Here is a 72,089-nt window from a genome sequence, read left to right on the forward strand (position 1 = left end):
CCACAACTCTTTAGCGGAGTCAATGTCATTGACTTGATCAAGAAGCTTGCGGTTGATGCCACTTCTAATCTTGTCACGTGCGGAGGCATTGAGTTGACGGTTGTAGAATTCGGTGGAGGTCAACCGAATGGGATCTTGTGGCTCCCGGTATCCATGAACAATGATCTCCCATAACTCCACACCGCAGCTGCGAATATGAGATTCCATAGAAGATTTCCAAAAAGGAAAGTGAGTTCCATCAAAATGGGGAACATTCCCACTATGGTTTATATGAGGCATGGGTGAAGTGTTTTTGGGATAGTCATGATTAACTTCATGGAAACTCCCTAGAGAGGCCGAAGCCGCACTAGGAGGAGGTCCACTAGTCAAGTTCTTAAGCATGGCGTACATTTCGTCATTTGGTTTCGTAGCTCATCCTCCTTTTTCTTCTTCTCGGCATCATATGCCAAGAGTCTAGATTTCATGTCTTTAACCGAAAGGTTAGAGTCGTCATCTAGACCCTCGAAGAGTTTATCCATCTCACTCTTAAGGCGGTGAAGCCCTTAATAAGAGTTCAGGGTCTGATACCAATTGAAAGTATAGAGATGGTAAACCTAGAGGGGGGTGAATAGGTTTCTACAGATTTTAATTCTTTCTTTGCAATATTAGGCTTTGCGGAATATAAAGATGAGCCTAATGCAAACTAGGTGAAGCAACCTATATGAGGATACAACTAACTCGAGCACGAAGGCTCTCAGAGGTAGTTAAATCACAAGTAAGGAGTTCGGTTAGAGATAACCGATAGCACGCGGAGACGAGGATGTATTCCCGTGTTCCCTTGCTTTGCAACAAGGTACGTCACGTTTGGAGGGGTGGAGGTCCCATGAAGGATTCCCCACGCCACGAAGGCTCACCCTATTCTCCGGAGCCTATCCCACGAAGGAATAGCTCACTCACTTGTGGTAGACTTTGAGGTAGCCTCCAAACCTTCACAATCTTGCCCGGAGCAAATCCACAGCCCGGATGCTTCCGGACTCCTCTTGCCCACCTAGGGTTTCCAAGGAAACCTAGGAAGCAAGCTTCTCGATGAATACAAGGGGGAATGAGATTTGGCTTGGTAGAACGGTAGATCGGGTCCTCCTCTAACGATTCCCCGGAGGGATTTGAGTTTGGGTGGAGGAGGAGGGAGATCTGAGGCTTTTGGTGTTTCTAGCAATGGAGTAAGAGAGAGAGAGCTCAAGAACAGCTTGTAGTGTAGTGCCTAACTGTTCATAGGTAGGAGAATGCCTATTTATAGTGTTCTTCGAAATATGGCTGTTGGTCACTTGCCACCTCAGCTTTTCTCTCGACAAACCCGGTCAACCGGACCACAGACCGGATTGCCCGGTGCAGAGGCCGATCAGACCGGACCAGGGACCGGATTCACTTCACGTCGTCCAGGAGCTCCTCCGGTTGGCGGCCGGTTGACGCCCGTTTGGCGACCGGTCGACCGGGCCGCACGCCGGACTCTCCGGTTGATAGGCCGGCTGACCGGTCGGCAACCGGATCCGTTGGGTCCTCGTTTGGAGCCCGGTTGGCGACCGGTCGACCGGGCCGCGCGCCGGACTCGCCCCGGTTGGCGACCGGCTGACCGGGCAGCACGCCGGACTGGCCGGTTGGTGGACCGGTTGGACCGGGCTGCAGACCGGATTTCTGCTGTAGACCCCTTTTCGATTGTTGTTGAAGTGGGGGGTCTCCTTTAGCCTTCTTGTTCTTTTGATACACTATTTATGCCTCTTTGCATAATACCTGAGATTATCCTTATAAACATATTAGGCCAAGTACTCTAGCACGGTGTCATTGTTACCAAAATAATGGATAAGGGTAAAATTCCCTTACATTGGCAAACCAGGGTATTGCAACCTTTACCTGTACCAGAGAAAGCCTGGGATATTGTCGGTCTTGATTTCATTGAAAGCTTACCAAAATCTTCCAGATATGATACCATATTATTCATTATTGACAAATTCACAAAGTATGGTTATTTCATACCATTATCACATCCATACAATATATGCCTTATCTGTAGCACAACCTTATGTGGACAATGTGTACAAACTACATGAGCTACCAAAGATAATCATTTCGGATAGAGATAAACTATTTACAAGTTCTTTCTGGCAACAACTCTTCAAGACTACACATACTACACTCAATATGAGCGCCAGTTACCACCCTCACACTGATCGACAAACATAGTGTTTGAATCAGTGCGTAGGAACTTATCCTAGGTGTATGTCACAAGCTTGTCTAGGGCAATGGGTTAAGTGGCTCTCTTTGGCAGAATTTTGGTATAATACCACACATCACTCTACCCTCCGGAAATCTCCTTTCGAGGTTTCCTATGGATACAAAATCAAGAATTTTGACCTACAAAATATAGCCAAACAAACACCTGGCACCGTACAAGATCTAGAAACTTGGCTGAAAGAGAAAGAAGATATGCTGAAACTCATCCAGCAGAACTTGTTGCGAGCACAACAACGTATGAAGAGTCAGGCAGGCAAAAAAAGTAGAAAGGCATTTCTCAGTGGGTAACCAAGTTTATTTGAAGCTGCAACCTTATATACAAACATCCATTGCCAAATGATCTAATCAGAAATTAATTTACAAGTACTATGGTCCCTATACAATTCTACAAAAAGTGAGGGTAGTTACTTACAAGCTAGATCTCCCTCAAGGCAGTCAAATTCACCCAGTAGTCCATGTCTCTTTACTTAAACAAGCCTTACCAGCAAATATTGTAGCTCATCTGGATGTGCCTTCTCAGTGTGCAATGCTGGAGGTTCCGCCAGTATCACTACGGGTAATTGATACTAAACTCATCCATGCTGGCACCAAACGACCACATTGGTGCAGATTCAATGGGATAGATTGCCTTCTTCATAGTTGACTTGGGAGAACAGGGATCGTCTCATGATCGAGTTTCTAAATGCTGCTGCTTGGGGTCAAGCAAAAACTCAAACGAGGGGGAATGTCACGACCAAGAACCAAACCCACCAGGAGTCAAGCCAAAAGAAGGTCAAGGTCCAGTGAATCTTGTGGCCAACTTCGTTCGGTGGTGATGGGGCAATGCCCATATATTAGCTGTGAGTTAGGAAAGAAGGGATCATCATTGACGACTACTGTAGCAAGCTATCTATTTCCTACCTGCTCATGTTCTTCCCTCTCTCTCCCCTTGAACTTGAGCTCAGATCTGAGTTTTTATCTGTATTCGAGATGAATTCAAGCTATTTGGTGTGTTGCCACTAGCAAGGATCATAACATGTATTGATCGACATGTTTCGGTTGCATGCCATGCATCATCCAACATAGCTTTAAAATCCCCATGATATTCCCACATATACTCATAGAGAAACGGATTCTTCCGCTCCTGCTGGCTCGGCTGATTGCATTTCATTCCTATAGGACAATGGTCCGACTAGACCATGGTCAGATGGCGAACTATGGCAAAAGGGTACATCTCTAACCGATGCCAGAATTAGTAGCTCGAACCCTATTTATCTCCTTGGTTCAGCCAGATTGGCAGCTTGATGACCCACAAGTATAGGGGATCGCAACAGTCTTCGAGGGAAGTAAACCCCAATTTATTGATTCGACACAAGGGGAGCCAAAGAATATTTATAAGCCTTAACAGCGGAGTTGTCAATTCAGCTGCACCTGGAAACAGACTTGCTCGCAAGAGTTTATCAGTAGTAACAGTTTTATAGCAGTAGCAGTAGTGAAATATCGCCAGCGAGTGTAACAAAGACAGCAGTAGCGATTATAGTAAACAGCAGGATTAAAATACTGTAGGCATAGGGATGGATGAAAGGGCGTTGCATGGATGAGAGAAACTCATGTAACAATCAAGGTAGGGCATTTAAAGATAATAATAAAACGGTATCCAAGTACTAATCAATCAATAGGCATGTGTTCCATATTTAGTCGTACGTGCTCGCAATGAGAAACTTGCACAACATCTTTTGTCCTACCAAATCGGTGGCAGCCGGGCCTCTAGGGAATCTATCGGAAATTAAGGTACTCCTTTTAATAGAGCACCGGAGCAAAGCATTAACACTCCGTGAACACATGTGATCCTCATATCACCGCCTTCCCCTTCGGTTGTCCCAATTTCTGTCACTTTGGGGCCTCGGGTTCCGGACAACAAAACGTGTATACAACTTGCAGGTAAGATCATAAAGCAATGAATATCATCATGAGTTGATAACATGTTCAGATCCGAGATCATGACACTCGGGCCCTAGTGACAAGCATTAAGCATAACAAGTTGCAACAATATCATAAAAGTACCAATTACGGACACTAGGCACTATGCCCTAACAATCTTATGCTATTACATGACCAATCTCATTCAATCCCTACCATCCCCTTCAGCCTACAGCGGGGAATTACTCACACATGGATGGGGGAAACATGGCTGGTCGATGGAGAGGCGTCGGTGCCGATGATGGCGATGATCTCCTCCAATTCCCCGTCCCGGCGGAGTGCCAGAACGGAGTTTCTGGTCCCGAGACGGAGTTTCGCGATGGCGGCGGTGTTCTGGATGTCTTCTGGCGATTTCGTCTAACCCCCCATGCGTTTTTAGGTCGAAGACATTAAGTAGTCCAGAGGGAGGCGTCGGAGGCTGGCCGAGGGGGCCACACCATAAGGCGGCGCCCCCCCCCCTCCTAGGCCGCGCCGGCCTATGGCCTGGAGGCCGTGGGCCTCCCCCTGGCCTGCCCTTCTGGCTCCGTGAGTCTTCTGGGAAAATAGACCCTTCGACATTAATTCCGGGGATTTTCCTGAAAGTTGAGTTTCTGCACAAAAAACGAGACACCAGGGCAATTCTGCTGAAAACAGCGTTAGTCCGTGTTAGTTGTATCCAAAATACACAAATTAGAGGCAAAACAATAGCAAAAGTGTTCGGGAAAGTAGATACGTTTTGGAGGTATCTGTTATCACCAGGATTTAACCGCGATCAGGAGGTGGGCCGCGATCAAGATGGGCTTGGAAGATTATATATGGAAGATCGATGAAGCGGCCTTGCACGGAGAATTTGGGCTAGTTAAGCCCGTGTATCTTAGCATAATAGATTGTGTATCGATTTAGAAGTTAGAGTTTATCTCGTGCACGGGTTAGTGCACGCCCACATTAGAAAGTCCCCTGGACTATAAATATGTACCTAGGATTTATGGAATAAACAACAACTCACGTTCAACCCCAAAAACAAACCAATCTCGGCGCATCGCCAACTCCTTCGTCTCGAGGGTTTCTATCAGGTAGCGACATGCTGCCTAGATCGCATCTTGCGATCTAGGCAGCACAAGCCCCACGTTGTTCATGCGTTGCTCGTACTCGAAGCGCTTTTGATGGCGAGCAACGTAGTTATCATTAGATGTGTTAGGGTTAGCATTGTTCTTCGTTTAAGCATGCTTACGTAGTGCAACCCTTGCATATCTAGCCGCCCTCACGCCTATCTCGGGTGTGGGGGCGGCACCCCGCTTGATCATTATTTAGTAGATCTGATCCGTTACGATTGCTCCTTGTTCTACAAGGATTAGTTTAATATCTCGCAATAGTTTGGCCTTACAATGGTGGGGAGGATCCGAGTGGCACGTAGGGTGGCGTTCGCAAGTCCTAAACGGGATGTTCCTAGGATCAACTTCATGTTGGTTTTTTGGCCTTGTTTAGGATCGGCTTACGAGCACCGTGCGTGGCCGCAAGGCCCAACCTCGGAGTAGGATGATCCGGTTATGCGGTGAAAACCCTAAATCGTCGTAGATCTCATTAGCTTCATCTTGATCAAGCAGGACCACCAAGTATTCGTGCACCCCGTACGGATCATGGGTGGATCGGCTCTTTGAGCCGATTCACAGGATAACCCGAGAGCCGATCGAGGCTCGTATTTAACGTTTACATGTATGCCCCGCAGAAACTAAGCGAGGCACCCTCATCACCTTCCCGACCGGGTATAGGTCGGTGGCACGCCCTTGCACTTCGCAACGCCGCGTGTGACCGGAAGAGCATTGCGGGCCGTCGCCGGAGGGGTCTCAGCCAGCCGCAGCTCTAGGCTCCCCCGGCTCTACGAGTGTTGACAAGGCCGCTGCCCGCCGGTGGGTTTTGGCAGTCAACACATTCCGGCACGCCCGGTGGGACAATCGTCTACATCAACCACATCGCCATCTACATCCGAGATGGCGGACGGCACGCCGGTCACCTACGAGGATCCGCCCGACGACCTCAAGAAGCAATACAACGAGATCAAGGCTACCCTCGAAGCCGACCTCATCGGCTCTTTCGCAGAACCCGTTCCGGTGGCATCGGATGGAAGGGGTTCTCACCGAAGGTGCACTCGATGGGATAGACCTCTCGCCCCGTCGGAGGAACGCACCAGGGGTCCGCGGCAGGAGATCAACTACCCGGTGGCTCACTCGCTACACCGCCACTCGAGAACTTGGTCAACGTGCCGGAGCGTGTCGCTCCGCGCGTGATCCAGGAGATCATGAGCCACCGCACTCGCCGTCGGACCAGCTCTCGGGACTCATCAAGGAGAGTTGCCATTCCGAGCCCCGTCCACCGCTGCCGTTTGCGTTGGCAGCACCGCTCGAAGTGCCGACTACACCGGCATTCCTCGTCTGCAGGATTGGTGGCGACCCCGGTGACTACCGAGCTCTTAATGGAGGCGCCTAAGGAGATCCCTCATGGATACGCGTGCATGTATGTGCCGGATTGTGGTGACCGGGCACTCACAAACCAGGCCACAACATCGGGGACTCCGGCGAAGACAGGAGGAACGTCGGCGACGAGAGCGTACGTGGCTAACTAAATACGCCACACCGACGAAACTCCCGAGCCCAGCTCCCGCAGCCGGCTCGGAGCTGGAAAAGCAAACATGGCAGGCCAAGGACGCCACCCCGGCGAATCTTCGCAGTGCAACTCCTACGGCCAGCACAGCGGATCGGATCGCACCATACCGAGAGACCAGTTCGGCATGATGCCGAAAAGAAGGGCAAGTCGGCTATTCCAAGCCGTACCCCGACGATTACGAGATGATCCCGCTGCCACCTAAATATCGGCTCCCCGACTTCTCCAAATTCAGTGGATCGGATGGCTCCAGCTCCATCGAGCACGTCGGCCGATATTTGGCTCAACTAGGACCGGCTTCGATGTCGGATCAGCTACGCGTGAGGCTCTTTTCACAGTCCCTCACGGGATCGGCTTTTGGATGGTACACCTCTCTGCCAGCAAACTCCATCCAGCTCTTGGAAGCAATTGGAAGAACAATTCCATATGCAATACCATTCGAAGCTTCCGAGTCCGGCATTGCCGATCTAGCACAACTACGTCGAAGCGCGGGGAAACGGTGACAGAATACATTCAGCCGCTTCAGGAATCTTAGGAACCGATGTTATTCGGTTCGTATAACCGAAAAGGAAGCAGCCGAGTTGGCAGTAGCAGTGCCTTGCAACACAGCTCAAGGACATGGCCTCCCAAGCAGATTATCCCTCGCCGGCGCACATGGTTCGAAACTGTCGCATATGAACAGCGCCACCCCGACCTCGTACCAAGACAAGTTCAAGCGTGCGTAGTTATGGTCGATACGGAAGAGGATGAAGTGCCCGCGGGAGGCCAAGAGATAGCAGATGGCTGAGTGGACTCGTGGGGAACCCCGTGGCCTCGCAAATGGGTAAAGCCACCAGTGGCCGCCCGTGGGATTTGATTTTGACATAACCAAGACCGAACAAATCTTCGACCTCCTGCTCAAGGAGAAACAGCTTGACGATTCCCGAAGGTCTCAAATTCCCCACGGCGAAAGAGCTAAACGGAAAGCCGTACCGCAAATTCCACAACTCGCTTTCCCATGCCACCAACGACCGCCGGGTGTGGCGTCAGCACATCCAAGCGGCGATAGAGAAGGGGCGGCTAATTTTCAACCAGTACGCCATGAAGGTCGACACCCAACCCTTCCCCGCCGTTAACATGGTGGAAATCACCTACCCTGAAGGTTGCCAGCTAGGTCCCTCGTTCAGCATCAACATGGTAGGACCTGGAAACCACTCTGGCAAAGATGGAGATGAGGGCAGCTGCTCTCATAGCAAGGATACAGAGGAGGCCGCTCCACGCGATCGGCTCCGTCATGATGGCAAGCGCTATGTCACGGAGGGAGAGGTGAAGAATATAAGATATCAGCGACCCCTCTCTGATCACCTCCTCAACAAATATGTGAGTCAGTATGACCAACGCCGACGGTCCGATTACGATGATAGAGGAGATCGTCTGGCTAGAGAAGCCAGAAGATATCGTCGGCAGGATCGCGATGAGGAGGAGCACGAGCGCTATGCCACGGAAGCATCAAGGGAGCAAGACGACAACGCCAGGCATTGGGACTGCCCTTCTTCGGACACCGCTGGGATTCAGGAATGAGCCGATTGCCCACAATCGGCAATTGCCCGAATGCAATCGAGAAAAGAAGGAGGCAGCCAACGTGTCCGTGTTCGAGCGCCTAGGGCCTCTCCCGTCACAAAGCAAACGCGCCGAGTCACCTCGTTGGGCAGATCTTGAGGATTCGGAAGACGAGGGAGAAGTGGAAGAAGACAGGTACCACCGGCCAAGGTGGTGCCCCGACGGACTCAGCCGTTCCCAAAAGCGCGAGGTTCAGCGATTGCGCGGCCCGGAGGAAGCCGAAAGGTTGTACCTGCATACGCTAAGGAAGGCACGACCTGATCCGGCTGCAAAGGTTCAGCGAACCCTGGATGAAGAGGGTCGTCCACGGAAAATGGAGTGGCGCCCCAAACAGAGGAAAGCCGATGATGAGACATCGGGCCGGCACAAACATGGTACTCGTCTTGCCGACAGAGCTTAGCGCTCCACGACTCTACGGAGCACTCAAGGTGGACGACAGGCAAGCGCATCAAGTCGGAGGTTGGGTTGGTTTCATCCAGCTCGACCAAGTAGCAAGATCAAACCAATGAGCAAACCAGGAGAGGCCGATCCTTGTGATCGGCCCCAAAAATTTACGAAGGGAACTTACAAAACCTTCAACGAGCAAGCAACGTGGAGGCCGATTCCATCAATCGGCCAAAATTATCCTCACCTACCTTTCTGCCTGGGTTCAACATGTTATCCAACAGAGCCGATACCATCAATTTCCTTGACAGAATCGGCTCGGGGGGGCACCCAGGTATATGAAACCCAGGTATATGAAAATATGAGGATATGCAACAGAAGCATCTCATCTTTTGTTGACGGGTATTGAAATATGGGGGCCGATGCACAGGTCGGCCGTAAAAATAAAAAGTGAAAATTCGAAAATTTTCGAGCACAGCCGATGCAGCAGACATCGACTTCAGAATCAAGAAACAGCCGATGCGTAGCCATCGACTCTAGTGGTGCGAGGATTATCAAACCTTCACCAGATCCAGGATTTCCAATCTGTGGGGCTAGTGCAGCTGAAACGAAAGATTATCGGCTGTCGGAGGAAGAAAGAGGATCGGGTCGTGGCACATTCTCTCCGGCATTCTCGCCTCGAGTAAGAGCTCGGGGGCAGCTCACCTTGAAGGCTTTCCGCTCGGAGAAGCCGATTTGTGTTCAAGTCGGCCGACGCCGCATAAGGAACTTCCCCACACACGATCGAGCCCGGGTCTATGCAGCTCATTCGCGTATCCTCGTCTCTCGTTTTGCATTGGCCGAGACTCGGGGGCAACAGGCCTGGTAGATTGCTCTATTGAAGGACCGATTGAAGTATCATCGGCTGATCCTCGTTGCAACCTTCTTCACAAAACGATGAACGCTCGCTAAAGAGTTGAAGAATGGAAGGATGAATGTCGAAGGACCGATGCGTTGTTATCGGCTCATTACACATTGGCGGAGGGGATGAATCGGCAAGGTCAGTAGGAGGGGTGAATCGGCTCAATTAAAACTCAGAAGAAATCGGCAAAATCAAAGTGGGGAACATTTCTTCATTGATAGGCGGGATTTCTTACATAAAGAGCTGAATTGCTCTCAAAAGGAAATACGAGGGAATACATTGCCCCATCTACTACTACTGACCCTATGACAGAGGTCCTATCTACGGGCCGTCACTGCCCTCATCGTCATCCTCCGAGCTCTCATCGGCACTGCTGCCGATGGGCTCCTCGTCGCTACTCCCGTAGCCCTCCACGGGGCCTCATCCCCGTCTTCGTCGTCGCCGCCGTCGTCGTCCCACCACATGCGAAGGCGCTTCGCCGGTGGGTAGCCCTCGAGGGAGTCGTCGTCGTCGTCGTCCTCCTCCTCCTCCTCTTCTTCCTCCATCACCCCTCGGAGGAGGTGAAGTCGTCCCGAGAGAAGCGATCGTCATCGCTCTCCTCCTCCGGCTCCCCGTCGGCGAGGAAACGGAGGTCGCTCTCCCCGTCCGTCGAGGACTGGTCGTCCTCGGACCGGATGGAGAAGTCATGGTCTGACTCCTCCCCGGCCGCAATGGCGCGGCGGGTATTGGCCGCATGGACCGCCGCTGGGTTGTGCTCCGGCGTCGGCTCGCGGGACATGGAGGACTGGCTGGAGGGGTCCGATGGGGTAGAGGAGGAAGAAGACATGATGGTGCAGGAGGGTTTTTTGGACTGCTAATGCGAGGATGCAGAGCAGAACTGTTCATAGCGGTTAAATAGAAGGGAGATGGTGAAAATTCAATGCCACAGCAGTTTCCGAGGAAGTGGTGTTTGAAAGAAAGAGAAAAGACTGCCAAATCACGCGGAGAAGTTGAGAAGGCAAGTCATCATGGTGACGGATACTCGCGACGGTTCCGCCACGACATGACCCGACGGGAGCGTAATGATTTTGGAAATACCATTTCCAAAACCAGGGGGGCATGTGTTATCACCAGGATTTAACCGCGATCGTGGAGGTGGGCCGCGATCAAGATGGGCTTGGAAGATTATATATGGAAGATCGATGAAGCGGCCTTGCACGGAGAATTTGGGCTAGTTAAGCCCGTGTATCTTAGCATAATAGATTGTGTATCGATTTAGAAGTTAGAGTTTATCTCGTGCACGGGTTAGTGCACGCCCACATTAGAAAGTCCCCCGGACTATAAATATGTACCTAGGGTTTATGGAATAAACAACAACTCACGTTCAACCCCAAAAACAAACCAATCTCGGCGCATCGCCAACTCCTTCGTCTCGAGGGTTTCTATCGGTAGCGACATGCTGCCTAGATCGCATCTTGCGATCTAGGCAGCACAAGCCCCACGTTGTTCATGCGTTGCTCGTATCGAAGCGCTTTTGATGGCGAGCAACGTAGTTATCATTAGATGTGTTAGGGTTAGCATTGTTCTTCGTTTAAGCATGCTTACGTAGTGCAACCCTTGCATATCTAGCCGCCCTCACGCCTATCTCAGGTGTGGGGGCGGCACCCCGCTTGATCATTATTTAGTAGATCCGATCCGTTACGATTGCTCCTTGTTCTACAAGGATTAGTTTAATATCCGCAATAGTTTGGCCTTACAATGGGGGGAGGATCCAGGTGGCACGTAGGGTGGCGTTCGCAAGTCCTAAACGGGATGTTCCTAGGATCAACTTCATGTTGGTTTTTTGGCCTTGTTTAGGATCGGCTTACGAGCACCGTGCGTGGCCGCAAGGCCCAACCTCGGAGTAGGATGATCCGGTTATGCGGTGAAAACCCTAAATCGTCGTAGATCTCATTAGCTTCATCTTGATCAAGCAGGACCACCAAGTATTCGTGCACCCCGTACGGATCATGGGTGGATCGGCTCTTTGAGCCGATTCACGAGATAACCCGAGAGCCGATCGAGGCTCGTATTTAACGTTTACATGTATGCCCTGCAGGAAACTAAGCGAGGCACCCTCATCACCTTCCCGACCGTGTATAGGTCGGGTGGCACGCCCCTGCACTTCGCAACGCCGCGTGTGACCAGAAGAGCATTGCGGGCCGTCGCTCGGAGGGGTCTCAGCCAGCCGCAGCTCTAGGCTCCCCCCGGCTCTACAGTGTTGACAAGGCCGCTGCCCGCCGGTGGGTTTTGGCAGTCAACAGTATCACAGCTCGAAACCCTATTTCTCTCTACTTGGGCCGCCCAGATTAGCGGCCCGACCCTTCTCTCTAATCTTGCAGGCCAGGCTGAGGCTGAATTAGTAGTGGGCATGGGCGGACCCAGAGGGTGGGCCGGGTGGGCTGTGGCCCACCCCAGATTTCTGAAATTTTTAGTACTACCTCTATTATATTGTCTAGAATTGAGCCCAGTTGACCTTTTTCTTGTCGTTCCAGGCCGAAGAGCTCTCTTGCTCTCATTTTGTCGACTCTTTCGCTTGCTCTGGCTCTGGCGCTGGCTCCCCTGGATTCCCGCTCGACCATGGTTCGTGAGGCCTAACCCTCGTCGGCTGCTCGCACCCCTAGCTGAGTCCCCCGCCATCCGCCTCCCCTCGCCGGATGGCCTTCTCCACGACTTCCCCCACCGGTCGCCGCTGCCCACATGCACTCCCGCTCTCCGCTCGGCAGCCTCCCGTTCCCGTCGCGTGGGGTCGTCAAACTCAGCTGCGCAGGGGCGCTTGGCTGTAGGGCGCAAGCCACTCGCCGCTCGGCCAGGGGCAGACCGGCAAGGTTCAGCCATTCGCCACACTACAGGGCTGCTTCCGCACTGGCTAAGATTCAGCCGCTCGCTCTCATTCTGTCGACTCTTTCGCTTGCTCTGGCTCTGGCGCTGGCTCCCCTGGATTCCCGCTCAACCATGGTTCGTGAGGCCTAACCCTCGCCGGCGGCTCGCACCCCTAGCTGAGTCCCCCACCGTCCGCCTCCCCTCGCCGGATGGCCTTCTCCACGACTTCACCCACAGGTCGCCGCTGCCCACATGCACTCCCGCTCTCCGCTCGGCAGCCTCCCGTTCCCGTCGCGCGGGGTCGTCAAACGCAGCTGCGCAGGGGCGCTTGGCTGTAGGGCGCAAGCCGCTCGGCCAGGGGCAGACCGGCAAGGTTCAGCCGCTCGCCAGACTACAGGTCTGCTGCTTCCGCACTGGCTAAGATTGACATTTCAGGGGTGAGAAGCCTGTCACCGCACCAAGCATCATATCTCTTCTACAGCCCCACATTTACACATGAACCGTTGTGGCAATCATCGCCAGCTTCCCCTATCGCTCTACGGCTAACGTCTCAAGCATCCTAACGATGAGTGCCGTGCCTTTCCTTTTCGTGCTTTGATGTGCGGCCTGAATGCTCATGCCTGCCTTTTCTGTCTTAATTGTAATCAGTTTTCACGTTTCTGAGTTTTTTAGATAACTCTGCAGCTACCTTTCATGGAGCTTGCACTTTGGAACCTTGTTACTCTGCCTCTGGCTTAGGATGCCCCCATTAATTAAAAAAATGTTTAGTATCAATTCTATTGTAATTGTAGGTTTTAGGTTTATAATTGAATCTATTTCGAATTATAGAATTGGCAAACTTTATCACAATTGGGGGCACGCATAATTTTTTTTAGAGGCGTGCCCACCCTTCAGCTTTTTCATGCGTCCGCCACTGATGGTGGGGGCCGATAGTGGGGGCTCTAGCAACGAAAACTTATAATGGAGGCCAAGCTATACATAGCGTTTTATTTGCCAACACTTATAATTCAAATTTAAAGTTTCACAAAAAATCGAAACAAAATTCTAGATATAGCCAATGATATATAATGCAATGTGTAAAATCACAATACAAACTACTTCATATTCTAGGATACACAAAAATAACAAATTATGATAAATTTTATAGTGTATAGTGCACATTTCAAGACTATAAAATTTATTATCAGATTTTATCAATCTTCAGATAGCCTAGAATGTAAATTTGTTTGCATTGAGATTTTACACCATTGTAGCATACACCATTATCTACCTCTAGATATATTTCTTACTGTTCTTAAAATTTCAAACTATAAATTTTAAGTGTTTGAAAATAAAGAATTATATGTAGCTCGGCCTCTAAAATACCACGCTCAACCTTAGCAACACAACCAAGAAACGGGGACATGCCTCATGTAAATCCCTTTCGTTTACCAACTCTTTCGGTACCATCGGCCGGAACACTCTTTTTTATGCTGCTCACCCACAGTTCCGTCAGCAATGTGGTACTAAACTTTACCACACGCCAGTACGCCACACCTCACAGCCAGGCACGAACGTAGCTAGACTACACGCCCATGAGGGCTGGCCCACCTGGACTCAGTCAACAGTAACACCACTGAAACACCGTCACCTGCGGTATGCAGCAAAATTCACTCTGAAATCTGAACCAAGCACCAAACAATTAACGTGTATATGAAGAGCACAAACCAACAAGAACAAATCAAACTAATTCCTGCAGCACCTACTGGCAAACACGGTCACTACGCTACAGCTATATATACCTCTTCATTCTCTCTCTCTCTCTCTCTCTCTCTCTCTCTCTCTCTCTCTCTCTCTCTCTCTCTCATAGTACAAATTACTACTTCAAGCCACTTACAAATCCAACAAGCCATGAAATTAACCTGCAACAGGACCGATAGAAGGAAGCAGTAGGATGACACTTCTCTGCAGGGAAACTACGTTCAGAATTTACAGCAGAGAAGCCCCTTCCTCCAGCCATGGCGCTGCCTGGCGCGCCTCCGCTCTCCTTTCGCCATCCTCACCGGGCTGCTGATCCAGTCCCTCTGCAATCTGGTTCAGCAAATGCAGAACAGGTATGAGGGGGAAACGTTCCTGATAGATCAGATCAATGCTGCATAATTCTCAGATCAGCTAGTAAGAAGTTCACAAATTTTTAGAACACAGATGAATCATAACAGGGTACAATTTTCGCCTCACAGAATTAAATATAATAACTGGTATAATTCTCAGAAAGTAGTTGTTGTGATCAGACAGTGGGTAGGCATGTACTTACACTGGAAATGCAAAGGACCGGGTGCTAGTCGCGCTACTATCTGACCGGATGGAAATACTGCCAGAATAAGCAAGATGCCCAGAGTGTGACACGGGAGCTGACATGATACTAGGCCCGAACAAGCCCGACTCGGAGGGAGGATAGCCATTTCCGATTTGAGATTCTGCCTTTGCACTATCAGGTGCAATCTCTTCATCCATATCGTGTGCCTGGGTAGGACTCTTACTAACTGTGCTCATCATATGCACAGAATTTCCTTCGTCTCTCTGGGTTGAATCATGTATATCAGTGATACCGTCAGTCTCGTGTTTATTTTCCACATTTGCACCACTGGGCTCTACAATGCCAGCTGATGAAGTTGATGCTACTGCAGTTTCATCAACCTTATTGGTTATTGCTTCACGCGCAGTACTTCCATTCTGATCATTGCTCTTCTCAGATGATCCGATGTCTGAACTACTCGAGCTCGGAGCATCGACTCCAGATCCAGCTTTTTCGACCTTATCAAATCCTTCAGCACTGGCATCATCAGTCTTCTCGAGATTGCAGATAGGTACAGCGGAAGCAGCATCTGTGATTGCCGATGTAGAGCATTCAGGTGGTGCCTCTACATCACATTCTTCAGACGTTGTTACTGTGCAATCATCGGTGTTCTCCGTACTTGATAAACTATTATTAACAAGCTCACTGGTTTTGTATGCAGTAGCTTCAATTCCATGAGACGCATTTGTGGAAACCTGAAATAATAACAAAACATTCTTCTCAGTTTTTTTATCATTTAGATCGTAAAGTTTCCGAAAAGAAAGATCTACCATCCTAAAGTTTGTTTGTACATTTTGCTACTGATTCTTTTTCCTCAAGAATACCACAGAATTTTGAGTGGTGAAAAAAATATTGAGAATGCACCTACGCCAAGATGATAATGATGAAAAGGAAAACAATTGTGGTGTACCTGTCCAACTGCTTCTCCTTGAAGAGATGGCATATGGTTTTTACTGGTTTCAGAGCTTACTGTGGCTTTATGCTGCGACTCTTCCGCGCTTTCGAGTCGAAGTAATTCTTCCAAACTTATTTTCTTCTCACTGATCTCACCGAAGTTAGTGGCCTTACTCCTGCCTTCAGGACCATGCTCTTCACAAGAAGAATGTTGCTTCTCATTGTTGCTATCGGGAGCAAAACCAAGAGGTAAAACTATTTCAGGTTTCAGTTCGTGGACAGACTTTGTAGCGCAATCTTTTTCCCTGTATCCTGGAGCACCATTTGCATGTATCATTTGATGATCAAATTTTGGAGAAGACTTTTCATCTACTACTTTTTCTTCTGAAAACTTCTGAGGAGGAGGTTGTCCTTCATCAATGCAGACATCTTTGACAAAATTACCACCATAATCAGAAGAAACAACACTGTCTGGCAATTTTATCTCCACAACATCCTTGTCATAAGAAGCATCCTCATGCACAACATGTACTATATCTTGTACTGGGTTTGTGTCCTCAACCATTTTCGTTGTCAATACTTCAGTCCTACAAACTAGTTGACAAGAAATATTACGATCATGTTGCTTTCTTGCAAAAAAGAAAACCTATCACGTAGTTGATGTCATCTAGCATCAGTACGACGTCATCAAGACTGCACAAGGTAACAAATTAATATGTTGTCAATAAATGTTATGCTAGTATTGCACTGCTATCATGATGTCTCTATCAATAGTCAAGCTACAATATGATGTATAATAATACAGAATCAACTAATGATGATTCCATGCTAAAAAGATCTTTGGGCCATCCCTAACAATAAAGTGTAAGTTGATGCTGATGGGGATGTTTTGCAGTTTTGCTTCTTTTTCATTTTGGTTGCTGCGTCCCTTTTAATCAAGTACAAGCATTGAAGTTTGTTGTTCCAACTCCGAACTACCATTATCCTAAATGCATGACGAGCGATGACCCTGATAGAGGGAACTTATTTTCTACAGTTTGGACAAAGTGGACGGTGGTAGATTATCATGATCAAGACGCACCGATGATAGATTATTGGGAGCAAGGTCAATTTCGACAGGTAGAGCTGTAAGCCTGCAACTAAGACCGATTGCAACCTGAAGACATCATGGCAGCTTTCCTGACTACTATGGGGGACATATCACCTTCAGTTCCCACAAGTTGCTGAGGGAACATTATATTTCATTCATTTCTGATAGAGATGCGCATCTCAAATATTTCTCATAGTTACTCTCAGTTGGCAAATATGTGTAATGTATCAGAGTTACTAAAACCAGGCTTAGCTAGTGAACCGTCGGCATTCGGTTGCATCTAAACAACTTGCTGGCTATATACATATTCTAGTCAATAAGAAGGCATTCACCTGAACTTCCAAGTGGCACTTCTAAGTCTCTAGCAACGCGTGGCATTGATTTGACTAATAGAACAAATTTAATAGTAGGAGCCATCATATATTTCATCCAAGCTCAACTGGTGCATTGAGATAGCAGTTACCTAGCTTCATGATCTGGAGCCTACTTTGGCCGAGACATCACTGGGGCGCTGATTAACGGAGAGCAGAATTGTGAATCTCTCCTGCAAACAACGCAAAGAGCCAAAGACCAAATAGAAGTTAATACCAGCATGGTTTATTCCTGCCATTGTTTATACTGCCAAAAACTGGGCATGCTGCACTCTGTGTAAACTACATGTTCTTAATAACTACCTAAAAAAGAACTACATGTTCTTAACACAACAAAATCGTCCAAACTGTCAGGTACCACACCGGCCACACATTATTTGCATGAGCCAGTACAAACCGCAAAAAAACCAACAGAAAAGATAGGCGAACAAACTGAAGAAACGTAAACCATAAGCATCAAAACTCAGACCCAATCTGGGTGTGCACCCACCAAATACAATAGATGGCCTCCTCGCTATGCTATTCACCCAGACACGGTACCACAACCGTACAATCTGGTACAACAACCTAAAAACCTGAACTGAACATGTTGTCACAAGGCCAGCATGAGAAGAAAGAGAGGAGATATACTCGTATACCACCGCAGATCAATGGGCACTTGTCGTGAAGAACGGCAAGAACACACTCTCGAAAGCACAAAAATGGGGGCAAGAACACAACACGCAGAATCTAACATAACAGGTAGCGTACCGAGGATTCGAGAGCCGTGCGCCGATTTCAATGAACAAAACTGGCAGAAGGGAGAGGCTGTGTGTTTAATGAACTTAACTGCATGCAGCAGATGTGTTGTCCGTAAGTGTGCACCCACAGCAGTAACTACAGTACAGGCAAGAGGAACTCAACAGCAGGAAAACTTAAACAGGAGCAGACAAGAAGAAGAACAAAACAACAACAAAGGCAAGAAACTTGGGAAAAAATTGCAGCAGAACATCTGCAATCTATCCCTTCGATTCTGTAACAATCCCTACAGGTTATGCATCGCGCTACTACTCTGTTCTTCTAGCGGAGATTGCCTGACTCAGATCAGTAGTGTATTTTTCTTCCTCGAGTCAGGCTCGACAGAAGAAAGAAACAAACGGGGCACGATGAGGCTGCAGCAGAGGAAACGAAATTCTTCCATGACACCAAGAAACACTCGGAAACAATCACGCAAACCAGGAACGGAACTGAACGAAGAGATGGGAGGGGGATCGGAGAGAACTCACCTTCGCGGCTGGGTTTAACTCCGGAATTCTCTTCTAGTTTTCGCCCTTCTTCATCAAAACCGAAAGGAGCGCCGCGCGAGAGAGCTGCGAGGATGATGGGATCGCGAGGAGGCCAGCGAACAGCAGAATTTTAGGATCGGAAGAAAAAATATCCAAACGGGAGGATGGTCTCTTAAATAAGAGGTATCAGAAGCAGAGCTGCGCATTCAATTTCGACGCTCTCTCTCGTTGTAGTACTATTTACAAATCAGCCCCTTGATGTTCAGGAAACAAGTCAATGGGGTTGCTTAAACAACAATCTGCTGCGAAAATTGCGACAGTATGTGCCCGAGGCAATTTTGTGACCTTCAATAAGGAGAGGGTGCTGAACTGTATTTTCCTGAAGGATTTCACACTGCGGCAATATGGCCGCATGGTCTACACTTTGACATCACGTCTATTGTGTTGTACAACTACACAAGTTTTGCATTGTCCACTGGCCACTTTTTTTCTGGAGAAGGATGTGCAGTGAGTTTACAGCTTTTGACTTTGGACCGGTGAGATAACGCTCGCAAGAAATTGTAAAAAACAAATAATGAAATAAAATATCTTCGCTGGCAATAGTATTGCCATCTCTGATGAGACTAGCCGGAGTTGGTGTAAGAGCAACTCTAACAGAGCCCCTATTTGTCGGAACCGAAAAAAGCGAGTTCAGTTTCCCGAAAAATAATTTGTTTGCGGATTTAGCATGGCGTAGAACAGAAACCGAAAACATGAACCGAACTCGATGAAATCAAACGTCGCGGGAAACCAAATTTTGCGATTGCACTCGATTTCATCGGATGAAGCTAAATTCGTTCATAATTTGTACAATACTAGGCAAAATACATGCATATTGCACGTACATTACGAACTAGGGACCTAAATTATACTAGAATTAGTCCCCGGAGTGACTATACTGTCACCGGGGCGCTAATGTAGCCGGCGGAGGGTTTTTGCTCGCCGGTCTTCCTAGGCGACGACCGCCGCCACTTCGACGACCGCCGCCTCGGAGGTGCTCCCGCACGCTAGAGGCGTCCCGGCGGCGTCGTCGTCGTCGTCGCCGTGCGGGGGCAGCGCCAGCAGAGGAGGGCGCCTCCGCTTCTCCTTCCGGCGCCTCCTCCGCGTGCGCTTGGAGGTACGCCATTATCTCCGGCCACTTCCGGCCGGCCCTCTTCCACGCGCCGTTGGAGCGCCTACGCCTGGTGAGCTCCGGCGACGCCCGTGCACCCGACGGACGTCGAGTTGACCTTCCGGCACCGGATCGGCCACCTCCCCTACCCACGTGTCTTGCACGCGTCATTCCGGACGGAGGGGAGCTGGCCGAAGCGGCGGCGCGGCGTCGGAGCGTCCGGAATCGCTCGTCGGAGCGGGGGTCTGGCGGCGGCAGAGGGGAGTAGGGTTTGCGAACCGAACTCCCCTCCACGAACCCTTTTAATAGGGGTCGTGCGGTGAGTTTCTCAGGCCCCCGAACTTTCGATTCGAGCCGGCTCATGTATTCGGGCGCTGATCTGCGCGCGTTTCGGCCCGAACCCGTAAATCCGCCGGAAAAGTTCAGTTCCAGCGGGATTTACGAGCTCTGTTAGATATGCTCTAAGGGTTTTTGCACCTCCTTGCTTGAAAGGTGCTCTCTTTTCTAGCTTATCATTTTCTTCGCATATTCTTAATCTTCTATTACATTTCGGTTAGAGTCTCTTTGGTTCAAACGATTTTGGTGTGAATTTTGGAGGATTTGTATCCTTAGGATTATTCATGTGATGGTTGTTAGATTTTTTTAGGAGGTGATCCCATATAATTTCCTCTAAGAAAACCTTTGCACCAAACTTTATAGAAAATCTTGCATCCACTAAGAACTCTTTGTAAGAATCTTTAGATTTTTCTGTGACTGAATCAAGCAAAATTTGGTCCATGCCAAATCTCCCGTGGGATTAGAATATGCATGAGATTATGATTCTGCATTTTTTAAATCATGCAAATTGCGATTTACCTCTTTCATAATCGTGTCACGTGTAGTTATTGTGTTTGTTCAGAAGAGATGAGGGTGAGACAACAAAGCAACTCTTAATGATGTATGGACTCTAAAATAGTAAGTAAACATTCAGGGTCAACATCAAAGTACTTTGACACTATCTTGTTGTCACCTATCGTTAGAAAACGATTTAAAAAAACTTATTATACAATATTTTGGGTGTTGGTTCAAAGAGACGTCAGTCCGGTGAAATAGTAAGACGAGCTCACATGGATCTCTCCATGGTTTTCAAACCAGTGAGGTAAATAAATCTGAAGAAATATACTAAATTTTAGAAAAGTAATGAGCTGTATTGTTGCAAATTCTGTCACTGAAGCGAACACCACCGAATGCTTTGGTAGTAATAACATACTTCGTGGAGGGTATGATTGCGAAATGATAGTACAGTGAAGTCAAATGAGAGAAGAAATTAAATAGCGATACCAAAACCGCAGGAGAGGACAGCTCTCCCGCATTGAAGCACTCTAAATTCCAAACCACCTCTACAGACCAAGGATTTATTGCAGCCCAACGCAACAGCCAATGAAGCTTTTCCAGAAGAGAAAAAGAATGCAAAGTAAAATCAAAGTCGACCTTGAACCTAAAGACATTGAAGGGTATCTCACTCACTTGATAAGATGCTTGCGTGCAAGATAACATAGAGGCAGTACATGTTCGTACTACATGCTTTGCTTCAGAGGTGCAATGCAGGTAAATGCAGCAAACGTACACGTATTAATGGCCTATCACCAATATTGCAAAAGCATGTAAAGAAGATGGAAAAAAAGCTCCTGAAAATATAGGGTGACGCCGCTTGGTGCAAGAAGTAGGGTGAAGTTCTTGTTTGTGTGTCTGCTGAAGATTTTGACAGGACATGTATGTTGTGCTTCTATTAAGAAAAGGTCTAATTTCATGTTAGTAGGTGACGTGACTTCCTAACTAGTAAGCGTCACGGCACACATCTTGTCATGTGTGTCTCATCTTGTAATATGGGGGAGATATATAATTTGCCTAAAAATTAAGTTTCTTATTAAGTTTAGTGTGTCATATTAGAGTAAATCTGGTTTAAGAAGTTTGGTCAGAGGAGTGGAAGCACAGCCCATAAAATCATGATGGGTACAAATTTAAAATTTAATTTTGGAAAATGACATGGATACTTCTCCGTCGCTTTCTTCTTTAAAAAAAAGTTCGGACTATCACAGTGTGACATTAATACAGGTCATTCTAGGTAAAATATACAGAGTACTTTTTTTTTCAAAATGTAAGCAATCATGGTTGTAGGACATACTATTGCTTGGTGCAAGAAATAGCTAGAGTGAATTTCTTGTTCGTAAATATGATGATGATGTTTCTTTTAGGGAGTGACTAATTGTCTTCCGACTGAGAAATTTCAGATGACGTCATGGAATCATGAATCACGAAGCAATCTACAGTTGTAACACATGACTAACACGAAGTAATCCAACAGTTCGGGTAATTTTTCTCGGTTGAAACCCTATGTGCAACTGAAAAACATAACTCATGGTTGGCATAATGCAATCTACCGATCTGGAAGTCGACTGAGATTCGGCAAAATCATAAAAATTATCTTTTTAGGGTAAAAAAACTAATTTCATGTTAGGCGGCCTGCATCATAGCTAGTGGAGTAAGCGCCACCGACCATCTTGTCATGTGTGTCTCATCTTTTAGCAACAGTGTGTTTATGGTGTTGCCTTGCCCCCAAAAACCGTTGGGCTTCATTCATCCGCGCTGCCGAACAACACAACACAACACTTGTTGATCGCCAGGAATAGACCTCTCAACTAACTGAATCCAAAGAGGTCAAATTAATAATTGGACAGCAAAAGGGAAGAATAGTATCCTCCGTCGAGGTAGTTAACATACAGGACCACGCACGCATCGAAACTTCTCCATTCTGCCAGGACATCAGCACGATTCAGTCCCGTTTTTTTTTTCAATTTTTCTTTCGTAGCAGCATACTACATCGCATATCCACTTCAGTTTAGCTTGCACTGATGGGTCCATATACAGCGAGATGTAATGATTTCGACCAGCCAGGTCATATGGTCTGACCTTTCTTATTATATGCTCAAATATCGCCCCGAGGGACAAGGCGTACGTAGCACTACAAAGCTTGTTGAGCTCGCTAGATTTGATCCACTAGACATGATTTCTTTTTAAAAGCAAGTACAGCACTTAAATCTCCCATCACCAAATCAGTCACTGTCAATCATCTGCACTAACCAACCAAGAAACATACATCCACCGATGCCATTATGTTTAGCAATCTTGTTAACATGTTGGAATAAATCAACAACAATAATGTGTAATGGAAGGAAGCATGAATATCCTCAACCAAGCGTATCTGAAGAAGAGAACGGGGAGGAATACACAGGCGTTGCGTACAGACAAATTTCCTAGAATAAGAAAAGGCGCTGACAAATGAACCTTGGGAATTTTGCGACCGACCAACCGTCCATTTTCACATGGGACAAAAACATATCACTCTGGCGCCATGTGAGAGAGCCATTTGACCAAACTAAAAGTGAGAGAGCATGTATGTGCACATGGGTACGATCCAGCTAATTTGCATCACACAAACTAAAGAGATGCTACAATTCTTGCATGGGCTAATCATCTGGTACCTAGCTTGACAAGAGGCAGCTCACTCAGAGATTCTATCTGATTAACATCCTACCATTGCATGGAAAGAAAAGGTAAGTCAATCAGATGTGATGTTACTGCCCAATCATGATCTACCGAACAATCAAATCTGTGTGGTGAGCCTTTTGTAAGCACAACGGGTACCAATACCAAACCATAGCAGAAGTCAAATGACATCGTCAACACACTCGAAAGGAAAGGATACATCACACAGACGTGCCTGCAAAACGAAAACCCTGTACAGCACCATACGTCCGGAGCATCAACTTTGCCATCAATTGAGCTACCCTAGGCTCAGCATCTGAAGAAAGAAACCCTTGGTAATACTTCAGTGCCAAGCAACAGAGGCGAAAACTGGAGAGAACTGAAGCAAATCAAACCTAACAATTTGGCCGAAAAGAAAGAAACCAATCAACCTAACATTCTGCAAATACCCTAGGACGTTCGGCCTGTGCACCGACTTGTTCTCCTGGAAACCCGTGGTGAATAGGCTGCTCCTTTAGCCACCAAACATTACAAGTAGATCCTACAAGATGTTCGGCACCTGTGAGGAGAGCTTTTGCTGCAATTCCCTGATCTGAGAGGAGAGCTCCACCTTCTGCTCCTTGTAGCTGTGAAGCAGAAAGTCCTTCCCTCCGATAACCTCCTTCAGCTCACCAACTTCCCTCTTGAGCATCTCCACCCTCTCCAGCTCTCCTTTCTTCTTCTCGACGCTAACAAAATGCAGCTCAGGGTCATCGACGCTGCTGTCGGCATAGCCGTTAGCGTGCCCATTGGTGGCATAGCCATTAGCATGCCCATTGGCAGCATCTGACTGCCAGTGTCCACCGTGCAATGGCTTATCGTGAGACAGCGCTTCCGCAACACAATGGTCCGCGATGATCTTTCTCAGGTGCTGGATCTCACGCTCGGATTCAAACATGTCTCGGTTAGCAGAGTCAAGCTGGGACTGCATGTTGGAGGACTGTGTCTCCTGGATGGCAAGAGAGTTCTTGAGGTCAGCAATCTGGGCCTGCATCTCCATGATCATCTCATCGCGTCTCTTGAGGTGCTGCCTCAGCTTCTGTATGACTTCTCTTTTGCTATAAATGTCAGATCCGGACTCTGAAACACGTGGAGAGCCAGAGCTGTTTGAGTACTGAAATGGTTTGCGGGGATCCTCAAGGCGATCAGGTGATGATATCCACATGACGCCACTGTTGTCTTTGCTTGATTCTTGCCCTGGTATCTTCACAAGTGGAAGCGAGGGTTCAACTGATTTAGATAAAGGACTTGCAGGTGGATGCTTGACTTCCACTCTACCATCTGAATGACCTGCACACGACAATCAGCATTGAAAAGCTGTTACACCACCAACAGAGTTTTAAATGCCAAATTAAGGTAACTCTAGGTACATTAATTCAGTCAGCAAAGTTGAAGGAAAAAAGCCAAGAATGAGGAAGATGACATCGCTGTGTCTCTAAATGTTGAACTCATGTCAATTGCCATTATAATACTAATAAATTAATGTCATCAGAATAACTATATTTGCAGATCCCAGTACTTAACAGCTAATAGGGGTGTGAGCCTGCGACAATCATAAATATAATAATACTTGTATGAATCATCCAAAGTTAGCAACGCAACCATCCAGTCCCACTAAATGTGTGTCACCTCTTGTTAGTGGGCTAGGGTGTTTGGAAGGAGCTGCCACCTCTTGTGGGCAGCGTGAACAACCATCTTTGGCGTTGTACATGCCTTTTGGCATCCCTTCTATATGATTGATACACCTTCCAGGGCGTATTCTCGAAAAAAAAAGCAACGCAACTATCCAGTCACACTAAATGTGTGTCATTTGCAAGACTGAGCAAGACAAAGAACAGCAGCTTTACAGTAACTCGTGGACAAGATACCAGAATGCTCAGTCTGTCTAGCATGCTCTAAGCTGTACTTCAAGTAAATCAAATATTCTTAGACTGTTTGGCTGGTTAGTGGTTATAGCAGAATGATTTTGTGAAGTCACAAGTCGCAACCTAACTCTGGCCTAGGAACTGGATATGTGGATTTTCTGTTTGTTCCACATCAGAAGCTAAGCTGCTCACTCTTGACAAATTTAAAAGCCATAAGTTCATAGGAAAAAGTCAATGCTACTCAACATTGCTCTCTCTTGTGTTTCAAGAACAAGAAATTGCTTGTTCCAATTGTGCATATCATTGCCAACTAAGCTAGAATTCTAGCACCCTTAATCTGATCTAACAACTGGTAATGGTGTGCTGTAAAAGTGTAATATATCTTTGCTAACCCAAGAGGCTTATACATTTTGCAACTAATGGACTCATACATAAACAAACATTCAAGAGTTGTAACTAATGGCTGCCTTGTGTGGTATAAACGGTGTATTTGAACGACAGTTAGATTTATTGACTTGCCAGTAAACAATCTGATTGTGTGGATGAACGACTGTTTACATATATAACGTATGATTTGTTGCTTACATGAATGCCATGAATTGAAGCCATTTGGCCAAGAATAAAGGGGAAATGCCAATGATTATAATCAAGATAGTTGAATAAAACCTAACCATACTATCCCTCCACCGAAATGTGTATTGCCCAAGGTTTAAAATAGCGTGCTAAATGAAAGCGACAGCCTCCTTCAAACGTTATGGACGCTATATCATGCTAATAGTGTGGTATATTTCAAATAGTTTTTTCAAAATAATACTAAATATAGCCTAAAAATAAATAATTTTATTAGAACGAATAGATATATAATCCAAAAGTGACTGAATCATACATACATAACCACATATAAAAATAGATCTCAAATATTTTAGAAGGCTAACATCAACATTTCAGAAGGCAACAATATAGTATAAATTATTTATTAAAAATTATTAGCATTAGCGATATTATCTTCTGATTTAGAAGTGGAACCAACAGATTGCAATTCATCACCACGAAAAAGTGAAAGCAACTTGTCTGAACAAAATAGTGCGCTAACGCCACGAAGTTTTAGCGCGATATAGCATGCTATTTCGCAAATAGCGCCACAGCGAGCAAAATTACTAAAATTTAGCGTGGAACCTCTAGATATGCTATAGCGCACTATTAGCGGAGAAATAGCGTGGTATTTTAAACCTTGGTATTGCCACCCAACCCAAACTAAACTACAAGTAATATCCACCTGGACTGAACTAAACTAATGGCAGAACCCGTGGTTTTAGGTTGTGGGTTGAGACCATTTACCCACTGGTGTTGCATGTGCCTGTTCATATTACCTGACAACCTGACAGCTTAACCAAGTGTGATGCTGCTTGTTTGTCCACAAAGATGAAATTCAGAGCATCTCCACCGGCGCGCCCCAAACGACGCCGGCTAGTTTTCGAGCCCAATAGAATCGCCGGCAACCCCGTGCTGGCCCCTTCGCCAAGGGTGCGAATCGGGCGCGCCGGCGCCTCGCGAGGCTGAAAATTTTGGGCGTGGGAGCCGCCTGTCAGCCACACATCCCGAAAGTCGACGCCAGCGGGGAGTGGCGGGGCCGACGCGTCAGCGGCTCATTCAATTTTAACCTAACCGTCACCTACATCGCGACGGGAGTTATTGGAGCGCAGCGGCGGTGCAGTTTCCGCAGACGCGCAGCGAACTGTCCCGTCGCGCGCGCCTTGCTCTTCATGCTGGTGTTAATGAGAGCCACCGCTTCCCCGCCTCCCTCCGACCTATAAAAAGGGCCGCCTCTCATCGTCCCTCTCACACACAAACCCTAGCGCCTCTCTCCCCAATCCTAGCCGCTACCATCTGAAGAGACGACGCCATGTCTGGTCGAGGCCGAGGTCGCGGCCGTGGTAGAGCTGCACGCTCGCCGTCGCCTGCGACGCAGTCGTCTTCATCGTCGGATCTACAAGAGGAGGAGCGGCCGGTGGTGTTCGAGTTCGTCGTCGTCCTCAAGGGCGACCCGCACGCCATCCAGAGGCTGCCGGACACGTTCGCCGATTTCGTCGCCAGCGACGAGCTAGGCTCGCTGCATCTGCGGGAGGCTGCATGCGGCTGCTGCCGGTGGATCGTGGACGTGATCTACGACGCGCGCGGCAAGATGTACCTCCACATCGGCCGGGAGAAGTTCGTGCGCTACCACCACCTCGAAGCCGGCTTCGTGCTCATGTTCTCCTACCTTGGCGACGGGGACATGAGCGTCAAGGTCGACGAGACGCGCTGCCGCCGCCACTACCACGGTGACAACGCCGAGGAGGACGACAAGTGTTGTTTCTTCGCAGCGAATATCGGCACGCATGTTTTTGGATGTTCTTCCTCCAGCTGGATTTTTCAGTTTGGGTGACTGGGTGTGCCCTCGAGTGTTCTTTCTTGGCAGCGAACACACGAAACCTGCGATGACCGGCCTAGTTAGGTTTAGTTATTTTGCAATGTTTTATATTTGTGACAACCATGGTTCAAACTATGTATTAGTTTGTGGAAAACCATGTTCCAAACTATATCTTCGTGTAAACCACGTTCCCAATTATGTATTAGTTTGTGGAATGGAACCAATTATGTATTAGTTTGTGGAATGGAATGTTTCTTCAAACTATGTATTAGTTTGTGGAAAACCATGTTCCAAACTATATCTTCGTGTAAACCACGTTCCCAATTATGTATTAGTTTGTGGAATGGAATGTTTCTTCTCTTTATTCGATTTTCTATGCTTTTATTTGTGATTTTAATTCAAAACATCTATCGGGGCCGCCGGTTTGGGGGCGCCGGTGTGGGAACAGCTCCCCCAAATAGAGGATGCAGTGCCGGCGTCCCCATACGGAGGTGCCGGCGCCTCTGCCGGCAACTATTTGGGGGGGCGCCGGTGGAGATGCTCTCACCATGGCGACCCAAGCACGTGGGCTCCATCTCTTCCGCACGTCGACTACGAGGACAGTGATGAGGGCGAGTAGGGGTGGGACGACAGGGAGTCGGACATCAAGGATGAGGTGGCAGCGGCCTCCTGTGCCTGTTCTGCAGCTTGCGGTTCGACTCTGAGAGCTCCCTCAGAAGGCTGTGATGGAGCTGGGGCTGGATTTGTACGAACGAGGACTAAACCTCAACTCTTACCATGCATTTCTTCCCAATCGCCGGTCCATGAATGTTCCCATGCGCCATGTGTGGAACGACAGAGCCCACCGCAGTGGCGACAACCAAAGCAACAGACGGTGACTCTGTCGTCGAGCAGGGCTGCTGCCGTTCCCTGCTCATGAGGGCGTTGGTGCGGCGGCAGCGCCGAAGGGCAAAGTGCTGCGGCAGACCAGCAGTGTCCACTCTGTCTGGCGGCTGCTTCTCCTCAGAGTTGCGGGATCTCTCTTTCACCGTTCGGACGCAACGAAACAATCCAAGGTTGGTTCTAGACCATGGCTAGTACGGACCAAACTGAATAAGCCCACACCAAGCCGTACCCAACTCTTTCCTCTATAACAAACTAAACCAAATTATCAACACTCTAGGCCCATAAAAACCCATACCAATTAAGTACACAACAAGAAACCAAACCATTTTACCCAGGTAATCCAAAACCATTTCCAGATTTAGTTCCCAATGGACAAGCGAAGCCTTGTTGAAGGAAGTATGTCTTGGATGAGTTTGGTGGGCAGCAATGCCAGGTTGTGAACATCATCATGCATATGCTTCTCGTACATTGGCCAGAGTAGGGAAGTTTTGCCTCGTGTCGATTATGCAGAATTTCTATGATACAGGCTTGCAGAAATGCTATTTTCAGAATCTTACGAACATCATTACGGAAATTGTAGCTAACTCTAAACTTATGAGGGCTAAAAGGATCCAAACAGTACAGACTAAAAGGTTCAGTGGAAATGAGATATAGGCAACAGAATATACTAAGTTACAGAAGAAGCACCTGAAATACAAGAGTAGCAGCTAGTTTGGCCACGAAACCGGCAGAGGTTTGAGTGCGATTCGCATCCTCCAGGTCTTCTTTCGACTGCAGTATTGCACAGTAAGCAGAAAGCATATAAAGAATACGAAAATGGGATAAAAGTTACGATTGCAAAGAGGAGCATTAGACCTTTGGGAGAGCTATTGTGCTGCTTTGTATCGAACATTTGCTTTAATTTGCATCCAAGTTTGATGGAAAGAGTGCTTAGCAAAACTCCTCCGGCAACAAGAACCCAGTTTGGTCCTCCACCTTGGAGATGATCTACTCTTCCTGCCTTCTGTATGCCCCTATAATTCTTAGACTTCATCCTAACTCCTAAGGATAACCAGTTTCTTCAGCCAAGTGAACAGATGCAGCAACTTGACCTACATGTATGACAATGTTGTGACTTGTCAGCACCATGGCTTCCATTACCAGTACAGAAAGAGAATATTCAAATCTACCAAAACACATGCGCATATGGGTCCAAGATAGTTCCCTCAACAAGAAAAGTATTTTGTTAACAAAAGGGAAGCAGACCATACAACACTATGGGCTAAACGAATAAGCAGATACAACACGGAAATTCGGCATTAGCAGGACAAACAGTGAAAGCTAAAAATGCAGTACTACCTCTGATATGCCGCCATGGATGCGTACAGTAAACCTTTTGAAACATTGTTCATTGGTTGTAAAGTACAAAGAATGACTATGAAATTTATGTCCTTAGATTTGTATTACGTATTACGCACTTTTTTATTTTTATGACATATAATGGTTTGAAATTACAGTCAAATTCTTGCACTGGAGGTCAAAGAGCAGGCAGTGGTGCAAGCAGCTCATCGTTACAGCCTGGGCAAAGTCTAAGTGAACTTGCTTTGCTGGGTGCTTTGCCCCGTACAAATTCTATCTTAAAGCTTCACTTTTTGGTAATACTTAAGGAAATTCACCAGCTTAGCCTCGGCAGCTGCCCGGGCATGCCGGGCCTTGGCTCCGCCACCGAGAGCAGGGGCAGTTGCAGGATTTTTGGGTCAGGTGTACAGAGTTTGAAACTTGGCGTTCTACTACCTCCATCCCAAAGCTTAAGGCTTTATTTTTTTGAAAAGTTAAACCAAGTAAGTTTGACCAAACTTTTAGAAGAATCTATCAACAAATATGATATTTTGTAGATACCATATGAAAAAATATTTTATTATCTATCTAATGATATTGATTTTGTATTTTGCATGTTACTGGTTTTCCGTAAAAACTAGGTAAATTTGACATAGTTTGACTTCCTAAAAATAATATAAGCCTTAAGATTTGGGATGGAGGTAGTACAAATTAAGTACAAGATTAACTCTCTTCTAGAAATAGTGGGTGTACATCTATACACCCATGTCAAAGAGTCATAAATGTCATGAAATTTTGGAACAAATGAATTAACTTAGTAAGGGATTAGCATTTTCATATATACAATTATACATACATGAAACAAAGTTCATAACGATGCAGTATTACAGTATTCTATGACTTGCTATAGCTTTTCATTGTTCCCAGGATCTCGTTTAGGGACTGCTCAGCATCAGTTGCCGCGATAGCTAGTCACTAAACTTACACAGAGGAATCACCTAAATGTTTTCTTTTGGTCCCCCACTCCACACTCCAGGAACCATAAGCATGTAGCAATGCAGTATAGTAGACAGAAGTCCGGATTCAGTAGAATATATATTGCATTGACGTAGAAACACTTTGTTTACAAAAGAAATTGTATCAAGATGATGTACCCTATGGTCACCAACAAATTCTGCCAACCTCTTGAGTTTCTCGTCTTCAAGCGTCAACCCTACCATGGCAGGAGGTGGAAGGTGTGTTCGGGATGGTGTCGTAAACCCGTCAATTACAGATTATCTGCAGCGACCCAAGGGCCAGAGTTTCACATATGCGACTCAGCGAGCATCAACTGCGAATAATAGTGACGAGGAGAAGGAAAGGGAGGCCGGTGATGCCACCAGATAGTGGCTAGGGAGCAGACTGTGACTTGGAAGAATGGATCGGTGCCTATCAGATTTATGTCCCTTTTTCAGAAGGGGGATTTGATGATACCAGATGGTAGAATGCCAGCAAGTAGGAATCAACGGTGAAAAACATACTGTTACGTGACGTCTCCGGTAGAAATTTCCGGGTTACGAATGCCACTTGCTGATATGACAATCCTATAAATAAATTGTACAGTAACTGATAAAATGCTAAAATGTCATATATCTGCATATACTTCACACTATTTGGCTTAACGATCAATTTGTTTACCAAGGGAAACGACCATGTCGATCTGGCATTTCACCAAAGTGATACTACTAGATTGGAGAGTAAAAAATAGCTCTTTTCTTACCTCGTCGACTCACTGTCGACCGCACCCAAAGCGCAAGTTCAGGTCACAAGCCGGCGGCCACGGCTCCCGCCCTCTGCCCTGCCCTCTCTCCTGCCTGCCTTCCCCGCCCGCTCAGCCCAGTAACCTCAGCGGCAAGAGCGGCGGCAGGATGCACCGGGGCGTGCGGCAGGAAGAGGGCTAGCGGTCCAGATATGAATTGATGGAGAAACTAATGGAGTATAAAGGAGGGGGACAGCAATTGGGGTGACAAGTTAATGGAGAAACTCACCGAGACAGAGCGCCGCCCTCGGTCGCCTTCTTCAGTCGCCGGACGATAGGGCAGGCCGGAGCGAGGGAGGCAGACGGCGGAGAGGTCAGGGAGGAGGGTGGGGAGCCGGCCGGCGTGAGTCGCCGGGAGAGCCCTGGGGGCTGGCTTTGTCGTTTGGGTGCGGTGGAACTGCCGTCGCGAGCGCAGTGCAGGTAAGGTCGGAGAGTTTGTTTCGTTTCGTTGAGATCAGCTGCCCAAAATTGATTAACACCACAGTCCACAGGTGGCGTTCTACAAAGCGGCATACCTAGCAGCATCACAATTTTTCACCTTTAAATTCGTATCTCTTTTACTTTTAACCCTTTACTACTACGAGTACTACTTGTCCTTTGTTTCTTTTGCCAAGAGCCTTTGCCTTTTTGGAAATGGTGAGATCGACGAGGAGTGCTTTGGAATACATACTAAAAAAAATATGGGGTGCTACTTAGCGAGGTAACAAAAGTATGCTTATTTTCTTAACCTGCATGTGTTCTTTATGCTAAACTTGGTCCGGCCACTTCTTAGCATGTTCGACATTCACGTGGAATGGGGTGTACCGTATTACTTGTATTTTAAAACAAATGCTGCAATTTTATCTAGATACGGATAAATCTACGTATTAAGATACATCTAGAGAACAGGGTAGTAGCTGAGTAGCACTGTCTTTTTGACATGTTGCACACAAACAAAACAAAAATCCATTCAAGCGAGCGCTTAGCGGGCACATTACATTGGCTCAGGCTCCTTGTACGCCACCGTTGACGATTACTCCCTCCCATCAATAGTAATAATCAATGATTTAGTGTAAATTTAGATTAAATTGAATTTGAAAATCTTGATAACTGTTATGGATCGGAGGGACTAATATTTTCTTGGTACTCCGCAAAATTTTGACTATGGCATTGATGTTCTAGGGTACTCCCCTCGTCCACAATTAGTTCGCGATTTAGGTTTAGTCAAACTTTGTAAAATTTAAATAAATATTTAGAAAAAATATCAACATTCACACTTGTTATAGTTGTTGATACTTTTCACTACTAGTATAATTTTGGTTGTAGGCAGAACCCAAACTAGTAGAAAACAGAGGGAGTACTCGCACGGTACTTGGCATTGAACAGAGGTTAGTACTGGAATGAGCGTTTTGAACGGTCAAGATCCAGGATTCTCCATTAACATCGGACGGAGGGGAGGGGACCGAGACCACCGTGGGCAACCTGCCTCCGGGTACGGGAGCCACTCCGGTAGCTACGGAACAAGCAGTGCGCGGTGCGCCCACAAGGACAAGGACCTACCGTGGCTGTTGTTTCTTCAGCTTGGGATCAACGACTGGGGCTGAGCCTGGGTGGACACCTCACACGGATAGGCACCGGTCCGTAGCTACGGACGCACCGCGACTGACGCATCCACCGCTCTTAGAGCATCTCCAGTCGCGTCCCCCAAACCGTCCCCCAAACCGCGCCGGATCGAGCGTTTGGGGGACGTGTTTTGTTCGTGTCGCGTTTGGGGGACGTCGCTCCTCAGCCGCGTCCCCCAAACGCTGCCCCCAAACATTTAAAATAATTTTTCTTGGTATTTTTATTTCAATTTTCACAAACTAATACATAATTGGGAACGTGGTTTACACGAAGACATAGTTTGGAACATGGTTTTCCACAAACTAATACATAGTTTGAACCATGGTGGACACAAATATAAAATATTGCAAAGAAACTAAACCTAACTAGGCCGTGCATCGAAGGTTTCCTGTGTTCGCTGCTAAGAAAGAACACTCGAGGGCACACCCGAGTCACCTAAACCTGGAAAATCCAGACGGGAGGATGGTGCCCTTGTTGGTTCTACCGATGAGGCGAACAGTGCAGTAAACCTCCGTGCACGTATTCGCCGCGAAGAAACAACACTCGGTCGTCCTCCCCGTCGGTGCTCGTCGTCGTGGGAGTCCCCTGTCGCCGTGGTAGTCCCGGAGGCGGCGCCTCTCGTCGAAGACCTTGACGCTCATGTCCCCGTTGCCGAAGTAGGAGAACACGAGGATGAAGCCGGCTCGAGGCCGTGGTGACGCGCGAACTTCTCCCGGCCCGATGTTGAGGTACATCTTGCCGCGCGCGTCGTAGATTGCCTTGACGATCCACCGGCGTAGCCGCACGAATGCTCCCGCGGATGCATCATGCGCGGGCGTACGCCGCCGACGTACTCGGCGAAGGAGTCCGGCAGCCTCCGGATGCCGCGCGGGTCGCCCTTGAGGACGTGGACGAACTCGAACAGGACGTCCGGCTCCACGTCCATCTCCGACGATGAAGACGACGGCGTGGGAGGCGACGGCGAGCGTTCAGCTATGCCGCGGCCACGACCACGACCACGACCACGGCCGCGGCCGCGAGGTCGGCCTCCGCCTCTACCAGACATAGCGTCGAGTCTTGTTGAGAGATGGTGGCTGCTAGGGTTTGGGAGAGAGGCGCTAGGGTTTGTGTGTGAGAGGGACGATGAGAGGCGCCCCTTTTTATAGGCCGGAGGGAGGCGGAGGAGCGGTGGCGCTCATTAACGCCGGCACGCAGAGCTAGGCGCGACGGGACGCGTCGCTGCGCCCTCTGTGGGAACTGCACCGTCGCTGCGCGCCAATAACTTCCGTCGCGAGGTAGGCGACGGTTAGGATTAAATTAATTGTGCCGCTGACGGGTCGGCCCGGCCACTCCCCGCCTCGCTTTTCGTTGTGTCCGGCGTCCCCGGTGCGTCCCCTGTGGGATGGGGACGGGCTCGGGGCGCCGGACACCGTATAGGGGCGCGCCGGACAAAAAAGGGCTTTGGGGGACGCGGCTGGAACGCATTTTCTGTCCGGCGCGCCCCAAATCCCTTTGGGGGACGCTTTGGGGGACGCGGCTGGAGATGCTCTTAGGTCATCTCCAACGCCGTCGACCCAAATCAGTCGTGTTGGGCCATTCGGTTGGAGCCGTTTGGTGGCTACACGGACACGCGGACATGCGGACATGCGGCCATGGCTGACGGTCAGTTTGGTCGCGCAGTGCATCCAAGGCGCGAATACAGCGAAAACAAATAAACCGGAAAAAGGCAAAAATAAAAAAACAAGTAAATTTAAATTAAAGTTCATTAAACTTAACCCTATTTTGAGCAAATTTTACGCAAAAGAAAAGGCTATATGGTTTAACTAAAAAAAAGTGGAAACACTAGGCTAGGGTTTGGGACGCGGTGGCCACCGGCGCGTCACCTACTCCCAGTAGTACTCGTCGTCATCGTCGTTGATGAGGACGACGCCCCCCGGTGGAGACGCGTTGTTCCGTATGGACACGTCGGAGGGTGCCGGGGACTCCGGCCAGGGCGACCACTGCGTCCTTTCCCAGGCGGAGTGCGGGTCTGGAGGGCTCGCCGGCCTGCGCAGGCATGCCAGCCGCGCCGCCTCCTTCTGCCGCTGCTTCGCCGCAGCGGTCTCAAACTCCGCCTCGTGCTTGAGGCGGAGTAGGTGCTCCTCCTCCTCTCGGAGCGCGGCCTGGCGCGTGGCCTCCTCCTGCCGGCGCGCCATGGCGAGGAACGCCCACGCGTCGGTGTCCTCCTTGGCCTTCCTGACCTCCTTCTCCAGCATGGAGGCGCGCATCACCTCAGCGAGGTGCGGCCATTTGGCCAGCTCCTCGAGGTCGTTGACCTCGCGGGACGCCGCGAGCGCGGCGCGCAGCTCGGGGTCATCGTCCTCCTCGGGTTGGGCCTATGGTGCTAGCGTGGCCCACGGCGCAGCAGCCGCGGGCTCGTTGATGTAGAGGCCGCCAGGGCGGCGGCCTGCCCTCCTCGCCGGCGTGCGCGGCTACACGGGAGGCCTCGTCGTCGTCGAGGTGACGCATGTGCGCCAGTGCACATCGTGCCCACCTCGAACAACAAGTCGTAGTAGGGATTGTTGTCGCTGTAGGCGGGGTCCTCCTGGAGGTCTGCCGGCAGCTGCGTGCGCCGCCACTGGATCTCCGCCAAGCGGGCGAGGCCGGTGGCCGGGATCGGCGGCACTGGAACCCGATCTGGGCTCAGGTGCCAACCGTGGGGGAGGTGCACGTCATCGCACGGCATTGGGGCGCCGGCCTCCCAGAAGATCTGCGCCACCACGACGGTGACGTAGATCCGCTCGCGGATCGGCGACGGCGGCCCCATATCGAAAGGCACCGACGCGGCTCGCCGGCTGCTGTTGGCCTCGTGGTCATTCGCGGATGACTCGAACTCGTGCTTCAAGACCATGTCAGCGCGGAAGCTCGACCGAGCGAGCGTGCATGGGGAGTGGAGTGGGAGTGGGCACTAGATAGGGACAATCCGCCTCCCAGTCCAAATTTAATAGGACTCGAGCGCCGACAGGTGGGCCTGGGAGGCGACCAGACGGACGTGGGAGGATGTCGCGCGCCATCCACGACCACGCAAACCTGGCCTAGATTTGGGCCGGGTTTGGATCGTCCCGGACACCGCGATCATCCGCTTTTGGGATGCGTCACGGCATTGGGCCGCGTTTTTGTCCGGCACGACACATCCGGACGCGCGGGCACGGGATGGGTCGCCGCGTTGGAGATGGCTTTGGGACATTTCTAGCTGGCTGACCCATCGGGTTTTGGCGTGTCCGATTCGGTCCGTGCGAACGGGTGGACAGGCCGCACATGCTCCAGCCGAGGCAACGCAAACGGATCGATCTGTCCGCCCGACCCATCCGTTCACCAAATTTGGGGAATGAATGCATCGACGCAGATGTTGTGCGGATAACGCTTGTGTTCGGCCATCGGTTGTTGGTCCGGTCTGTAAGTGTCACATAATGCTAGTTAATTTTTCATTAGAAACCGACATCCAGTTATACAAAAAGGCTCGCATAAACTAAAAATAAACGGCCGCTACTACGTCGGTCGTACACGTCTACACCTCCCCGCCACTGACATCGTCCTTGTCTAGGGCTGCAGCCCATATGGTTGTTTCTTGGTGGGGTTGCTTGAGGACGGCCCGGCGGCGTTCTCCCTGCGTTGGGCCTCCTGGCGCCAGTCATCCTCACGGCGGGCCAAGGCGGTGTTGAGCTCGGCAGCCTAGTGCGCCTTCCTCTCCTCCTCCACCGCCGCCCGCTCCGCCTCCTCCACTGCTACCTTCACGTGTCGACCCAAACGGAAAAAAATGAACCGTTTGGGTCGCCAATTTGGATCAACCCACTGGAGATGCCCTTACTTGCCTTCCATCATCCGTGTCGCCTTCCGGGGCCATGGGAGCGCTGCGACGGCTCTTCAAGTTGGTAGGCTCTTACTTACCTTGGGCATGTTCGGCAACATCCAATCTTCTCAGAAATGAGCGGTGCCCAACATATCAGCTGCCATTTTGCTACACAAACACACGATCCAAAAAAATTCTCCAGAATATTGAATGGTCCCAGAAACTTCAAGGCAAACTCAACATAAGAGCACCTCCAACCGTCTCCCCGACGAGGACCCGGCAGTCCTTTTTTTCATCCGGACGGTGTTATTCGGCCCATCCGCGCCCCATGTTCCTCGTTTTCCCCCGGAATAGGCCCTTAATCCATCCGGCGAGCCCATGCCATCCCCGGCCCCCCGGGGTGCGGTCGGGGTCTCCGAACGAGAGAAAAATGGGAAAGGGCTCGCTCTGTCAGCGAGAGAACACGCGAACCCCACCACTTTCTCATCGCAAATCCCCCTCCCCTCTCGCAGCTCTATCACCGCCGGCACCACCCCTCGCCAATCCGCCGGCTGGTTGCCTGCACTCCGTCGTCCCTCCTCCCACCAGCCTATATTCTGCCGTCCCTCGTCTCGTCTGCCTATATTCCACCGTGGGGCAACTCCTCGCATCGCGCCTTGCATCGACCACGCCCGGCAGGTGTTCGTCCATTTTCCTGGGCGGAGATGGACTCGGACAATGAAGAGGAGCATATGTTCGCCGAGCTTTTTGAAGAAGAAATGGCAGCCGCTGCCCAAGACGAGGAGCACATGTTGATCCTAGCTTGGTTGTCCGTCTTGTACACGGAGAAGGCCATTGGTCACCGTGGTGGGTCGGCACCAGGTCACCGGAAGTGCAAGCCGAGGCAGCGAATGGAGGGCTACTGCATGCTCTACGTCAACTACTTTGCCGACAGTCCATTGCACGGTGAGGTTGTTTTTAGGCGTCGTTTCAGGATGAGCTAGTAGCTCTTCCTGAAAATTGTGTATGCCCTTCGAGACTACAACTGCTACTTCAGATGCAAGTTGGATTGCACCGGCATGGCAGGGTTTTCCGCCCTCCAAAAGTAAACGGTGGCTATGCGGATGCTGGCATATGGAGCTGTTGGTGATTTTGCCGATGACTATCTTCGGATGGCGGAGTCCATCGCTCTTGATTGTTTCTACCGGTTCTACAGGGTGGTGATAGCAGTGTTCGGGGACATCTACTTGAGATCACCCACAATCGAAGACACTGCCCCGAATCCTCGCTTTCAATGAAGCTCGAGGATTTCCGGGGATGCTTGGAAGCATTAACAAAAAGGTTGCACTGTGATACTTGAGGCAGTGGCTACCCATGATCTCTGGATTTGGCACTCCTTCTTTGTTATGTTGGGATCCAACAACGACATCAACGTCTTGCAGTGCTCACCGATCTTCTCCAATTTTGTTGAGGGTCATGCTCCCCCGGTTGACTTTGTGATAAATGGTCGGCACTACAACAACAGATACTATCTTGCAGACGGTATCTATCCAAAGTGGGCAACATTTGTGAAGACTATCTCAAGCCCCGTCCTCCCGAAGGAGGTGGAGTTTTTCAAGGAACAAGAAGGTTGCCGAAAGGACGTCGAGCGTGCATTTGGTGTCCTCCAGCAGAGATTTTCTGTAGTCCGGTTCCCCGCTATAACTTGGTCCAAAGATCAGATGTGGGAGGTGATGAACTGTTGTGTGTGCTTACACAACATGATTATTGAGAATGAGAAAAAGTATGCAGTTCCTCTGAGCGTGCAAGTGATGTCTACGTGTGCTTCTATTCTTGTAGACAGTGTTGGGCCTCCAAGAGCAGAGGTTTGTAGAACAGCAGCAAGTTTCCCTTAAGTGAATCACCCAAGGTTTATCGAACTCAGGGAGGTAAAGGTCAAAGATATCCCTCTCAAGCAACCCTGCAATTACGATACAAGAAGTCTCTTGTGTCCCCAACATACCTAATACACTTGTCAGATGTATAGGTGCACTAGTTCGGCGAAGAGATAGTGAAATACAAGTATAATGGATGATTGTAAGTAGTAATTGCAATCTGAAATAAAGATGGCAGCAAGCAAACATGTAACAGAACTTGTTGGAAACGGTGTTTCAATGCTTAGAAACAAGGCCTAGGGATCATACTTTCACTAGTGGACACTCTCAACATTGATCACATAACCGAATAAATAAATGCTACTTTCTACACTCTCTTGTTGGATAACAAACACCATTCATTGTGTAGGGCTACAAAAGCACACCTCAAGCCGGAGTAAACAAGCTCCACAACATCCGGAGTTCATATTAGAGTAACCTCTAGAGTGCATAATAGACCGTTGCAATTTAGACCGAGTACTAACATAGCATACACACTGTCAACAATAGCTATGGAAGGGGGAATAGATCGCATCAATACTATCATAGTAATAGTTAACTTCATAATCTACAAGAGATTACAATCATAACCTACGCCAAGTACTACATGATGCACACACTCGTCAACATTACATCATGGAGGAGGAATAGACTACTTTAATAACATCACTAGAGTAGCACATAGATTAATAGTGATACAAAGCTCATGATCACATAAAGATCACACCATGGGAGAGAGAGATGAACCACATAGCTACCGGTAGAGCCCTCAGCCTCGGGGGAGAACTACTCCTTCCTCATCATGGGAGATAGCAATGGCGATGAAGATGGCGGTGGTGTCGATGGAGATGACTCCGGGGGCAATTCCCCGTCCCGGCGGAGTGCCGGAACAGAGATTCTGTCCCCCGAAACTTGTCTTCGCGATGGCGGCGGCTACGGAACTCTTCGTGGAATATGACTGGATTATTTAGGGTTTTCGCGACGGAGAGAATATATAGGCGAAGGGGCGATGTCGGTGGAGTCCCGAGGGGCCCACACCCTAGGGGGGCGCGCCCCCCCTCTTGGCCGCGCCGCCACGTGGTGTGGCCACCTCGTGGGCCCACTCCATCTCTCCTTTGGTGTTCTGGAACCCTCCGAGAAAAATAGGAAGTTCGGCTTTTGTTTCGTCCAATTCCGAGAATATTTCCTGTGTAAGATTTCTGAAACCAAAAACAGCAGAAAACAGGAACTGGCACTTCGGCATCTTGTTAATAGGTTAGTCCGGTGTCGAGGGTACTCCTCGCCAATGCCCTCCGATAGGGGCTTAGGGTTGACGGAATCCTGCAAGCTGACACGAGACATCGGTTCACAGACAAGCGGGGAGAGCGATTTACCCAGGTTCGGGGCCCTCGATGAGGTAAAACCCTTACGTCCCGCCCGTCTGTTCTTGATTATGATGATAATGGGTTACAATGGGATGCCGAATAGTTCGGCTGAGATCTCGTCGAGATGGCTATTGCTATGATGACCTAGCTCTAAGCTTTTCCGGCTAAGATTGCTAAGATCGATTCCGTCCCTCGGCAGCCCCTCTCCCAGCCTTTATATAGGAGGCCAGGTCTCAAGGGTCCTAACCGACTACGACTAGGTTTACAGTAGTTTAGATCCAATCTTTCCTTGTTTGTTCGCTTCCTTGTCTTGCCCGTCAAGGAATCTTCTAGTGCGCCAACCTAGTGGCCCATCTCGCCTTCAGGTATCTTCATGGGCCTCCAATTTGTCAATACTAGATAGGGCAATACTGGTTACCCGAAGGGTAATGCCCACGTCGATAGCCCCGAGTGTCTAGCCGAAGATAATTCGGGTAGAGACTAATGCATGTTTTTTTCCTGACATTCTTCTTCTTCATTGCTCTTGTTCATCTTGATTATGCTTCATCTTCTTTTTATCGGGTGCGCGTCAGCGCTCCCGATGGGAGTAGCCCCCGAGTCTAGGTACGGACGCTTGCAATCCGTGCGTAGACTCAAGTTGTACTACTCGAATACTTTCCTCTGCCAAGTTTTTCACAAGTCTTCATAGGTCATCCGATACATTTTCTTTTCGCAAAGGATAATGAGTAACGTGCCCAACTTTTTGTTGGCTAACTGCCGGTGGCAAAACAACGTTACTCTACACAGAATCAAGTCCCCGGGCATGATCCTGGAGTGCAAAAACTTTCAACGAGTGTGCACCGCGTCCTCCCGATGGGAGTAATTAACGAAGTGTGCAAAAAACTTTCAAACTTTTACTCCTTCGACTGCTTATTCTGTCGAATCTTCTTTTTATCGGGTGCGCGTCAGCGCTCCCGATGGGAGTAGCCCCCGAGTCCAGGTTCGGATGTTCGCAATCCGTGCGTGGACTTAAATCCTTCATCCGATGACTTTTTATGTTTCCTTCGAATGCTTCCAAATTATGACGTCATAGTTGTGGGCCAATTGACGGGATTTGACTTGATGTGTAACTGCTGTGGGCCAATTGATGGGACTTGACCTGACGGGCCCACCCTAGTTCTGTGCGGGCAGTTTTTAGGTCTTAACTAGTGTACGCGCGTCGATCGAGGCGTCTCCTCATTTTTCGCGCGACGTGGGAATAATGGGCCGCCGGTTCCACTCTTTCTTCTAGCGCCACGTGAACAGTCAGATCTACTTCTCTCCCCACGATGCTTTGTGGAGTTATGGCCACGTCTGGGCTCAAATCATTACGGGATAAATAGGGAGCTTCCTTTCTTTTTACCTTTTACCTCGTTCACTGCTCATCTTCTCCCTCAAGCCTCCTGTTCTTCTGCCTTTCCATCAGAAGCTTCGCTCGCCATGGGTAAGAAGAAGAGTGGCAGCACATCGGAGGCGGCCAAAGTTAGCCGCGACTGGAGCGCCTCTGCCATTACCAATCGCGACATCAACAAACTTCGCGCCCTCGGCTTCATCTCCGCATCTGAGGATGACGTTCGTCTCCCGAGTCGGGTTCTCGCCCGAGTCCCCCAAAGGGCTTCACCGTCATGTTCGTCGCTTTTATGTTCCGTGGCCTCTCTCTTCCGGCGCACGAGTTCCTTCGCTCCCTTCTTTTCTTCTATGGGATTCAGCTACGGCAGCTGACCCCAAATTCCATCCTCCACCTTTCCATTTTTGTCACCGTTTGTGAAGCTTTCCTCGGCATTGAGCCCCACTGGGGCCTTTGGAGGAAGATCTTCTATGTGAAGCGTCACAATGATAGCAACGGCCCCCCCGTTGTCGGCGGCGTCGGCTTTGTTGTCAGCAAGGAGGTCGATTACTTCGACTATCCGATGAAGGAATCCGTCCAGGGCTGGCGCAACAAATGGTTCTACCTTCGGGACCCTGTCGTTTCTGGGCGGCGTTCAAATCTCCCCCTTTTTGACGATGTCTTGGTGGCTCACAAGAAGAAGTCTTGGAACAACGCCCTTTCTCCCGAAGAAAAGGCGACAGCCGATGAGCTATTCAAGCAAATTGTCATTCTGAAGAATTCAGGAGGCATGACGATGCGTGGTACTGAAGTAGTTTCAGTGTTCCTGCAACGTCGAGTGCAGCCGCTGATGTCTCGCCCTCACCAGCTGTGGCTTTTCGCTGGCAAAAACGATAAGTCGAGGGTCAACTCTGCCGACCTTTCGGCAGATGAGCTCCAGAACGAAGTTCGTCGCCTAACATGCCTCAGCACTAAAGACACCATCGTCTTGACATCGGCGCGCCCTCCCTATGATTCCAAGCATCCTCCGTCCGAGGTAACCTTATCGTCCTTCGTTTACTGTCATTACTCCTTCTTCTTGTTTGTGCCTTACACGTTTTGCTATCTTTTCGCAGGTCCCCGCTGTCGCCCAATGTTATCCTCCCTCACCCGAGAGCGGAGCGGTGTTAGAGGACGACGATGACGATTCTGAAGGAACCGAGGATACCCAGCACGCCCTTGAGGCAGCGATGTCCAAGAGGAGGAAATCGTCGAAGATGACGCCTTTCTCAAGAGCGGACGTCGTAAGCGTGTACATGATGATCTTATCACTTCGGCTGAATCAAGTCCTAAAGGAGGATATAATGATGCCGACGAAGCCGCTTCGCCTCCTCCCCGCTAAGAAGGGTTCAACCGAGTTTCTTCGTGGACGAAGATGACCTGGACTTGTGAGTATTTATACTCTTGTTACTTTCATTTCTTGTCACCTTGTATGCTAACTGCACGCTGTACTTAAATAGCTCTGCCGATGATGATGACGATGTTCCTCTCGCAAAGAGGGCTAAACTAGCTTCTGAAAGAGCAGCATCGGCTAAAGAATCAAACCCTTCTCCTGCCAAGTCGACACCTCCATCCCGAACGGGTGTAGAGAAGGTCCCAGTGTCGAGAGTTATTCCTTCCGATGATGCTCCCACCCCGCCGGCTGGCCGCGATCACGTAAGTACTTTAATCTGTCAAGCTTTGCTGAATTTCCATCACCTGACTCCTCTTGACTTTTTCCTGGTTGCAGCCAATTTATGCTACAGTCGATGCTGTAGCGGACTTTGCGGAACAATTTACTCGCCTCAAAGTCGAAAACTCCCAACTTCGGAAGGCCGTCAAATCTTCGGCTGATCAGGTGGTTGAAGCCAACAGGCTTGCTGCCGATGCCAAAAGTGAGAATGCCTTGTTGAAGGAAGAAGTAAATCGGTTGAAGCGTCAAATGAAGGATGACCAAGATGCCAGGCGTGCAGCGGCGGCTGCGATTGATGAGAAGGAGGGTGTCCTCCGTGAATCCATCAAGGATTTATTGGGTAGAAATCCTTACGGTGCTCCGCCCCTTTCTTGATGCTTTCTCCATTGATTACTAATACTCTCTTTTTCAGAGGCCGCCAATTTAACTGTCAGCCGACGCCATCAGCTTCGGGAGGATTCTACGGCCGACGCCTTGTCACTTGCTGCTGAGTCAAATGTCCAGATCCTCAGATTACTGCAGAAGTCCAAGGGAGCACTGTCGAAGTTATACTCGATGATCTTCCCTAAGGAGAAGTTGGACAAGACTCTTGACGAGATGGCTGAAGCCTTCCTTGCCGATCCCTCCGAACTCCGTAGAGGTACCGAAACGTCGCAGCCGCTCGATTGGTGCGGTTCTTACTTTCCAGCTTGCTTATGGGCCACGGGATGGGGTCGGAATTGGAAGAGTTCTCTAAAGCGCTGCCTCGTTGATGATGAAAATCATCTAGTCGACCTTGAGCCTTTCAAGAGATCGGCAATAACTTGCGCTAACCGGCTTCGAAGTTGGTGGCTGAAGCACAAGCCGAGCCTCGCTCCCGAGTCAGCCCCCGGTTCAACGTCGGCTAATCCTTGAACTGTTGTTGTACATAATATTTTCGTAACACTTTTTAAATTCGGCTCTGTTGCCAAACATCCTTTTGCTCGTATGATGTGCACTCGGCGCTCCCGATGGGAGTTTCTTTTTTATATTAATGCTTGGTCCGAAGTGAGGACGTGTTGCAGATTCCCTCATCTTCTTCCCGTGCCGAGCTCTTTCCGAATCCTTCGGGTAATGATGAATCAGGCCTTGTTCGTCAGTTACGTGACCAGGTGTCTAGTCTAAATAAAGACATTACTTCCCTTCGTGCGATGGCTGCCTTCGTGAAGAAGAAGGGAGAAATAGCGACTGCCATCGAACAATACGCTCTTGATGGTCTTCATGTTGCTACCGAAAGTTTGAACTATGAGTGTTAGCCTGCCTTCTGATTCTAGGTATAGCTTGAATGTTCTAACATTCGTTCCTTTTCCAGTCGTGGCTTCGGATGCGGCTGAAGAGGACAGAAAAATTCATGACGAGGTTGAGGCGATGACCGACGTTGCGCACCCAACACATGGTTTATGGCTGCATCGTCCGAAGGCCGTCATCATGGCGAAGTTCAAGTACCGGGTGATGAAGGCACACTATTATTTTGACAAATACTATGCCCTTCTTACGATGGTTTGGCACACCTTGTTTCCACTGGATCAGGCACCCGAAACTTTGTCTGGCTTGTTCACCCGATTCAAATCTCCAGAAAGGATTCGGCTGCTGGTGCGGAAAGAGCTTCTAGCTGGTGCTGAACTTGCTTTTGCTTCAATATTGGCATGCCATCCATCTTTAGATTTAAGAGCCGTGGCAGACACTGAAAGGGATTTAGGCCAGTACTATGATGCTGCTAGAGGTCCTGCTCACACCATTGTTTCACGGATGGAGTCATGTCTCGAAAAGGAACTGAAGGCCCACTGGGACCGGGGATCCCGATTATGAACGTAATAGCCTTGTATTTCGCATAAGACTGTTTGCTGCGTACGCTGCACGCTTATGTTTATTTGATTGATACTTTATTGTCGAGTGCGGCTGAGTGATCAGTTCAACCTGCTTACTCGACGACTTCGTTATATTTTATGCAATGTTATTGCGAAGTCGATATGTAATTTATGCGAAAGTTCGGCTTCGTCACACGGTGCACCTGTTTGAGCCTTATTTTAATGTAACCATCGACCGCAAGCACTCGCGTATTTTCGAGGCTTGGATTGGTTGTTTTTGTATGTCATTAATCTTAGCTCTCGCTGAGAGTATTTAATTAATGTCATCGTGTAAACACGTTTTTTTTGGGCCAACGCTCCCGATGGGAGTTAGGCCAACGCTCCCGATGGGAGTTAGGCCAACGCTCCCGATGGGAGTAAGAGCCGATGGAAGCGGTTCCGAACGTTTCGTTCGAGTGCCAAAGCCTGAAGCAAGAAAAAAGGGTAACAGAAATTTGATTAGATCTTTATTCATAATGCAAAGCAACCTTGTAGGCCGTTGAAAAAAAGGAACAATCGTATCCTATGTATAAAACCGTTGCAATTGCGCGATGTTCCACGGATTCTTGACGTCTTTTCCTGATTCTGGATTCTTGAGCCGATAGGCTCCTCCTGGTATCACTTCAGTGACGATGTATGGTCCTTCCCATGGGGATTCTAGCTTCAAGGGTCTTTTTTGCTTCAACCGAAGTACCATATCTCCAACACTGAAACTTCGATCGCGTATTCGTCGGCTGTGATAATTTCTCGGTGCTTGCCGGTAGACCGTTGTTCTTGCCGGGCGATATCTCGTGCTCCGTCAAGGAGGTCGACAGCATCTTGTAACGCGATATTGGAGGAGGACTCGTGTACGCTGTTACTCGAGGTGCTTCAAATCGGACGTCGGCTGGCAGGACTGCTTCGGCTCCGTACACCAAGAAGAACGGAGTGTATTGAGTCGACCTGTTGGGGGTGGTACGCAAACTCCATAGCACATATGGTAATTCTTCAACCCAGGCTCCGGCTGCACCTTTAAGGCATTTCTTTAAACCATCCCCTATTAAACCATTGATCCTTTCCACCTGGCCATTGGTCTGTGGGTGAGAGACTGATGCGAATTTCAATTTGATTCCCCCATCGTCACAAAATTTCCTGAATTCCTCGGAATCAAAATTGGAACCGTTGTCTGTGACGATGCTATGGGGCATACCAAATCGACATGTTATTCCTTTGAAGAATTGAACCGCCGTTTTGGCCTTTTGATTTCGCACTGGTACTGCCTCGATCCACTTAGTGAATTTGTCGACTGCAACCAGTAAGTACGTGTGTCCTCCGGGTGATGATCTTGGCAGTGGTCCAACTTGGTCGAGTCCCCACTGAGCGAACGGCCATGCCAAAGGTATCGTCATTAAATCCGTTGCAGGAGCGTGTGGTTTCGACGAGAAACGTTGGCACGCATCGCACTTCATGACTAGATCCCCGGCATCCGATGCTGCCGTTGGCCGGTAAAATCCTGCTCTAAAGGCTTTCGCCACAAGGGCTCGCTTCTCGCATGATGCCCGCAGGTTCCTTCATGTATTTCGCGCAACGTTGCTTTTCCATCGTCAATGGCGATGCACCTTTGAAAGATCCCTGAGATGCTGCGCTTGTAAAGCTCACCATTTATTACTGTGAAGGCCTTTGATCGTCTAACGACTCGCTTAGCTTCCACAGAGTCTTCTGGCAGCTCTTGTTTCGACAGGTACGCTAAAAATGGTTTGGTCCATAGAGGCTCGAGGAGGAGGACTTGCTCGGAAGAAAGGACTGGAGATTCTTCAGCCGAAGGTTTTTGCAATGAGCTTTTTCCCAATTCTTCACCCGATGGTTTTGCAGACGGTTTTTCTTTAATTGATCTCTGAGCGATCACTTCGTAAAAAACTCCATCTGGAATGGGGGAGCATGTGGACCCGATGTTCGCCAAAGTGTCGGCTTCCTCGTTACTGGCTCTGCGGATGTGCTTAAGCTCGCATCCTTCAAATTTAGCCTCCATGTTCGATACGACTGCCGATAAGCAACCATGTTGTCGCCGATCGCATCACACAAGTTCATTGACTGCTGGACCACCAAGTTCGAATCTCCGTAGATTTCTAGGCGCGTAGCGCCACACGCCTTCGCCATTTTCATTCCGTGCAGCGAGCCGCTTCATATTCCGCTTCGTTGTTTGTCGGTAGGGAGAAATTCATACGCAGTATATACTTCATTTTATCTCCCTGTGGTGATATCAGCACCACTCCTGCCCCTACTCCTGTACTCCGTTTTGACCCATCAAAGTACATTACCCATGACCCCGACATGTCGGGTGTTGCTCAGTGTCCGTGATTGGATCCAATCCGCCACAAAATCCGGGAGGATTTGGGATTTTACCGCCGTTCGGTTGACGTAAGTTATGTCGTATGGTGCTAACTCGATGGCCCATTGAGACACTCGACCCGTGGCTTCGGATTGGTCATTATGCTCTTCGTGGGTGCTTCGCTCACAACTTTGATCGGGTGCTCCGTGAAGTAGTGCCTCGGCCTTGCGAGCCGACCTCCATACTGCATATGCCAACTTCTAGTGATGAGGATACCTCTGTCTTGCGGGGGTAAGTACTTCACTGAGGTAGTAAACAGGCCTCTGCACACCATGAACTCTCCCTGCTTCTTCTCGCTCGACAACCAAGACGCTACTGAAGACTTGAGCTGTAGCGGCTATGTACATCAGCAGTGTCTCCTTTTCGCGCGGAGTCACGAGCACCGGGGAGGTCGATAGGATTGTCTTCAAGTTGTCAAAGGAGTCTTGTGCTTCCTTTGTCCACTCGAACTTTTCTGACTTTTTCATCAAGTTGTAGAAGGGCAAAGCTTTCTCTCCTAGCTTCGCGATGAACCTGCTAAGCGCTGCTAATCGGCCTGCCAGCTGCTGCACTTTGTAGACAGTGTTGGGCCTCCAAGAGCAGAGGTTTGTAGAACAGCAGCAAGTTTCCCTTAAGTGAATCACCCAAGGTTTATCGAACTCAGGGAGGTAGAGGTCAAAGATATCCCTCTCAAGCAACCCTGCAATTACGATACAAGAAGTCTCTTGTGTCCCCAACACACCTAATACACTTGTCAGATGTATAGGTGCACTAGTTCGGCAAAGAGATAGTGAAATACAAGTATAATGGATGATTGTAAGTAGTAATTGCAATCTGAAATAAAGATGGCAGCAAGCAAACATGTAACGAACTTGTTGGAAACGGTGTTTCAATGCTTAGAAACAAGGCCTAGGGATCATACTTTCACTAGTGGACACTCTCAACATTGATCACATAACTGGATAAATAAATGCTACTTTCTACACTCTCTTGTTGGATAACAAACACCATTCATTGTGTAGGGCTACAAAAGCACACCTCAAGCCGGAGTAAACAAGCTCCACAACATCCGGAGTTCATATTAGAGTAACCTATAGAGTGCATAATAGACGTTCCAATTTAGACCGAGTACTAACATAGCATACACATTGTCAACAATAGCTATGAAAGGGGGAATAGATCGCATCAATACTATCATAGTAATAGTTAACTTCATAATCTACAAGAGATTACAATCATAACCTACGCCAAGTACTACATGATGCACACATTGTCAACATTACATCATGGAGGAGGAATAGACTACTTTAATAACATCACTAGAGTAGCACATAGATTAATAGTGATACAAAGCTCATGATCACATAAAGATCACACCATGGGAGAGAGAGATGAACCACATAGCTACCGGTAGAGCCCTCAGCCTCGGGGAGAACTACTCCCTCCTCATCATGGGAGACAGCAATGGCGATGAAGATGGCGGTGGTGTCGATGGAGATGACTCCGGGGCAATTCCCCGTCCCGGCGGAGTGCCGGAACAGAGACTTCTGTCCCCCGAAACTTGTCTTCGCGATGGCGGCGGCTACGAAACTCTTCGTGGAATATGACTGGATTATTTAGGGTTTTCGCGACGGAGAGAATATATAGGCGGAGGGGCGATGTCGGTGGAGTCCCGAGGGGCCCACACCCTAGGGGGGCGCGCCCCCCCCTCTTGGCCGCGCTGCCACGTGGTGTGGCCACCTCGTGGGCCCACTCTGTCTCTCCTTCGGTGTTCTGGAACCCTCCGAGAAAAATAGGAAGTTCGGATTTTGTTTCTGTTATCACCAGCATTTGACCGAGTCAGAGGTGGGCCGGATCAAGGTGGACTCGAAGAATATATACATGGAAGAAATACGTGAATCGGCCTTACATGCAAAGTTTGGGCTAGTTTGCCCCTGCATCTGTAACCTATTAGATTACGTGTCGGTTAAGAGTTAGAGTTTTACCCGTGCACGGTTAGGTGCACACCCACGTTAGAAAGTCCCTTGGACTATAAATATGTATCTAGGGTTTATGGAATAAACAACAACCAACGTTCAACACAAACAAATCTCGGCGCATCACCAACTCCTTCGTCTCGAGGGTTTCTCCGGTAAGCACCATGCTGCCTAGATCGCATCTTGCGATCTAGGCAGCACAAGCCTACCCACGTTGTTCATGCGTTGCTCGTACTGAAGCCTTTTTGATGGCGAGCAACGTAGTTATCTTAGATGTGTTAGGGTTAGAATTGTTCTTCGAATTACATGCTTTCGTTATGCAGCCCTTGCACATCTAGCCGCCCTTACACCTATCTTAGGTGTAGGGGCGGCACCCCGCTTGATCATAGTTTAGTAGATCTGATCCGTTACGGTTGCTCCTTGTTTCATCAAGGATTAGTTTAACATCCGCAATAGTTAGGCCTTACAAAGGGTTGGAGGATCCAGCGGCGTGTAGGGTGGCGTTTGCTAGCCCTAGAAAGGATGTTCGGGGATCAACCTCGTGTTGGTTTTTAGGCCCTGTCTAGGATCGGCTTACGGTCACCGTGCGCGAGCGCGAGGCCCAATCGTGAGTAGGATGATCCGATTATGCGGTGAAAACCCTAAATCGTCGTAGATCTCATTAGCTTTATCTTGATCAAGCAGGACCACCATATATTCGGACACCTCGTCCGAATCATGGGTGGATCGGCTCTTTGAGCCGATTCACGGGATAACTCGAGAGCCGATCGAGGCTCGTATTTAATGTTTACGTGTATGCCATGCGGGAAACTAAGCGAGGCATCATCCACACCTTCCCGACCAGGTATAGGTCGGGTGGCACGCCCTTGCGATAGCATCGGACGTGCGACCGGGAGGCTTTGCGGGCCGTCGCTCTGAGGGACTGGGGCCAACCGCAGCCCTAGTTGTTCCCGGCTCTACCGTGTTGACCGTCTCTGCCCGCCAGGGGGTTTCTGACGTCAACACATTCTGGCACGCCCGGTGGGACGACCTTCGACATCCACAACATCGCCATCTACATCCGAGATGGCGGAAGACACTCCGGTCACGTACGAGGATCTGCCTGATGAACTCAAGAAGAAACATGACGAGATCAAGGCAACCCTCGAGGCCGAACTCATCGGCTCTTTCCACCGAACTCGCTCCCATGGCGTCAGGTGGTAGGGTTTCACACCTGAAGGCGCACTCGATGGAGTGGACCTTTCCGCCCCGTCAGAAGAACGCACCAGGTCGCTGCGGCAGGAAATCAACTACATGGTGGCTCATTCGCTGCACCGCCACTCTGAGAGCCTGGTGAACACCTTGGAGCGTGTCGCTCTGCGCGTGGTCCAGGAAGTCATGAGCCACCGGTATTCTCCGTCGGGACCAGCTCTGGGGACTTTCAAAGGAGAGATGCCACTCCAGCCCCAGCCGTTCGCATGGGCAGCACCGGAACTGCCGAACTCATCGGCATACGTCGTCTACAAGATTGGTGGTGATCCTAGTGACTACCAATTCCTACCGAGGCACCCAAGGAGATCCCGCACGGATACGCGTGCGCATACGTACCGGAGCGCAACGCCCGGGCACTCTCGAACCAGGCTGCAACGTCGAGGGCCTCCGGAACGGCGGGAGGAACGTCGGGAACCGATCCTGAGAAGCAAACGTGGCTAGCTAAGTACGCCACTCCGACAAACCTCCACAGCCCAACTCCCACAGTTGGCTTAGAACCGGAAAAGCAAGCATGGCTGGTCAAGTATGCCACCCCGGCGAATCTTCAGGGTTCGACACCTTCAGCCATCACAGCGGATCAGATTTGTGCAATCTCGAAAGATCGGTTCGGCATGATGCCGAAAAGGAAGACGTTCGGCTACACCAAGCCGTACCCCAACGACTACGAACTGATCCCGCTACCACCCAAATATCGGCTCCCGGACTTCACAAAGTTTAGTGGATCGGATGGTTCCAGCTCCATCGAGCATGTGAGCCGATATTTGGCACAGCTGGGCACGATCTCAGCATCAGACGAGTTGCGTGTGAGGTTCTTCGCACGATCCCTCACGGGATCGGCTTTCGGGTGGTACACATCGCTGCCACCGAACTCCATCCGGACTTGGAAGCAGTTGGAAGAGCAGTTCCATGAGCGAGTATCACTCGGAGGCTTCCGATGTTGGTATTGCCGATCTAGCGCAAGTACGACAGAAGCGCGGGGAAACGGTGTCAGAATACGTCCAGCGCTTCAGGACCATTAGGAACCGATGCTTTTCGGCTCATATAAGTGAAAAAGAAGTAGTCGAGTTGGCGGTGGTGGGTCTCTCATCATCGATTAAGGACGTGGCCTCCCAAGCAGACTACCCTTCGTTGGCGCACATGGTGCGAAGGCTGTCGGCATATGAGCAGCGCCACCCGGATGTTTACCAGGACAAATTCAAGCGTGCGGTGACCCCGGTTGAGGCGGACGAGGATGAAGGTGCTGCGGGAGATCGAGAGGTAGCAGTGGCTGAATGGACTCGAGCGACGGGCCCCGTGACCTGCAAATGGGTGAAGCCACAAGGCCCTCCAAAAGGGTTCGACTTCGACGTGACCAAAGCTGAGCAGATTTTTGATCTCTTACTCACGGAGAAGCATATAAAGGTACCCGAAGGCCACAAGATCCCCACGGTGCAAGAGCTGAACGGAAAGCCATACCGCAAGTGGCACAACACGTTCACCCACACCACCAACGACCGCAGGGTGTGGCGGCAGCAGATCCAAATGGCGATAGAAAACGGACGGTTGATTTTCAACCAATACGCCATGAAGGTCGACACACACCCCTTCCCCGCCGTAAACATGGTGGAGTATACTTACCATGGAGGTTGCCAGCCGGATTTCCTGTGCAATATCAACATGGTAGGACCTGGACACCACTCTGGTAAGGACGGAGATGAGGGCAGCTGCTCTCATAGCAAAGATACAGAGGAAGCCGCTCCACGCGATCGGCTCCGCCAAGACGGCAAGCGCTACGTCACGGAGGGAGAGGTGAAAAACATAAGGTATCAACGACCTCTCTCCGATCACCTCCTCAACAAGTATGTGAGTCGGTATGACCAACGCCGGCGATACAACGGCGATGATGAAGAAGATCGTTCGGCTAGGGACGACGGGAGACGTCGTCGGCATGATCATAATGAGGAGGAGCACGAGCGCCGTGCCAAGGAAAAGCCGGGGGAGCGAGTCGACGAGGATAGGCACTCGGGACTGTCCCTTCTTCGGACACTCGCTGGGATTCGGGAATGAGCCGATTGCCCACAATCGGCAATTGCCCGAATGCAACCGGAAGAAGAAGGAGGCAGCCAACGTGTCCGTATTCAAGCGCCTAGGGCCTCTCCCGCCACGGAACAAACGAGCTGAGTCCCCTCGGTTGAAAGATCTCGAAGATTCGGAAGACGAGGGAGAAGAAGAAGACGGTATCACCGGCCAAGGTGGTGCCCCGATGGACTCAGCCGTTCCCGAAACGCGGGGTTCAACGATTGCGCGGCCTGGAGGAAGCCGAGAGGTTATACTTGCATACATTGAGGAAGGCAAGGCCTGATCGGCCGCGAAGGTTCAGCGAACCCTGGATGAAGAGGGTCGTCCACGGAAAATGGAGTGGCGCCCCAAGCAAAGGAAAGCCGATGATGAAACATCGGCTGGCACAAACATGGTGCTCGTTCTTCCGACGAAGCTTAGTGCTCCACGATTATATGATGCACTCAAGGTGGACGACGACAAGCGCACCAACATGATATAGTCAGAGATTGGGCTGGTTTTATCTACCGGCCTGAACGTGTAGCAAGAGCACGTCAATGAGCAAACGTGGCGAGGCTGATCCTTGTGATCGGCCCCAAAAAATTTATGAAGGGACATCACAAAACCTTCACCGAGCAAGCAACGTGGAGGCCGATTCCAGCAATCGGCCAAAATTATCCTCACCATCCATTCTGCCTGGGTTCAACATGTTATCCAACAGAGCCGATACCATCAATTCTCTTGACAGAATCGGCTCGGGGGGGCACCCAGGTGGACAAAACACGAGGATATGCAGTGGAAGCGTCTCATCCTTTGGTGATGAGTATTGAAGTATGGGGGCCGATGCATAAGTCGGCCGTAAAAAATCCAAAAAATTCGAAATTTTTTAAGCACAGCCGATGCAGCAGACATCGACTTAAGGATATAAAGCCGATGCATGGCGATCGACTCAAGAGGAATAACTGTTACGATCAGAGGGTCAATGGAGCACGAAGGGAGATTTTAATGGAAGAACTCCTCAATGGAGTAGTTTAAGGGCTCGGATCCTCTCTTCAAGAGATAATTCCAGGAACAGCATGGACGTGCAAATCAGGTTAAGGAAGGAGCTGATCCGACTGGCAAGGCGCAAGAAGTGGATTGAAGAGGCTCGGGGGGCAGCTCGCCCGATTTCGTTGGAATCGGCTGGTTCCATATTAATCATTTGGAAGCCAAGGGTAACATTTTTGGCTGGTTCATCACTATTCTCGCCTTGGGTGAGGCTCGGGGGGCAACTCGTCTGAAGGTATCTTGGCTCTGGAGAGCAAATTTGGTTGAAATCGGCTGGCTCTCCATCGCAACTGTTCTGAAAAGAGGTGCTGATTCAGCAACAGTTCCAGGGCCCTTGTAAAGACACCTGCTCAAGGCTAAACCCACGGCTTACTGCGAGCGGCGGTATCATCGTCATCGGCAGAGCTGGCTAGCTTGGAGGGATGGCTAAATTGGCCTGTCTCGCAGATTATCGTGAAACTGGTGCGTTGCCATCAGTCATTAAGCGTGGATTAGGCCAACAGTCGACAAACTCAGCATGAAAGAAATCGGCGAAATCAAGTTAAGGGAAATTCTTCATTAGTATTGGGATTTCTTACAATGGAGAGCCGATTGCTCAAGGGAGGAAGAACAAAAGAAGGGTCTATTGACCAATCTACTACTCGCTAGGCCTATACTAGTAGATCCTAATCTACGGGCCATCACCGCCCTCATCATCATCCTCGGAACTCTCATCGGCACTACTGCCGATGGGCTCCTCGTCGCTACTCCCGTAGCCCTCCACGGGAGCTTCATCCCCGTCTTCATCGTCGCTGCTGTCGTCGTCCCACCACATGCGGAGGCGTTTCGCCGGCGGGTAGCCCTCGAGGGAGTCATCGTCGTCGTCGTCGTCTTCCTCTTCCTCTTCTTCAGAGGTGGGGCAGCCGTCCCAGGGGAACCGGTCGTCCTCGCTTTCTGACTCCAGTTCCCCGTCGGCGAGGAACTGAAGATCTTCGTCCCCGCTGGTCAAGGACTTGTCGTCCTCGGACCAAATGGAGGAGGCGTGGCTCTCCTCGTCCCATTTTTTTGGGGCACGGATTTCCGGCGGCGTCTCACGGGAGGAATCGGACCCGTAAGAAAGCTCGGAGGAGGAGGAAGAAGACATGGTGGCACAGAGGGTTTTTTGGGGCTAAGTCGAGGAGGATGAAGGAGGCGCAGGCTGTTGAGAACGGTTAAATAAAGGGGATATGAGGGAAATTCAATGCCACAGCAGTTTCCGAGGAGATGCTGCCCAGCAGGAAGATTTTACGGCCACGGGGAGAAGTGGAGAGGGCAAGGCATCATGATGAGGATTCTGCGGCGGTTTTTTGCTCTGCCACGACATGACCCGGCGAAAGGAAAGCGTAATGATTTTGGAAATGTCATTTCCAAAACCAGGGGGCATGTGTTATCACCAGAATTTGACCGAGTCAGAGGTGGGCCGCGATCAAGGTGGACTCGAAGAATATATACATGGAAGAAATACGTGAATCGGCCTTACATGCAAAGTTTGGGCTAGTTTGCCCCTGTATCTGTAACCTATTAGATTACGTGTCGGTTAAGAGTTAGAGTTTTACCCGTGTACGGTTAGGTGCACACCCACGTTAGAAAGTCCCTTGGACTATAAATATGTATCTAGGGTTTATGGAATAAACAACAACCAACGTTCAACACAAACAAATCTCGGCGCATCACCAACTCCTTCGTCTCGAGGGTTTCTCCGGTAAGCACCATGCTGCCTAGATCGCATCTTGCGATCTAGGCAAGCACAAGCCTACCCACGTTGTTCATGCGTTGCTCGTACCGAAGCCTTTTTGATGGCGAGCAACGTAGTTATCTTAGATGTGTTAGGGTTAGCATTGTTCTTCGAATTACATGCTTTCGTTATGCAGCCCTTGCACATCTAGCCGCCCTTACACCTATCTTAGGTGTAGGGGCGGCACCCCGCTTGATCATAGTTTAGTAGATCTGATCCGTTACGGTTGCTCCTTGTTTCATCAAGGATTAGTTTAACATCCGCAATAGTTAGGCCTTACAAAGGGTTGGAGGATCCAGCGGCGTGTAGGGTGGCGTTTGCTAGCCCTAGAAAGGATGTTCCGGGGATCAACCTCGTGTTGGTTTTTAGGCCCTGTCTAGGATCGGCTTACGGTCACCGTGCGCGAGCGCGAGGCCCAATCGTGAGTAGGATGATCCGATTATGCGGTGAAAACCCTAAATCGTCGTAGATCTCATTAGCTTTATCTTGATCAAGCGGGACCACCATATATTCGGACACCTCGTCCGAATCATGGGTGGATCGGCTCTTTGAGCCGATTCACGAGATAACTCGAGAGCCGATCGAGGCTCGTATTTAATGTTTACGTGTATGCCATGCGAGGAAACTAAGCGAGGCATCATCCACACCTTCCCGACCGGTATAGGTCAGGTGGCACGCCCTTGCGATAGCATCGGACGTGCGACCGGGAGGCTTTGCGGGCCATCGCTCTGAGGGACTGGGGCCAGCCGCAGCCCTAGTTGTTCCCGGCTCTACCGTGTTGACCGTCTCTGCCCGCCAGGGGGTTTCTGACGTCAACAGTTTCGTCCAATTCTGAGAATATTTCCTGTGTAAGATTTCTGAAACCAAAAACAGCAGAAAACAGGAACTGGCACTTCGGCATCTTGTTAATAGGTTAGTCCCGGAAAATGCATAAAAATGATATAAAGTGTGAACAAAACATGTAGGTATTGTCATAAAACTAGCATGGAACATTAGAAATTATAGATACGTTGGAGACGTATCAGCAAGCTGCACCATATAACAGAGAGGGTCCTCTTGCACAACCTAATCACCAGGTGCTGACATCGTGGGCATCGTTCATCGCTATGCGTCAGGAGATTCGAGACTCCACAATGCAACAACAGCTGCAGGATGATCTGGTGGAGCACATATGGAGGCTTCGAGGCAACACCAACTATTTTCCATTTGATTTATTTCAAAACTTATTAAATTATTTGCTTGCTTTGTTGAACTGTAACGTTTATTTGTAAACAAGCCAAATATTGACCAAAATTTGTCAAATTCGCTGAACTGTGAGTTTATTTGTGTAACTAAAGGGAAAAAAAAGCCAATCTCCGGGCGTCTAGCTGGGGGGACGGCTGGAAGTTCTGCGCTCCCCACGCCAAAGTTTCGTCCAATCCGACGCTATTTAACGTTGGATTTGGCCGTGAGGAGCGCCAACGGCTGGAGGTGCTCTAAGGTTGCAGCTCTGAGTACAAGTTTTCTCCCAACTTGAAACTCCCCCATGCTGAATGATTAGCGTACACATTGTTCATTTTAGAGGAAAAGGGCATAGCTCCGTTTCCATTTCTGAAATCAGATCATTTGCACTATCCAATTTTAATTTTTCTGTTACCACCAAATGTGACAGAAGAAAGTTTTACATGCAATGAGAAACCACAACACTAAACTGAAAGAAACAACATCACCCCCAGGGAGTACTAGCAGGAGGAGCTTCATCGCATTCTCTACGCTTTCGCTGGCGACTAGGACCTAGCTAAGTAACACCCAAAAGCCTTCTCCATCCCCAACCAGCACCAGCGCATTCGCCTCCAAAGTCCTCTCTAGGTCAGCTAACGCGAGTTTCATCATCATCGTGGAGTTGGTTCATCACACGAACCTCCAACTATGTGCTTGCCCGCTTCTCAGGTCTTAGCCAGGCTCCGGCCACAATAACATAGGTGGAGCACGCCAAACCCTCCAAAGTGTGCACCATCTCCAACAACTTTCCTCTTTCCTCCACCTTGACTAGGATGCTCCATTGATCAAGAGTCTAGGGCACTTTTCGTCAGACAACCTGCATTCCTACCCAAATGGTTCGATTGAAACACATCTCATTTCTGATTAACCAGATATTCCTTATAACAACATCATTTATCATATTACATAACAAATTCTTCTTATTATTCCAAAGGTCAGAAGTATCAACAAAAGTTGAGGTTGTAGAGTTAATACTCAGGATCCTTGTAATTTCTCATCACATAGCAAATGCAACAACACACTCAGAGAACAAATGATTACAAGTTTCAAGTTTCAATCTCATTACAAAAAACATAGGTCAAGTCATCCAGTGACTGCCTTTTAGCAAGGTTATCTCTAGTGAGAACCCTGTTATGGAACAACAACCATATGAAAAGATGAATTTTTGGTGGGACTTTTATAGACATCACATTACTAGGCAAGATCCCTCTAAAATTGATAATAGCATACATGGATTTTACACTATAAACCTCATTGGCCTCCGATGGCGTGTATTTCACACGTTCGTTGGGCAACCCCAAGAGGAAGGTATGATGCGCACAGCAGCAAGTTTTCCCTCAGAAAGAAACCAAGGTTTATCGAACCAGGAGGAGCCAAGAAGCACGTTGAAGGTTGATGGCGGCGGGATGTAGTGCGGCGCAACACCGGGGATTCCGGCGCCAACGTGGAACCCGCACAACACAACCAAAGTACTTTGCCCCAACGAAACAGTGAGGTTGTCAATCTCACCGGCTTGCTGTAACAAAGGATTAACCGTATTGTGTGAAAGATGATTGTTTGCAGAGAAAACAGTAAAACAAGTATTGCAGCAGATTTGTATTTCAGTATTAAAGAATGGACCGGGGTCCACAGTTCACTAGAGGTGTCTCTCCCATAAGATAAAAGCATGTTGGGTGAACAAATTACAGTCGGGCAATTGACAAATAGAGAGGGCATAACAATGCACATACATGTCATGATAAGTACGGTGAGATTTAATTGGGCATTACGACAAAGTACATAGACCGCCATCCAATCGCATCTATGCCTAAAAAGTCCACCTTCGAAGTTATCGTCCGAACCCCTTCCAAGTATTAAGTTGCTAAGCAACGGACAATTGCATTAAGTATGGTGTGTAATGTAATCAATAACTACATCCTCGGACATAGCATCAATGTTTTATCCCTAGTGGCAACAAGCACAACACAACCTTAGAACTTTCCGTCACTCGTCCCGGTGTCAATGCGGGCATGAACCCACTATCGAGCATAAATACTCCCTCTTGGAGTTAAGAGCAAAAACTTGGCCAGAGCCTCTACTAATAACGGAGAGCATGCAAGATCATAAACAACACATATGCAATAACTTGATAATTAACATAGCATGGTATTCTCTATCCATCGGATCCCGACAAACACAACATAGAGTATTACAGATAGATGATCTTGATCATGTTAGGCAGCTCACAAGATCCAACAATGAAGCACAATGAGGAGAAGACAACCATCTAGCTACTGCTATGGACCCATAGTCCAGGGGTGAACTACTCACTCATCACTCCGGAGGCGACCATGGCGGTGTAGAGTCCTCCGGGAGATGAATCCCCTCTCCGGCAGGGTGCCGGAGGAGATCTCCAGAATCCCCCGAGATGGGATTGGCGGCGGCGGCGTCTCCGGAAGGTTTTCCATATCGTGGTTTTTCGCATCAGGGGTTTCGCGATGAAGGCTTTAAGTAGGCGGAAGGGCGGAGTCGGAGGGCTGACGAGGGGCCCACACCACAGGGCGGCGCGGGCCCCTCCTTGGTCGCGCCGCCTTGTGGTTTGGCCACCTCGTGGCCCCACTTCGTATGCTCTTCGGTCTTCTGGAAGGTTCGTGGCAAAATAGGCCCCTGGGTCTTTGTTTCGTCCAATTCCGAGAATATTTCGTTACTAGGATTTCGAAACCAAAAACAGCGAGAAACAAAGAATCGGCACTTCGGCATCTTGTTAATAGGTTAGTTCCGGAAAATGCACGAATATGACATAAAGTGTGCATAAAACATGTAGGTATCATCAATAATATGGCATGGATCATAAGAAATTATCGATACGTCGGAGACGTATCAAGCATCCCCAAGCTTAGTTCTCGCTCGTCCCGAGCGAGTAAAACGATAACAAAGATAATTTACGAAGTGACATGCCATCATAACCTTGATCATACTATTTGTAAACATATGTAGTGAATGCAGCGATCAAAACAATGGTAATGACATGAGTAAACAAGTGAATCATAAAGCAAAGACTTTTCATGAATAGTACTTCAAGACAAGCATCAATAAGTCTTGCATAAGAGTTAACTCATAAAGCAATAAATCAAAGTAAAGGCATTGAAGCAACACAAAGGAAGATTAAGTTTCAGCGGTTGCTTTCAACTTGTAACATGTATATCTCATGGATAATTGTCAACATAGAGTAATATAACAAGTGCAATATGCAAGTATGTAGGAATCAATGCACAGTTCACACAAGTGTTTGCTTCTTGAGGTGGAGAGAGATAGGTGAACTGACTCAACATAAAAGTAAAGAGAATAGTCCTTCAAAGAGGAAAGCATCGATTGCTATATTTGTGCTAGAGCTTTTATTTTGGGAACATGAAACAATTTTGTCAACGGTAGTAATAAAGCATATGAGTTATGAAAGTTATATCTTACAAGTTGCAAGCCTCATGCATAGTATACTAATAGTGCCCGCACCTTGTCCTAATTAGCTTGGACTACCGGATCTTTGCAATGCACATGTTTTAACCAAGTGTCACAATGGGGTACCTCCATGCCGCCTGTACAAAGGTCTAAGGAGAAAGCTCGCATTTTGGATTTCTCGCTTTTGATTATTCTCAACTTAGACATCCATACCGGGACAACATGGACAACGGATAATGGACTCCTCTTTAATGCATAAGCATGTGGCAACAATTGTTATTCTCATATGAGATTGAGGATATGTGTCCAAAACTGAAACTTCCACCATGATTCATGGCTTTAGTTAGCGGCCCAATGTTCTTCTCTAACAATATGCATGCTCCAACCATTAAGGTGGTAGATCTCTCTTACTTCAGACAAGACGGACATGCATAACAACTCACATGATATTCAACAAAGAATAGTTGATGGCGTCCCCGAAGCATGGTTATCGCACAACAAGCAACTTAATAAGAGATAAAGTGCATAAGTACATATTCAATACCACAATAGTTTTTAAGCTATTTGTCCCATGAGCTATATATTGTAAAGGTGAATGATGGAATTTTAAAGGTAGCACTCAAGCAATTTACTTTGGAATGGCGGATAAATACCATGTAGTAGGTTGGTATGGTGGACACAAATGGCATAGTGGTTGGCTCAAGTATTTTGGATGCATGAGAAGTATTCCCTCTCGATACAAGGTTTAGGCTAGCAAGGTTATTTGAAACAAACACAAGGATGAACGGTGCAGCAAAACTCACATAAAAGACATATTGTAAACATTATAAGACTCTACACCGTCTTCCTTGTTGTTCAAAACTCAATACTAGATATTATCTAGACTCTAGAGAAACCAAATATGCAAACCAAATTAGCAAGCTCTAAGTGTTTCTTCATTAATAGGTGCAAAGTATATGATGCAAGAGCTTAAACATGAGCACAACAATTGCCAAGTATCAAATTATCCAAGACATTTTAGAGTTACTACATGTAGCATTTTCCAATTCCAACCATATAACAATTTAACGAAGAAGAAACTTCGCCATGAATGCTATGAGTAGAGCCTAAGGACATACTTGTCCATATGCTACAGCGGAGCGTGTCTCTCTCCCATAAAGTGAATGCTAGGATCCATTTTATTCAAACAAAACAAAAAACAAAAACAAACCGACGCTCCAAGCAAAGTGCATAAGATGTGACGGAATAAAAATATAGTTTCGGGGAGGAACCCGATAATGTTGTCGATGAAGAAGGGGATGCCTTGGGCATCCCCAAGCTTAGACGCTTGAGTCTTCTTAGAATATGCAGGGGTGAACCACCGGGGCATCCCCAAGCTTAGAGCTTTCACTCTCCTTGATCATATTACATCATACTCCTCTCTTGATCCTTGAAAACTTCCTCCACACCAAACTCGAAACAACTCATTAGAGGGTTAGTGCATAATAAAAATTAACATGTTCAGAGGTGACACAATCATTCTTAACACTTCTGGACATTGCATAAAGCTACTGGACATTAATGGATCAAAGAAATTCATCCAACATAGCAAAAGAGGCAATGCGAAATAAAAAGGCAGAATCTGTCAAAACAGAACAGTCCGTAAAGATGGATTTTATTAGGCCACCAGACTTGCTCAAATAAAAATGCCCAAATTTAATGAAAGTTGCGTACATATCTGAGGATCGTGCACGTAAATTGGCTTAATTTTCTGAGCTACCTACAGGGAGGTAGACCCAGATTCGTGACAAGCAAAGAAATCTGGAACTGCGCAGTAATCCAAATCTAGTACTTACTTTACTATCAAAGACTTTACTTGGCACAACAAAACTCAAAACTAAGATAAGGAGAGGTTGCTACAGTAGTAAACAACTTCCAAGACTCAAATATAAAATAAAAATACTGTAGTAAAAACATGGGTTGTCTCCCATAAGCGCTTTTCTTTAACGCCTTTCAGCTAGGCGCAGAAAGTGTAACTCAAGTGACATCAAGAGATGAAGCATCAACATCATAATTTGTTCTAATAATAGAATCATAAGGTAACTTCATTCTCTTTGTAGGGAAGTTTTCCATACCTTTCTTGAGAGGAAATTGATATTTAATATTACCTTCCTTCATATCAATAGTAGCACCAACGGTTCGAAGAAAAGGTCTTCCCAATATGATGGGGCAAGATGCATTGCATTCAATATCCAAGACAACAAAATAAACGGGGACAAGGTTATTGTTAACCATAATATGAACATTATCAACTTTCCCCAAAGGTTTCTTTTTAGCATTATCAGCGAGATTTACATCCAAATAACAGTTTTTTAATGGTGGCAAGTCAAGCATATCATAGACTTTCTTAGGCATAACAGAAATACTTGCACCAAGATCACATAAAGCATTACAATCGAAATCTTTGACTCTCATTTTAATGATGGGCTCCCAACCATCCTCTAGCTTTCTAGGAATAGAAGTTTCAAGTTTTAGTTTCTCTTCTCTAGCTTTTATGAGAGCATTTGTAATATGTTTTATGAAAGCCAAGTTTACAGCACTAGCATTAGGACTCTTAGCAAGTTTTTGCAAGAACTTTATAACTTCAGAGATGTGGCAATCATCAAAATCTAAATCATTACAATTTAAAGCAATGGGATTATCATCCCCAAGGTTGGAAAAAATTTCAGCAGTTTTATCACGTACAGTTTCGACAGTTTTAGCAGCTTCGAGTAATTTTGCGCGCTTTGCACTAGGAGTAGAAGTATTGCCAACACCAATTATTTTACCATTGATAGTAGGAGGTGCAGCAACATGTGAATCATTAGCATTGCTAGTGGTGGTAATAGTCCAAACTTTAGCTACATTTTTCTCTTTAGCTAGTTTTTCATTTTCTTCTCTATCCCACCTAGCACGCAGCTTCAGCCATTAATCTTATATTCTCATTAATTCTAACTTGGATGGCATTTGCTGTAGTAACAATTTTATTTTCAATATCCCTATTAGGAATAACTTTCGATTTCAAAAGATCAACATCAGAGGCAAGACTATCAACCTTAGAAGCAAGAATATCAATTTTATTGAGCTTTTCCTCAACCGATTTGTTAAAGGCAGTTTGTGTACTAATAAATTCTTTAAGCATAGCTTCAAGTCCAGGGGGTGTATTCCTATTATTGTTGTAAGAATTCCCATAAGAATTAGCATAACCGTTACCATTATTATAAGGATATGGCCTATAGTTATTACTAGAATTGTTCTGATAAGCATTGTTGTTGAAATTATTATTTTTAATGAAGTTTACATCAACATGTTCTTCTTGGGCAACCAATGAAGCTAATGGAAAATTATTAGGATCAACATTATCCTATCATTCACAAGCATAGACATAATAGCATCAACCTTATCATTCAAGGAAGAGGATTCTTCAACAGAATTTACCTTCTTACCTTGCGGAGCTCTTTCCGTGTGCCATTCAGAGTAATTAACCATCATATTATCAAGAAGCTTTGTTGCTTCACCAAGAGTGATGGACATAAAGGTACCTCCAGCAGCTGAATCCAATAAATTCCGCGAAGAAAAATTTAGTCCCGCATAGAAGGTTTGGATGATCATCCAAGTAGTCAGTCCATGGGTTGGGCAATTTTTAACCAGAGATTTAATTCTTTCCCAAGCTTGAGCAACATGTTCATTATCCAATTGTTTAAAATTCATTATGCTACTCCTCAAAGATATAATTTTAGCAGGGGGATAATATCTACCAATAAAAGCATCCTTGCATTTAGTCCAGGAATCAGTACTATTCTTAGGCAGAGATAGCAACCAATCTTTAGCTCTTCCTCTTAATGAGAAAGGAAACAATTTTAATTTTATAATGTCACCATCTACATCTTTATACTTTTGCATTTCACATAATTCAACAAAATTATTGAGATGGGCAGCAAGCATCATCGTAACTAACACTGTAAAATTGCTCTCGCATAACAAGATTAAGTAAAGCAGGTTTAATTTCAAAGAATTCTGCTGTAGTAGCAGGTGGAGCAATAGGTGTGCATAGGAAATCATTATTATTTGTGCTAGTGAAGTCACACAACTTAGTATTTTCAGGGGTGGCCATTTTAGCAGTAGTAAATAAAGCAAACTAGATAAAGTAAATGCAAGTATACTAATTTTTTTGTGTTTTTGATATAGAGTGCAAGACAAGTAAATAAAGTAAAGCTAGCAACTAATTTTTTTTGTGTTTTGATATAATGCAGCAAACAAAGTAGTAAATAAAATAAAGCAAGACAAAAACAAAGTAAAGAGATTGAGAAGTGGAGACTCCCTTGCGACGTGTCTTGATCTCCCAAGCAACGGCGCAAGAAAATATGCTTGATGGCGTGTATTTCACACGTTCGTTGGGCAACCCCAAGAGGAAGGTATGATGCGCACAGCAGCAAGTTTTCCCTCGAGAAAGAAACCAAGGTTTATCGAACCAGGAGGAGCCAAGAAGCACGTTGAAGGTTGATGGCGGCGGGATGTAGTGCGGCGCAACACCAGGGATTCCGGCGCCAACGTGGAACCTGCACAACACAACCAAAGTACTTTGCCCCAACGAAACAGTGAAGTTGTCAATCTCACCGGCTTGCTGTAACAAAGGATTAACCGTATTGTGTGAAAGATGATTGTTTGCAGAGAAAACAGTAAAACAAGTATTGCAAGCAGATTTGTATTTCAAGTATTAAAGAATGGACCGGGGTCCACAGCTTCACTAGAGGTGTCTCTCCCATAAGATAAAAACATGTTGGGTGAACAAATTACAGTCGGGCAATTGACAAATAGAGAGGGCATAACAATGCACATACATGTCATGATAAGTACAAGTGAGATTTAATTGGGCATTACGACAAAGTACATAGACCGCCATCCAACCGCATCTATGCCTAAAAAGTCCACCTTCAGGTTATCGTCCGAACCCCTTCCAGTATTAAGTTGCTAAGCAACAGACAATTGCATTAAGTATGGTGCGTAATGTAATCAATAACTACATCATCGGATATAGCATCAATGTTTTATCCCTAGTGGCAACAGCACAACACAACCTTAGAACTTTCATCACTCGTCCCAGGTGTCAATGCGGCATGAACCCACTATCGAGCATAAATACTCCCTCTTGGAGTTAAGAGTAAAAACTTGGCCGAGCCTCTACTAATAACGGAGAGCATGCAAGATCATAAACAACACATATGCAATAACTTGATAATTAACATAACATGGTATTCTCTATCCATCGGATCCCGACAAACACAATATAGAGTATTACGGATAGATGATCTTGATCATGTTAGGCAGCTCACAAGATCCAACAATGAAGCACAATGAGGAGAAGACAACCATCTAGCTACTACTATGGACCCATAGTCCAGGGGTGAACTACTCACTCATCACTTCGGAGGTGACCATGGCGGTGTAGAGTCCTCCGGGAGATGAATCCCCTCTCCGGCAGGGTGCCGGAGGAGATCTCCCGTAATCCCCCGAGATGGGATTGGCGGCGGCGGCGTCTCTGGAAGGTTTTCCGTATCGTGGTTTTTCGCATCAGGGGTTTCGCGACGAAGGCTTTAAGTAGGCGGAAGGGCGGAGTCGGAGGGCTGACGAGGGGCCCACACCACAGGGCGGCGCGGGCCCCTCCTTGGCCGCGCCGCCTTGTGGTTTGGCCACCTCGTGGCCCCACTTCGTATGCTCTTCGGTCTTCTGGAAGGTTCGTGGCAAAATAGGCCCCTGGGTCTTTGTTTCGTCCAATTCCGAGAATATTTCGTTACTAGGATTTCTGAAACCAAAAACAGCGTAGAAACAAGAATCGGCACTTCGGCATCTTGTTAATAGGTTAGTTCCAGAAAATGCACGAATATGACATAAAGTGTGCATAAAACATGTAGGTATCATTAATAATATGGCATGGATCATAAGAAATTATCGATATGTCGGAGACGTATCAGCCTCCCACATCCAAAAAAATCGATTAAGGGAATATATCAATATAAAAAAGATACCAATTACACCTAGCCTCTGCAACTATGCACTACCCTAATGGTAATACAGATGCACCCAGCCAAAAAATAAAAAGAAAGCTAAGAAAAAAAAGTCCCACATCCAAATGAGGGCATCATTTTCATCTGTGAGATGAAGAGTGATAGGAAATTGTCAAACTTCATACCATTGGAGAATTAATCTATGATCAAAGCATCTCCTAAAAGTAACTCTCGGATTTTTTCCATCCCAAAGTTAAAAAATAATATGATTTTGTGCATTTACTAGGTGATAAATCTCCCAGTACTGGATGTCAAGGGTAGAGGTTCCAAACCAATGGTCCTCCTAGAATTTCACCTTCTTACCATTCGCCACTCTCCATTGATAACCCATTTTGGCAGCCCTAGCAGCCCATAAGACTCTTTTCCATAAGGAGGAAGCACCAATGGTAGAGTAACAGAAACCATTAGGATTGTCAACCCCGTATTTATGTTCTATAATTAAGTTGTTTACATAGATTATTATCATCCAATTTATACCTCTTTATCCAAGAAGCAAGGAGACAGGGGTTCATCTCAGCTAAATTAGGAATACCAAGTCCCCCCAAAAAATTCTAGGTAGCTAATCCCCAATTAGCTAACTGATACTTGTGATGACCCTCATAATTGTCCCATATGCAATGAGACATTTGAGTGTTAATCAAGGAGATATCCCATTGGGGAAACTCAGTGACAAAGGATTAACTCGTCAATGCCTACAGATTGCAAACTTAGGGTTTCGTAAGAAGTAGAGGGAAGGAGATCTCAAAGGTTCAGCCGAGCAAAGGTGCTCAACTCAAGATTATGGTGGCTAGGGTTACAATGATATAGATCCCGTCTTTCTCCCTCGGCTTCCCCTTTATATAGGAGGCGAAGCCGAGGCTTTCCGTGTCGTACAAGTTACAAACTGTTCGAGCTGTGTCGGGCATTTCCTATATTGATACAAATTTCCTATTACAACTCTACCTTCCTATCCCGAAGATCTTTAACCTTCTGGGCCTACAAATCTCCGAGTCCATGGGCGTCATACTTTAGGCCCAGGGTACTTTATTCGGCACGCCCATTAGGCATACCTATGTCAGTAGCCCCCGAGATTTTGCTTGAATCATAGAGTCGAGTAAAATCTCCATCGTAAAAACTTTCGAGTCATGCTGAGTTTTTTACTTAATGTCTATTTTGTACAGGAATAATGGTAAATGAGGCTGGTTCTGATGGGATTCGTAACATAGAAAACAAAAAATTTCCTACCGCAAGAACGAAAACCAAACCAAGATGCAATCTAGAAGATGGTAGCAACGAGGGGATCACGAGACTAACCCTTGAAGATTTCCAAAGCCTACGAGATTAGATCTCGTTGTTGCAGAAGATGTTCACTTGCCACTTTCAAAAGCGCATAGAAGATCTTGATGGTGCCACAGTCGGGCAGCACCTCCGTACTCGGTCACACGTTCGGTGTTGATGAAGACTTCCTTCTCCCCGTTCCAGCGGGCAGCGGAAGTAGTAGATCCTCCTCGGAATCCCGGCAGCACGACGGCGTGGTGGCGGTGGTGGTGGATATCTCCGGCAGGGCTTCGCCAAAGCGTATGCGGGAGAGGTGGAGGAGGAGAGACGGCTAGGGTTTGGGGAGAGGGGGGCGCCGGCCACTAAGGGGTGCGGCCAAGGAGGCTTTTGTGTGGCCGGCCCCCTCCCCTTGCTCCTCATTATATAGGTGGAACCCCCAAGAGTTTGACTCAAAGTCTTCGAATAAGACCCCAACTCAAAACTTGCCATAAGGATGAAACCTACCCAAGGTGTGGGACTCCTACTCAAGGTGGGACTCCCACCCCTTCCTTGGGGGGGGGGGGGTGGCCGGCCACCATGGGGTGGAGTCCACCTGGGACTCCTCCTCCCTTAGGCTGGCCGGCTATGCAAGGTGGAGTCCCTCCGGGACTCCACCTTCCATGGTGATTTCTTCCGGACTTTTCTAGAACCTTCTAGAACCTTCCATAAATGCACCGGATCATTTTCAAACTTAGAAAATGACTTCCTATATATGAATCTTATTCTCCGGACCATTCCGGATCTCCTCGTGATGTCCTGGATCCCATCTGAGACCCCGAACAAAACTTCGAACTCCATTCCATATTCCATATCTACTTAAACGACATCAAACCTTAAGTGTGTCACCCTACGGTTCGTGAACTATGCAGACATGGTTGAGACTTCTCTCCGACCAATAACCAATAGCGGGATCTGGAGATCCATAATGGCTCCCACATATTCAACGATGAATTAGTGATCGATTGAACCATTTACATACGATACTGATTCCCTTTGTCACGCGATATTTTACTTGTCCGAGGTCTGATCATCGGTATCTCTATACCTTGTTCAACCTCGTCTCCGACAAGTACTCTTTACTCGTACTGTGGCATGTCATCTCTTATGAACCATTCATATGCTTGCAAGCTAATTAGACGACATTCCACCGAGAGGGCCCAGAGTATATCTATCCGTCATCGGGATGGACAATATCCCACTCTTGATCCATATGCCTCAACTCATACTTTCCGAATACTTAATCCCACCTTTATAACCACCCATTTACGCAGTGGCGTTTGATGTAATCAAAGTACCATTCCGGTATAAGTGATTTACATGATCTCATGGTCGAAGGATTAGGTAACAATGTATCGGAAGCTTATAGCAAATAGAACTTAATGACGTGATCATATGCTACGCTTATTTGGGTGTATGTCCATCACATCATTCATCAATGACATAACCTTGTTATAAATAACATCCAATGTTCATGATCACGAAACCATGATCATCTATCAATCAACAAGCTAGTTATACAAGAGGCTTACTAGGGACTCCTTGTTGTTTACATAACACACATGTATCAATGTTTCGGTTAATACAATTATAGCATGGTATGCAAACATTTATCATAAACATAAAGATATATAATAACCACTTTATTATTGCCTCTTGGGCATATCTCCAACAAGTCTCCCACTTGCACTAGAGTCAATAATCTAGATTACATTGTAAGGTACCTAACACCCATGGCATTCGGTGTTGGTCATGCTTTTCCCTAGGGAGAGCTTTAGTCAACGGCTACTGCCACATTCGGATCGAGTGTGTACTTTGCAAATCTTTACTTCTCCATCTTCGATGTACTCGCGAATCGAATGAAAACGCAGCCTTGATATGCTTCAGCTTCTTGTGTGACCTTGGTTCTTGTGCATTGGCGATGACACCCATGTTGTCACAATAGATGACTAGTGGGTCCAATGCACTAGGAACCACACCAAGCTCAACAATGAACCTCTTCATCCATACCGCTTCCGATGAAGCCTCCGAAGCCGCTATGCATTCCGATTCTGTTGAAGACTTCGCCACCGTACTCGCTTGGAGCTGCACCAGCTCACTGCAAGCACCATTCAATATAAACACGTACCCGGACCGAGACTTAGAGTCATCGGGATCGGTGTTCCAACTTGCATCGATGTAATCGGTTACAACGAGCTCTTGGTCACCGCCATAACAAAGAAACATATCCTTAGTCCTTTTCAAGTACTTCGGGATATTCTTGACCGCTGTCCAGTAGTTCCATTCTTGGATCACTTTGATATCTGCTGGTCAAACTAACAAGCATGTGCGATATCCGGTCTAGTACACAGCATGGCATACATGATAGAGCCTATCGCCGAGGCATAGGGGATCTTGTTCATCCTCTCTCTTCTTCTCGCCGTAGCCGGACCTTGAGTCTTACTCAAGACCTTACCTGGCAACATAGGCAAGAACCCTTTCTTACTTTCATCCATTCTAAATTTCTTTAGAATCTTGTCCAGGTATGTACTCTGTGAAAGCCCTATTAGGCGTCTTGATCTATCTCTACAAATCTTGATGCCTAAAATGTACGCTGCTTCACCAAGGTCTTTCATTGAAAAACACTTATTCAAATAACCTTTTACACTGCTTAATATTTCTATATCATTCCCAATCAATAATATGTCATCTACATATAATATCAGGAATGCTACAGAGCTCCCACTCACTTTCTTGTGAATACAGGCCTCTCCATGACAATGTATAAACCCGAAGTCTTTGATCACCTTATCAAAATGTCGGTTCCAACTCCGGGATGCTTGCTTCAGTCCATAAATGGAATGCTGAAGTTTGGATACCTTGTCAGCATTTTTAGGATCGACTATACCTTTGGGTTGTACCATATACAACTCTTCCTCAATGTCACCATTAAGGAACGCCGTTTTGACATCCATCTGCCAAATCTCATAATCGAAAAATGCAGCTATTGCTAACAAAATCCTCACAGACTTTAGCTTCGCTACAGGTGAGAAAGTCTCATCGTAGTCAACTCCTTGAATTTGTCGGTAACCTTTTGCGACAAGTCGAGCTTTATAGACAGTAACATTACCATCAGCATATGTTTTTCTCTTGAAGATCCATTTATTCTCGACAGCCTTGCGGCTATCAGGTAAGTCTACCAAAGTCCACACTTTGTTATCATACATGGATCCCATTTCGGATTTCATGGCTTCTTGCCATTTGTTGGAATCTGGGCTCATCATCGCTTCTTCATACGTCGCAGGGTCTTCATCATTGTTGTCCACAATCATGACATTTAGACAAGGATCATACCAATCAGGAGTGGTACGCTCCCTTGTCGATCCGCGAGGTTCGGTGAGTTACCTCGTTCGAAGTTTCATGATCATTATCATTTGCTTCCTCTCGTTATCGGTGTAGGCCGTACAGGAACATCTTCCGGCACTCGCGCTACTCCGATCTACGAGAGAAGGTTCAATAACCTCGTCGAGTTCTACTTTTCTTCCAGTCACTTCTTTAGTGAGAAACTCCTTCCCAAGAAAGGTTCCGTTCTTAGCAACAAAGATTTTGCCTTCGGATCTGTGATAGAAAGGATACCCAATAGTTTCTTTAGGGTATCCTATGAAGACACATTTCTCCACTTTGGGTTCTAGCTTGTCAGGTTGTAACTTTTTTACATAAGCTTCGCAACCCCAAACTTTAAGGAACGACATCTTAGGTTTCTTCTTATACCATAATTCATACGGTGTCGTTTCAACGGATTTAGATGGTGCCCTATTTAAAGTGAATGCAGCTGTCTCTAATTCATAACCCCAAAACGATAACGACAAATCAGTAAGAGACATCATAGAACGAACCATATCTAAGAGAGTTCGATTACGACGTTCGGACACACCATTGCGCTGTGGTGTTCCCGGCGGTGTCAACTGTGAAAGTATTCCACATTTCTTTAAATGCATGCCAAACTCATAACTCGGATATTCGCCTCCGCGATCAGAACGCAGAAACTTAATCTTCTTGTTACGTTGATTTTCTACTTCACTTTGGAATTCCTTAAACTTCTCGAAAGTTTCGCACTTATGTTTCATGAAATAGATATACCCATATCTACTCAGATCATCTGTGAGTTAGAACATAATGATAACCACCGCGCAAGGCTACACTCATTGGTCCGCACACATCGGTATGTATGATTTCCAACAAGTCAGTAGCTCGCTCCATTATACCAGAGAATGGAGTCTTAGTCATTTTTCCCATTAGACATGCTTCACATCTATCAGGTGACTCAAAGTCAAGTGATTCAAGAAGTCCATCGGAATGGAGTTTCTTCATGTGTTTCACTCCAATATGACCAAGACGACAGTGCCACATATAAGTAGAATTATCATTCAATTTAATTCGCTTAGCATCAATGTTATGAACATGTGTATCACTACTATCGAGATTTAACAAGAATAAACCATTCATCT

General features: G+C 47.7%; 2 protein-coding genes across 3 annotated transcripts; both read right to left on the bottom strand.

The window, feature by feature from the left end:
* Positions 1-14,242: 14,242 nt before the first annotated feature.
* Positions 14,243-18,696, bottom strand: LOC124692759 (serine-rich adhesin for platelets-like). Of its 2 annotated transcripts, none has more exons than XM_047226191.1 (5): positions 18,545-18,696; positions 17,372-17,452; positions 15,835-16,405; positions 14,883-15,619; positions 14,243-14,659 (listed from the first exon to the last, which is right to left on the bottom strand). In XM_047226191.1, exons 3-5 carry the CDS (start codon positions 16,381-16,383, stop codon positions 14,551-14,553), a joined length of 1,395 nt encoding a protein of 464 aa, XP_047082147.1. In that variant the 5' UTR covers positions 16,384-16,405; positions 17,372-17,452; positions 18,545-18,696; the 3' UTR covers positions 14,243-14,550. The 2 variants fall into 2 exon arrangements, with proteins under 2 accessions (XP_047082147.1, XP_047082146.1); XM_047226190.1 differs by having other exon boundaries at positions 15,835-16,412.
* Positions 18,697-23,729: 5,033 nt separating this feature from the next.
* Positions 23,730-29,471, bottom strand: LOC124687894. Its single transcript, XM_047221623.1, has 3 exons — positions 29,274-29,471; positions 29,106-29,189; positions 23,730-24,548 (listed from the first exon to the last, which is right to left on the bottom strand). Exons 1-3 carry the CDS (start codon positions 29,449-29,451, stop codon positions 23,761-23,763), a joined length of 1,050 nt encoding a protein of 349 aa, XP_047077579.1. The 5' UTR covers positions 29,452-29,471; the 3' UTR covers positions 23,730-23,760.
* Positions 29,472-72,089: the final 42,618 nt, after the last annotated feature.

The sequence above is a fragment of the Lolium rigidum genome, chromosome 2, assembly GCF_022539505.1.
Source record: "Lolium rigidum isolate FL_2022 chromosome 2, APGP_CSIRO_Lrig_0.1, whole genome shotgun sequence".
NCBI classification, from domain to species: domain Eukaryota; kingdom Viridiplantae; phylum Streptophyta; class Magnoliopsida; order Poales; family Poaceae; genus Lolium; species Lolium rigidum.

Bases quoted from the DNA above. Each gene is read 5' to 3' on its own strand.
- LOC124692759 (XM_047226190.1), bottom strand. The intron at 15,620-15,834 runs GTACACCACAAT...TTATTATTTCAG, and splicing joins AAGGAGAAGCAGTTGGACAG to GTTTCCACAAATGCGTCTCA. The intron at 14,660-14,882 runs GTAAGTACATGC...TTGCTGAACCAG, and splicing joins CGGTCCTTTGCATTTCCAGT to ATTGCAGAGGGACTGGATCA.
- LOC124687894 (XM_047221623.1), bottom strand. From the start codon at position 29,451: ATGAAGTCTAAGAATTATAGGGGCATACAGAAGGCAGGAAGAGTAGAT. The intron at 29,190-29,273 runs GTCTAATGCTCC...GCAATACTGCAG, and splicing joins GCACAATAGCTCTCCCAAAG to TCGAAAGAAGACCTGGAGGA. The intron at 24,549-29,105 runs GTGCTTCTTCTG...TGTCGTGTGCAG, and splicing joins CTGCTACTCTTGTATTTCAG to GTCATTCAGATGGTAGAGTG.